This window comes from Lupinus angustifolius, chromosome LG17 (assembly GCF_001865875.1).
Source record: "Lupinus angustifolius cultivar Tanjil chromosome LG17, LupAngTanjil_v1.0, whole genome shotgun sequence".
Classification (NCBI taxonomy): domain Eukaryota; kingdom Viridiplantae; phylum Streptophyta; class Magnoliopsida; order Fabales; family Fabaceae; genus Lupinus; species Lupinus angustifolius.
Window position 1 is genome coordinate 15,073,731 of NC_032025.1, and position 72,089 is coordinate 15,145,819.

A 72,089-nucleotide genomic window follows, 5' to 3' on the forward strand; every position below is an offset into this window, starting at 1 on the left:
CGGTCTGAGTATCCGCTTTTCGAAAACAACAATTAATGCTGAAATAACCCCAGATTAATCGATTAACAGAATAGAAATAATCGATTAATGTAATCAATTTAATCGATTAAAATAGCTCAGATTACACAAACAGATTCGGTTTCTTTCACGACAATCACACGAGATTGAAACGAAAAATACAGAGCTAACATATATATCGGTTTCTTTCACAACAGTATAGTATAGAAACAGAATATTGCAATTAAAACAACTATACAATGTAATCGATTAAAGCAATAAAGAGAGAGAGGAAAAAAAAAGCCAGCAACAAGGTTTTTATCCTGGTTCGTTTGCGTGTCCACTTGCAAACTACATCCAGGCCTCCCGGTTGATCTGGGAGATTTTTCTTCACTATAATTGAAATAATGTTTTACAAGCAATTCTTCCAATTACAACACTTAGACATTCACTTGAAACTAAAGAATCTTATTCCTTGGTTTGACTCCCTTCCTACCGCCCAAGAAAACCTTTCTTGCGGTGTAGCCCCAGCCAAGAACCTATTCTTTCTATCAAGAACTCTAAGCTAATGAAGATACAATACAATCTCGTTGGTGGTAAGACACCTTGAGATTCCCAAAGTTACAACACTTTTTACAACAAAAACATAGAGTAATCTAAAGCAATTACAATGCTCAAATTTAACAATTAAGACTTTACTCTAAAACTCTAGCACAAGTCTCATATAACATGATAATGCATTAATTAAAAATAGATTTTACAGAATACAAAATCTTTGCAGAAACATCAATGAATGCATGAACATGTGAGATGAAATGATGAGAAATTAAACATGAAATGCCTCTCAATCCTAAAGCATAGAATTCTCTCTTTTCTAATCTCACAAATGCAATGTCATATAGATGCAACAATTAACACGAAATATGCTCTAACTCTCTTAAAATCTAACATGCAAGTTATGGCTTAAGTTCTGAAAATGCAGTTTATAAAAAATCACTTATGCAGCCCAGTTAACCGATTAAAACCTTGGTTAATCGATTAACGTGTTACAAAATTGTAACTGATTCTGTTTTTCCAAGTTTTCTGTTTCAACAGCTTTTCAAAAACTTATGTTAATCGATTAAAACACACCTTAATCGATTAACTGCATATTTCCAAGTGTATTTTTAAATTGCAAAACTCAAATACGTTATGCACTTAATTTATACATGTTCAACACTAAGTTTATGCCTAGGATGCACAGATTACATGTATTTATGTGATGCATGAACATATTATAAATGACATATCTCAAAACTAAAATGATTTAAAGTTTTATGCATATGAGACATGTATTGAGTTTACCTAAGCCTTAGACTCAACCTAAACTAATCACTAGTCTAAGTCTAATACCAATCTTGAGACTTAAGCACGTTGATTTGTTGATGATCTTCAAGCTCTTATAAACAAAAGTTGTCCTCATCAAAACCAAACACATAGTGAGGAAGCTTTCCAAAGTGCTCCTCTTGACATGCGCACTTTCATTGTTGTCATTCTCATACTTTAGGAATGTTAAGTCTAAATTGTTGTCCTGAGTTGCCTTATCCCCTAAGTCATTAACCTTATAAGGAAAGACATGCTCATAGAAAACAACATGTCTAAACACAAAGGTTTCTCTAGTCTTTAAGTCAAACATAACATAACCCTTGGTTCCTGTTTTGTGTCCAAGAAAGATACACTTTCTAGCTCTGGGATCCAATTTGGTCCATTGTTGGATAAGAGTTGAAGCAAAGCCAAGACATCAAAAAACCCTAGTTTCTAATAGGTTGGTGTACTTCCATTGAGAAGTTCAAAAGGAGATTTGTGTTGCAGGGTTTGACTAGGTAGTCTGTTTATCAGATAAGTGGCATGTTGCACACCATAGGACCAAAAGACCTTGGGTAAGTTGGAATGAAAGAACAGACTTCTAGTGACATTCAGCAAGTGCCTACGTTTCCTTTCAACAAGAGAATTTTGCTGAGGTGTCTCAACACATGAGGTTTGGTGTAGGATCCTATGTTCTCTAAAGAAGTCAAAGATGCTAAATTCTATCCAATTGTCACTTCTTATGGATTTAATGGTTTTATCAAATTGATTTTTGATCATCTTGACAAAGTCCTGAACTAAGTGCCTAACCTCTAACTTGGATTTCATAAGGAAGAGTCAAGTGTGCTTGGAATAGTCATTAATAACAGTCAAGATGAATCTATGGTTGTGCATTGAATTGATCCCCATTTCCCCTATATCCATATGAACCAAATAAAAAATGTTGCTAGCCTTGTTGTTATTACTATTGAAAGACATCTTTGGTTATTTTCGAAGATGACAATAATCACAAGTATTAAAAGAATCTTGATTCACATAGGAATAGGTTTTGCATACAGAATTCAAAACATCAAGAGAATGATGGCCTAGTCTAAAATGCCACAAATCAAAATTGTAATTAGTATAAGTATTGTTCACATTATGATTGTTTCTAGCCTCTGTCCTAGTTTTTCTCTTAAGGATGTATACACTATTCTTTTCTTCAACATGTCCAATCATCCTCAAGGTAGTCATATCCTGAATGCAACATGTTAAGCCATCAAAATTAGTTGACAGTGCATATACTTTGTTAGCTTATAGATGGATATCAAATTGAACTTGAAATCAAATACATATAAAACACCATGTAGGGTCAGGGACTTAGATAGGATAATTGTCCTTGGTATGCTGGCCCAAGTGGTAGAGTGATAAGTGCAAAAAATGCCTAAATTTTATACACTTTTTATGACACTTATCCTTGGCAAAATTGAGAAAACTAACTTAATTCAACACTTTTTGGATAAAATATCACAATCTTGTATATTTGCTTTGTGTATTTGTTTTTTACTTTATTTTGTAGGATTTAGGTAGAAAAGAGATGAAATAATCATGTGCAAGCAAAGTGCTCAAAATAAGCCAAAATGATCCACACATGACATGCTTAAGCTTGACACAGCAAACTATGTGCTTAGTCTTAAGCATGACTCGACAAAACTTGGTCTATGTGGAAAGCATGAAGTCAACATAAAGTTGCTCACTAAGCAGCTTAGCTTGGACCAAAACCACGCCTAGCTGACCTGAACACCAACCTGGCACGGTCAGAACCAACTTGGCACAGTCAGACTCAACTTGACACAGTCATAACATAAGCTTAGCACGGGCCACCACATGCATGGCACATGCTAAGTGCTCATTAAGAAGCTTAGCGTGGCACCTGGACCGCCCAGCTTGGAACCACACACCTGACCATATCAACAAGCACTAAGCCACATCACCATCAACACGATCAAAGCTACTCAAGCAGGCAACTTAGCGGTGCCACATAGGAGCTTGGCGATATGCACTCAAGAAGTTGGTCAAGTTGACTTAGCCACCAAGCAACCATAACATCATGCATGACCTCATCCCAAGTAGCATCCATAGGCTTTTTAGAGGTAGCTTACAATAGTTGGGCAAGTAGCTCACTATAGCTTGGGTAACTCAGTCCCAAGTAGGTGACTAAGCTGCTTGGCCAAGTGATCAAACTCATGCTGAAAGGTTTGGTCAACAGCTTGGCGGTGGAAGAGAGCAAATTGACGGTGGCAGAAAATTTCTATAAATAGGAGGCACTTCAACACACTTTAAAGCATTCCATTTTTCACATACATTCTCACATTCATACCTTTTTCCAAATTTCTCTCTTCTTCTACTTCTTCATTGTAATTTCTTGGAGAATTTCTACTCCAAAGTAGCTTAGGTAAAATTTATTTGTAATTTCTCTTTAATTCAAGAGGAGAAGAAGTAATCAAATGAGATGTAAAAATTCAATTTTCAATCTCATTTATGCATGGTAAAGTGTCTTAAACCCTTGGATTAAGATGGATAATGTTCCTAAATTTCAGTTGAATTTTGGTTCACTAATATTTCTTGTAATTTCTTGTTTTATTATGTTGAATCATTTTTAAGTTATTACTTTGGCAATTTCAATTCGTTAGAAAATGTTAATGCAATTTTAGCTTGATCACCTAAAACTTGATTTCAAGATCCAAAATGCTTATTTTTAAAGTCTTGAAGTATAAATTAAAAAGTGGGAATACACCTTAGTTCAATTTCCAAATCAAATCATCTATTTTAAGCAACTTGTAATCAAAGCTAATCAATGTTTACGAATCCTGAAATAAGGCGTGACAACTTATTTCGTCGAGTGGTAGTTTTCTATTGATTAGTGTATTTTGCGAGGTTTGAAAATCACTTTTTCTCGCCGGGGGTCTGGGGGAAATTTTATGAACTGTTGTTTGGAATAACCAAAGTATAACACATAACTTTTATAAATATTTTTCATAAGAAACATGTTAAGAAACATTTTCATCATTCAAACTAATTTTCTCCTCAAGAATTTGTGCGCATTAGTTGTTTACGTTGAGGTTAACTCGTTCAAATTCCATAAACAAAAAATAAAACAAAAAATATGTTCAAACTTTATTAGTAATATAACATGTTTATAATAATGTTCTGTTAGGCAATTTCTTGTGGTTCGACATAACCCTATATTATACTACAATTGAATCTTGAAAGAGATGCAAGTGTAAAATAGTAAAGTGTTAACTTATAAATTTTATTTGTTGACAAAGAAAGAAACCGTGAATCATAGTTCAATTTAATTTATAAATTGTATCTTTGTGAAAAGGAAAAATACATAGTCATAATGAGTGATCTAACTACTAACATTTATTTTCAGTCATTTATTTTTCGCAACTAACATTTACTTTATGTCATTTATATTTCCGCAACTAACATTTATTTATTGCTTTATTCTTTATACCAACCCTTCGAAAGAAGTGGTACGGTTAACTTCTAACTCTATTCTTTTGTTCATTTTATTATTCTTTGTTACCTACTTTTCATAAGAAATGGTATGGTTAAAAGGAACCTGAAAAGGGAGTGAATAAATAAAGTCACTAAATAAATAAATATCACTCATTATCACTTGTGTTATTTGCTAAATTCATACCATTAAATCGGTGTTGGAATTTATTCCACAAAACCGAGATGATATGAAGTTTTTTAATAATTCAATAAAGCTAAGTTTTTGATCAAATGGAATATTCTTGAAACCATTATGCCGATGTTGGAAATCCTTTCCAACAAAGCTGAGATGACGAGCAAAGAATAAACCAATAACTAAATAAATCAATCATAAACATGTTTTGCCTCATGAAGTAAGCAAGCAAGAAAACTCTTTCAACATAGAGCCATTGGGTAAATTAATGATGGTTGGAGTTAGAGAGTGAAACATGTGAAGTTTATCTAGATTAGGACAGATATGGTCTGTAGCACTAGTGTCCAAGATCCATAGAGATAAGTTTCCTAACACTTGTTGATCATCTTGCTCATCATTACCTTCTTGCGCTATAGGTGTGATACTCAGTTGATTTATGATGTGATTAGGATAATTTGTTCCAATACTTTGTAGCAAGGATACCAATTGAACATATTACTCTGCCCCAATATTGTAGCCTTTTCCAGCATGGCTCTTTAAGCTTGAAGATTCTTTGCTACTCTCAGGCACAATGCTACTATCTGTTGTTGCACTATTGATCATGTTTGTGGTATGCCTTGTCTTGTCTTGTCTTGTTGGTAGTTGGGGGGAAAGCAATGCTCGAAATAGCATGTATCAACAATGTGACCCTCTTTTCTACAATAGGTGCACACCTTTATATTAGTCTTCTTGTAGCATCATGATGATCCCCTTCCTTTTCCTTGATTGGTGTTGCCTCTTCCAGGATTACCCTTTGATCTCCAAGATTGTACTTGTTTATCTTGATGAGTATTTCCCTTATTGGTTGAGTAGAAAAGAATCTTGGTGCCTTGGGTATTTGTTTCCAATTGTCTTTATTGTTGCAGCAACGGGCCAAAGACTTTGTTTATGGGTGGAAGAGGTTCCATTAGAAGGATTTGAGCCTTAGAAGTATTGAATTCCTCATTTTGGCCCTTGAAAAAGCATATCACATACTCATTTTCATTATATGACTTCATTTTCTCAATGACTCCACAAGTGAATTTGTTTCCACACAGACATGGGGGCATTGGCCTAAGGGATTCAAGATCTTCCCATCTTGTCTCTAGGTTAGTGAATAATCTTGTTATTACTTTGTCCCTTTGTCTTATAAGTGTACTTCCTGTAGGAGATCAGACATATGTAAATAGTCCCCCTTTGAGAATCTCTCCTTGAGATCTTCACAAAGGTCTTGAGCATTCTCAATGTATATGATGCTTTGAGAAATCTCTAATGTTAAACACCTTGTAATCCATGATATAACGATGTTGTTGCATCTTTCTCAAGTGTCAAACTCATGATCATCTTGACTTGGTGCAATGAAAAATCCATTCACGAACTTGTACTAGTCCTTTGAGAGTAGGGCCTTTTTCATTGATCTGCTCCAATTTTGGTAGTTAGTGCCACTACACCAAATTTTGCATTTTGTGGAGGTTTATGTGTGGAGGTTATTGAAACCTCCACAAATAAATCAAATAGGTGGGCCAAGAAATTAATTAAATGGATAGTGGAGGTTATTGAAACCTTCGCTATCAATTTCCCATTACAAAACCTAATCAACAAACCCTAATACGCATCAAACCTAATATGTGGACTCCCTTTCTCACCATTTCATTCTTCCATCTCATTCTTCTATCTCCTTGCCGTTGATCCACGTGTTGGTGATCTCCATCTTTGATTTTTCGGCACTATTTTGGTACGTACTCTCTCTATTATTCTTTAATCTAAATCTGTGATTTTCTCTTCTTCAATCGGTTGATCCATGCATCTTTTTTATATATATTCACAAACATGTATAAAGAAGTTGTGAAAATAGTATGGACAATACAATTATGTTGAATAATTAAGTAATAGCTCAATGCTTATGCTTCTTGGATCTTCTGCCAAATCATTTTAGTTCCTTTTTTGGTTACCAGAGAGTGGCGTGTCAAAAATCCAATTTTTTTTCAAGTTGCAGAGTTCTATTATTTGAACAAATTACTTCCCCAATTCATTTTTATAAGATGATTTAGGGTTTGTTTATGAGTTGAGTTTTGGAGGGGAAATAATAGAAATAGAAGGTTCCAGAACTATCTCATAAGTGTACTTTATGGCTCCTGAGCATTCTATTCTTTCCCCTCCAAAATTTAATTTCCAAACATACCTAACCGAGAAAGATCATATGGTGACCACATTTACAGAGCAAGGCTATATTTGATACAATCAGGTGATAAGCTAGATTAAAGTGGATAAGCTATATGATTGAATTAAAAAGATTAGCTAATAAGATAGCTGAGATATAAATCCGTAACTTTATACATCATAAAGCTATTTTAAGTAGGTAACTGAAATAGCAAAGAAAAAATGTATGTTATATATTTTGGTGGTTAAGTAAGGTAGCTGAGTTGGGATATTATTACTAGGCATTTGGTTGAAAAGATCAAGTGAAAGTGCAAACTTAGGCATTTGTTTCCTCCAAGCAGAGGTAATGACAAGTTTCTTCACGAACGATAGTTTCATGTGCCTTAAGAAAGATCAAAACATTTTCTAATATTGTATATAATTTACCTAACCGAGATTCATTAATAAAACTAAATCATTTTCTTTTCCATTCAAATTGTTAAGAGTTAATAAAAATATTTTAGTAATAAATCATTTTATTTTATAGATAACTTAAAAAATGTAAGTACTGATTTAAGTATTCTCTCTAGTAGAGAATCCTTAATCCTATAATTTGAATTGAATAACACTAGTCTGAAGAGCATATTTTATTTTCCTTATGAAAAAATGTGCAATGATTTGGTACTAAGTGAAATCTACTTGTGTGGTTGTATGATCAATTCTACTATTAGGCGTTGCAAGACTCATCTTGTTCAATCTTTCTCTATTACCTTCCTTTACTGGCTCTACTACGTTTCATGACAATACTACTTACTACTATCTCCTCTTGTTCCTTTTCTTCTTCTTATAATAATTAGATTATTTTGTTCAAATAAGTATAAATGATTGCTTTCTCTAGTCAAATTAGTTGTTGATTCTACTCTAAATAAACTACAAAAATTGTCACCAGTCACCATATATATTCACAAACATTCATGTATTTTCGTTATTTCATTTTATAATTAGATTGACATCACCCTTTGCATTCACAATTGATTTGAAAGACAATTAATAAATATACTTTAGTCAATATTGTATTATAGGTTAGATTTCAATCCTTGATGACTGAACATAGTATTTAAGGTTCTTTGTAGTTTTATAGATGCAAAAATTTGAATTTTGTAGGAGAAAAAATATATTATTCTGTAGTGCTAAAAATATTACTTTATAATAATAAGGCAAATTCTATATTTCTTATGAGGCATGCTCCCCTAAATTTCGAGTTACAATAACAGGAAAATAAGTATTTTGAGGAATATAATTTTTGAGTAAATCAATTTAGCTATTGTAGTCTAATGTTCCCGTGAAACTTCTACTTAAGATCCACCAATCATAGCATAATGTCCCTTAGTCGAAACTGATCGTTCAGGTTTGTTTCACTAGTTTGAATGCCAATTAGACTAAATGCACTTAGCATTGACTTTGTTGCACCATCGATCTTATTGTTCTTTTTCCTTGATGTGGTTAATTGCTTCCCCTCTGGTTATGTTGTTGAACTTGTTTGTTTTTCAAAAAATAAACAAGCCAGTCATCAAATACACAACTTTGCAAACAACTACTAAGGTGATACTACCATGTTCGTTCCCTAAGTATAACATTATCATATGTAGTTTTGTTATTCTAATATCGGATAATAAGGAGTATTGGTATTGGCTTCATTGGCAATAAGTATGAAACTTCTAATTTAATATATGTTGTGTGTCTTCATCAAAACATGTTTATGATGTTATGCTAATCTTCAATTTCTCTATGTCTTCGTCAACAAAGGTTGCTCTTTCCCTTTCACTATCATCAAATTTTCGTTCTTTATTCTTGATAAGTCAATTCAATTTTCGTTCTTGGTTTATGCTAAGATTTATTTTTAATGCATAATTCGCATATTATAACGGGTGAGATACCCTTGGTTAAAAAAAAAGAATGTGTATGTAGGAAATTAGCAATGTTGAACATGATACTAGCAATGAATAAGTAAAGTAAAAATAAGTTAATAGAGTATCAACTAACAATAAATGTGTGTGCATGTCCTTTTTCTCATTTTACTTCTTCAATGGAACAATTCACTACCTTATAAAATGAACATATTATATTCATCTATATAAAAAATTGTGTTTGTGTCTTGTTTTTTAACTATGTATTGTGAATATACTTTAATTTTTGTCTCATTCTAATGATTTAATATTCAAAATGTTTAGGTATATGTTGTAATGGATAAAACAATACAGTTGACTACTTAATTGGTTTAAGTCAATTCTAAGATTTTGCTTTTCAGAATGGAGCTGTTGGGGGTACAACTCGATGTCCATGTCCCAAATATGGGTTCCTAAAATGGCAAACTAGAGACATAGCTTATGACCACTTTCTTAAGAAACCATTTCCCCTAAATTATGTTATATGGAATCTTCATGGTGAAAAGCAAGTATTTGAGTCTACTACAACTGAAGATGTAATGCAAGAAGATTGTCATTATGAAAATCAAATGGAGACAATGATGAATGATGCATTTGGGCATTATAGGCAACAAGTAAATAATGAAGGTGTATCAAAACAATATGACATAGATGAAATACTAAATTAGAGACCACAGGAGGATCATAGTTTCATTGACGAGTTTCTAAAAGACAGAAATCAGAAATTGTATGAAGGGAGCAATTACAGAAAACTGGAGTTTATAATCAAATTATATCATATAAAGGTTTTGTATGGATTAAGTGACAAGGCGATGACTTTGATATTAGATTTCTTGAGAGATGCATTTGAAGAAGTGAAGTTGCCTCCTGTTGTTTACGAGTCAAATAAAATCATTAACAAACTTGGTCTTAACTACACTAAGATAGATGCATGTCCAAATGATTGTATGTTATATTTGGGAGATGGTGAAAATGACTAGGATGCATGCAAACATTGTGGTAAATCTAGGTGGAAACCCAATAAGAAAACGAAGGTAACAACAAAGGTTTTGCGCTACTTTCCACTCAAACTAAGATTGAAACGATTGTTCATGTGTTGTAAGACTACAAAACATAAGGGATGACATGCTTTGGAAAGCAATAAAGATGGATTGATAACGCATCCAAGAGATGGTGAGGCGTGGGAGACTTTTGATTTAATGCATCCCGATTTTGCTTCAGATCCTCAAAATATTCGCTTAGGCCTTGCTACAGATGGTTTTAATCCATTCAGAACTCTTAGTTCTACCTATAGCATTTGGCCGATATTCTTAACTCCATATAATCTTCCTCCTTGGATGTGTATGAAGCACACTTCTTTCATTCTATCAATAATCATTATGGGCAAGCACATATAGATGTGTACTTACCTCCCCTTGTAGAGGATTTGAAAGAGCTATGGAATGATGTCGTGGAAACTTTTGATTCTTCATCAAACGAAACTTTTAGAATGCGGGCAACTCTTATATGAACAATTACTGACTTTCTTGGTTTAGGAATTTATCTGGTTGGAACACACATACAGGTTTAGCTTGTTGTCTTCCTCATAGGAGTAAGTGGTGTTTTATGGGTCATCGTCGCTTTCTAAGTAGAAATCACAGATTTAGATTGATTCATGCTCGCTTTGATGGAAGCATTGAGAAACGAAATCCACCATTAAAATTATCAGGATATGATATTCTTAGGCAGGTGAAAAATATTAATGTTACATTTGTGAAAGGAGCTAAGCTGAATGGTATTGGAAAATATCTAGAGAAGAACTTAAACAATGGCATAAAAGAAGCATATTTTTTGAACTTCCATATTGGGAGTTTAATTTGTTGCGTCATTGTCTAGATTTTAGCATATTGAAAAAAATATTTTTGACAATATCATATATACTTTTCTCCATGATAAGTCTAAGTCAAAGTACAATCTTAAAGCCCAAAAAGATTTGAGAGAAATGGGCATAAGGTCTGATCTATGGCCGGATGATAATGGTAGATATAACCTTGCTTTGTTTTCACTAATCCGTGACAATATGAAGTTATTCCTCAATGTCTTGAAGAGTGTTATGGCACCAGATGGTCATGCAAGTAACATTTGCAGGTGTGTTGATGAGGAAAAATTAAAAAATATGTAGGTTGAATAGTCATAATTGCCACATTATTATGGAACAATAGCTACCTCTAGAAATTAGTAACTTGTTGCCAAACCATGTTACTGCAACCTTAGTGGAGTTCAGTTCGTTTTTTGGAGTCCTCTATGGTAAGAGCTTAAATCTTTCGGAACTTCATACGCTCCCAGAACGAATTGCAGTTACATTTTGTCACTTGGAGATGTTATTCCCACCATCATTCTTCACTATTATGGTTCACTTAACTGGTCATCTCATAGAGGAGGCAATACTCTGGGGTCTAGTGCAATATCGATATATGTATCATGTGGAGAGATAAAACATTACTACGTTATGTTCATATATGTTATAAATATCATTTTTGTTTACTCTAATTATTCATCATTCTTATAGAGAGTTGGGTCATTTAAAATCCTTTGTCTGGAACGTGGCGCAACCAGAAGGTTCCATAGCTGAGGGTTACTTAGTAGAAGTTTCTTAATTTTTGTTCTCCATACATTAAAGATATAGAGACAAGGTTTAATAGACTTAAACGTGTTTATAATGACCCACGTGATAAAGAGCCTTTGTTTGTGTCCTCTATCTTCCCACAAGTTGGTAAATCAATAGGAGCTTCCTCAATATTCACTTTAACTCAGATGCAAAAACTTCAAGCTCATCGATATGTGCTTCTAAATTGTGCAATTGTCACACAATTTGTGGAGTAAGTAAATGAGATAAATCGAATTGATTTACTACTTAAAATATAATAGTTATTTCATTAATTGTAACATAATTTTTTAGATAGGAAGTTTAGAGAATTCATAAAAAGGAGTTCAAGGGGAAGGAGACTTTCAACTACATATATAGAGAAGAGAGTGAACACAATTTTTTTGATTAGTTTCGAAGGAAGGTGAGTCACCAACTTGTTGTTATACTTAAGATAAGTGCCATAAAAGTGTATGAAATTTAGGTATGTTTGGCACTTATCAAACTCCCCCCAACTTAAAACTTTGTTTGTCCTCAAACAAAAGGTAAGCTTATCCGAATTCACATTTGGCTAAGTTTAAAGATGATCAACATGATTTCAAATGTTCATAAGCATGTCAAAAATTGATTTCAATGAGATTTTACATGATTTGTGAATTTTGACACATAATTCTTCAAACAAAGAATAAATGCTTTTTTTATTTATCAAAATGTGTAACAATTTACCTAAGCAAATATTTTTCTAACCAAAAAAGTATTTTTTGCACACAAGTTCAAAATTGGAACTTTTTTGGAGGGTAAGTGTAATCTTCAATCATTTGTTTGTAGTAATTTGAACTTGTTCTTTGTCTCACCTATTCTCTTAAATTGCATAAATAATCAAAGATCACTAAGGTCTTTATTTTGGTAGTAATGAGGCTTGGTTTGGATAATGAGTTTTCTAGATTTTCAACGCTAAGTAAAAAAGAGAGCATTTTTGAAATTCTTCTCAATGGAGCACTTTACTCTTCTTTTCTCCATTATTTTTCCCAACCTCTTTAACTTTTGAACCTTGGCTTCTATTTTTCTGAATCCCTTTTTGTTTTCTTTTTCAGTTGTAAAGAGATTGAGTTTTTCTTTCTTTTAAGAAGCAAAGTCAACCAATTTTTTCCATCAACTTAATTCTTTCAAACTATTCTTTTAAAATTTAATGCTCCTTAGAACATTTTTTCAATTCGGTATCATGGGATAGTTTGAAAATTTTATTTCATTTGTTTGGCTCAAAGGGGCTTATGAAAGGATGATCTTAATTGGGTTTGGACTTTTTTGTGTGGCCTTTGGTTCAACTAATGAAGGAACATGCCTTGATTATTCCTTATCATTTTTATGCAATTAAGAGATTTAAAGACTCAAACAAGTTTAATTAGACAAATCAAATGTTGATTCTCACTTTGATTATCTCATGTGTTTGGCTCACTCCCTCACTTGGTTTGGTTTTACACTTTTTTTTATTTTAAAAAATGTTTGCAAAGATCTTGTTACACAAAATTGAATTTTGAATTTGCAAAAATTTCAAGTTATGACATTATATGATTTTTTTCCACAAAAAATTAGCATATATCTCATTTTCCTCATTCAAAGCTTAATTCAAAGTATGTTTAGCATTTTCTAATCATGTGATAAAAATTTTGTTTAGCCATTTTGTTTTCGGTTTTGAAATTTTTTTGACTTTTTGAACAAACAAATTTACTTTTTACATATTTATACAATCTAAACAAGAAATTTTTAAATTAGATCAAAGAAATTTTTCGGATTTGAGGGCCATCATTTCTTTGTAGGGTCCAGACACATTTTGAAATTTACATAGGTCAGTGATAAAAGATGGAAGAATAATGGAAGGGATACCTTTGTTAATGCAATCCCAAATAGCATATGAGATTACTGCAGCAATGTCTATGGAGTCTTCATCATAGATGGAGCTAATGAGTTTTGCTTTAGGAAGAGGAAGATCTGAAACATGTGATGAAGGCCAAATGTTAGAAAGTATGAAACTTTCCCAAATTTGGGTTTGTTGAGTCATGCAAAATTTGAAAATGGGCCCATACATGTTGAGCTCCAAATCTTCCAAACATAAGCTCTTCCTCACATATTCTTCTTCATGACTTTCTTCTTCACCCATGTAGGATGCATTGAGCTTCATTTGGCAGTCACATAAATTATTCTCTTCACTTGATGGATTCCATGGGTTCCCCAAGTACTAATTGATCACGTACTTGTTGTAGGAAACTTGGGTCTCATTCACCCAAGTGTAACGATTTCTGCTTGCCTCACTTGATTAGATTGAGTTGGAAAAAAATTGCTTTACAACATCCAAAGAAAACATTTTCTTTGGTTGAGCAATCTTTTGCGAGCCATACCTTTCCACCACAAAAAGAAAACCTCCAAAGTCATCGTCACTCAAGTTGATGATTTTTTTCTAAAGTGATGGCATTCTTGAGTGTGATTTTTTTGAATTTTTCTTTTGCATCGTTGGAGACAAACTTGGAGTTCTTGTCTTCCCTTGCAACTTCCTTGCCTCTCCTTGATGAACTCCTAAAATTGCTAAGAGAAGTTCACAATGCACAAAAAACTTCAAAAAAGTTAGAAAATAAAAAATGTACATGAATATATAGATATTTCATGGATTAATCCTCTTATACATTTCTTTGAAGAAGATTAAGTAAACAAAAATGAAGATTTACATAAGAAAATGACTTATAAGGAGAACTTACATGATGAAGGTAAAAGAAAACTTTGATAACTTCAGAGAAATTTTTTATGTTTGAGATGATTTTTCAAAATGCATTGGTGCTTTGTGATTCAAGAATGGGTGTTTATATAAGGGTGGGAAGTCCCTGGTCAAGGGTCTTTGGTCAAGGATTTTTGGTCAAAAATCAAGAAAAAATCCTCTTTTGAGGGATTTGTGGTTCCAAGGCACATGACCTGGCAGACAGGCGCTGAGCGCATGGTCCCCCACGTTGAGCGGTGGGTCAATGGTCCAGGCTTGACCGAGTAAGGAGGCTTGACCATGACTTTGACTATGTTTTGGGCCTTTTTTTTTGAATTTTCAGTTTTGTGTATTTGGCCCATTAACCCATTTTTGAAAAAAAAAATTATGTTGTTTTAAAAAAAATTGTTTTCCGAGTTTGATCCCTATATTTTTTACTCACAAAAAAAATAGAATAAAGACAAAGTGTATGAAAGGGAAATAACATATTATATATCAAAATGTATTGGGTTGCCTCCCAGCAAGCGCTTCTTTAATGTCACTAGCTTGACATCGGTTACCAAAATAAGTTTGATTCCTTCTACTGCCCTGTTGAGCCGGATTCATCCCTCAGGATTGCATTACCATGTTATCTAGGATTTACTTCTGTATTAGCTGAGAATGTTGATTTCTGATTTTCAGCCAATTGTTTGGCCAGTTGCCCAATTTGTATTTCCATGTTCCTTAGAGAAGCATCAGTATTCTTTTAATTCGACATGGTCATTTGCATAAACTGGTTTAGAGTATCTTCCAGTTTGACGCTCTTATCCTGGGTGGGTGTTGAAATTGATTATTCCGGGGGTAGAAGATGTTTTTTTAGGAAGATCTAGCCTCCAAGGCTGATTTCTCTAAAATTGATTATTACCCCCTTGAGGGTAATTATTTTGAAAGTTCTTCCTTGGAGGGTTTCCCACAGAATGCACTTCCTCATTTTGGCAGGTAATGGAATCATGATCTTCACTACAATTATCACACCGATAAATTTGCTTCTTTGAGGTTTCCCGTAACTGTTTTGGCAAATCATTATGTTTTTGGGTTACCTCTTCCAGTTGTTGTTGAACCAATTTATGTTGGGCCAGTCGTGCATCAGCTGAGTTTAATTCAAGTATTCCACCTTGCCTAGGTGGTGGCCTTATCTGGTGTTGACATTTTTGATCATTTAATGCCATGGATTCGATGATATCAATGGCTTCTTGTGGAGGTTTAGCCATTAACTGTCCGCCTGAAGTTGCGTTCAAGATCCATTTATGCTGCTGTTGAAGTCCATTGACAAAAATGTGGATCTGAGTTTGAACATCGAACCCATGGTTGGGGCATTTTCTTAGCATGGATTTAAATCTTTCTCATACCTTGCAGAGACTTTCCCCGTAGGTTGGATGAAAGTGGAGATAGTAGTTTTTAAGTCCATAAATTTTCCTTGCGGAAAATATCTTGTCATGAATTTTTCCTCCACCATGTTCTAGTTGTTTTGAATATGTTGTGGAAGATCTAGGAACCATTCTTTGTCTTTTTTGATAAGGTTTAACGGAAAAATCCTCAGAAAAATAGTTTCCTCCTCAGACTCGGAGATCCTAGTAGTACCGACCAACTCATAGAATTTTGTGAGGTGATTGTACGGATCTTCATGATCTAGTCCAGCAAAAGGATTGGCGTACATAAGTTGTACCAACCCAGTTTTCATTTATTTATGGTGGTCTTTGAGTGCTTGAGGGTCTTCCTATCCTGATCAAATTTCTGGGGTTGAAACTGACAAATCCACCAATGTTGTTCTGATTTTCTGCCATTGATTCATGATTCTCTACCATTTCTGTTATATCTTCTTGGATAATAGTTCTTGCTTGATGAGCCTTCTTTTGTGCTTTTTTCTTCTTCTTGAGTGTTTTCTCTATTTCAGGATCAAGAGAAAATTCAAGTTGTTTGTTCCTGTTCATGCACAAGAAAGATTTTCTCTGTCTATTTTCCAAGAAGAGTTAGAAGATAAATAATATACATATTTAATAATTCACCTCTTTTTACAAAGTCAAAACGATTTGTACAAAAACAAAAATAAATTTAGGCACAATTATTTGATGAATGACATATAAATATGAAATGTTCTATTATTATAGCAATTCCCCGGCAACAGCGCCAATTTGTTGAAAGAATTATTTGGAGAATGAGGATGGTTTTCCCCTCTCTTTTCATGTGTTTCCTTTTTATTTGATTAAGTAAGTGAACGTGGTTTTAGTCTTTGTTCGCCATGTGAATAAGTTATTCCTTCTTTGCCCCAGCTTTGCTTTGTTAGAATAAATTCTAACGTCGGTACAATGGTATCGAAGCAATCCCCTATTACATAATTATTAAGTACCTTTTGAATATCATCTCGGTTTTGTGGAATAAATTCCAACATCGGTGTAATGGTATTCTAATTTACAAAAGTGATGAGTAGTTAGTTGTTAGAAACAAATGAATAAATAAAGAACAAAAGAATAATAAATTTAAGTGACCTTTTATTTATTTACTCCCTTTCAGGTTCATTTTATTAACAACCCAAACTTCTTCCTTAAGGAAGGTTGGTATTAAAGAATAAATAAATTGCGGAATGTAAATAACAATAAATAAAAGTTAGTTAGTTAGCTTCATCATTTTTGTATATTAAAAGGTGTTTCAACGAATAAATTTATTGATAACACTTTACTATTTTAAATTTACACCTCTTTCAAGATTCAATTGTAGTATAGTATAGGGTTATGTCGAACCACGAGGAATTACCTAATAGAATGAATCATATTAATATGTCTATGCACAAATAATGAGTAAAAATATTTTGGTTGGTATTTTATTTGAATTGCATATAAACAATTAACAATAAACATAAACTAAATATTAACAAATTCTTGAGGAGACAAGATCATTTTGAATGCAGAAAATATTTCTCAACTTCTTATGAATTTGAACTACTTAGACAATTTCTTATGTTTTACTTTGATTAACTCCAAACACCACGGTCTAATATCCTCCTTTTAGTGTATGTCCTAAAATGGTAGAATGATGGTCACTTATATTTATTACTAAACAATATTACGTCCACAAAGAGACTAGGTTGTCACACCCTAATCTTGACTACTCTAATATTCAAGTAGTAATGACTATAAGATATTAAGAAAAGCATCTTAACTTGGCAAATAAACTAAGTAGTACAACTACTTCTTAGTTTATTTGTTAAGTGTTTGAGACAAGTAATTTTTATGTCTTGAAATCATTTATTAGGTGCTCAATCTAAAAAGAGCATTAAGAACTTCTCAAACAAATAAAATTAACAAAATCACCAACTTGAATGATTAAAATTCAAATTTAATATAAAAGAAGAAGTAGAAATACATAACCAACATTCAAAAGAAATTGTTAGGAGCATGAGCCATCCATCCAATGATTGGATGCTTTAAGTTCAGATTACAAAATTGATTTTTGCATCTCATTTGCCTTCTCCTTTTTCTCCTCTTGAATTATAAACTAAAATTACAAAACTTACTTAAACAAAGCTCCTATGAACTAAGAAAAAGAAGAGAGACTTCAGGGAACAAGAATTTCAAGGCAAGATGAGGTACGATATATGATGTTGTGAAGTCCTTTTGTTCGAATGGAATGCCTCATATTTATAGAATTTTTCCTGGAGCCGCTGAGCAGCTTGTTTGCACCGCTCAGCAGTTGACCAAACCCTTCAGCATAGGTTTGGTCACTTGGTCAAGCAGCTTTATCACCTCCTTAAGCTTGACTAATCAAAGCTAGTTGTGAGCTATGGGACCAGCTATGGTGAGCTACTCTGAAAAGCCTATGGTGGGCTACTTGAAGTGAGGTCATGCATGACTTCATGGTTGCTTGATGGCTAAGTCAAGTCTGGATGCACACCACTGAGCACACATGTGGCAACGCTAAGCTGCTTGTTGAGCAGCTTTGACCGTGCTGATTGAGAAGTGGCTTGGTGCTTGCTGACTTGGTCAGGTATCTGGTTCACCGTTGAGCACATAGGTGTCACTGCTGAGCTGTTGCTTGCGCAGCTTGGGCGTGTGTCAGGCTTGTGTCTGGCCGTGCCAAGCTTGTGTTCGGACCGTGTCAGGCTTTGTCTGGTGCTAGGTTGAGCTGTCAAGTAGGTCCGCTCAGCTACTTGCTTGAGTAGCTTGGTCTATGCCAGGCTGGTTTCCAGGTCAGGTCTGTGTCCAAGTCAGTTGAGTGTAGCTTGGTCCATGCTGAACTGCCTGCTTGAGTACCTTGAGTTTGACTTATTTTTCTACTTGGACCATGAGTCTTTATTCTCTTTTCTTTTTATTTCTAAATCCTACAAAACACATAAAAAAAGGAATACAAACACAAATATACAAGATTGTGATATTTTATACAAAAAGTATTGTTTTTAGTTGATTTTTCTCAATTATGCTTAAGATAAGTGTCATAAAAGTGTATGAAATTTAGGTATGTTTGGCACTTATCAGCCATACATAATAACTTTCAATTCTAACTTACATATTTTTTTTAAACTTAGATTATGAATCCAACCACAATAAATTCAATGTCTAATGATATAAATTTTCTAGCATGTGGCCCATTAGACATTTCAAGAATATTTATTGCTTATAATATTAATGGGTTCAAATTTCGAACCTTGGCTCGAGAAGAGGGAATGAGAACACAAAATAGTGGCATTTTCTTACCCTCTAACACATCCTGTATTTCAAGTAGTGTTGATAGGAACATAAGGCAAACAGACTTACCATGTTATGGAAAGTTGGAAGATATCATTAAGATTAAATATTATGGTCAATTCGGGGTTATTCTTTTCAAATGTAGATGGGCAGATACTACATGAGATATGGGGTATAAAAAGGACAATTGGAATTTTAATTGAGTTAACTTTGATAGATTAATTCATAATGGTGATCGTGAAGAACATGAGCCTTACATAGAAGCATCTCAAGCACAAATGGTGTATTATGAAGATGATGTGGTTAATGAAGGATGGAGTGTTGCTATGCACCTAAAGCCGAGAGACTTATAGGACATGAGAGAAGAAGAAAAACATGATGCATATGAAAATGAGCCATACCAAGAGCAAAACCTTAACCAATTTTGTACTTTAAATAATTAATATGTTCAATTGGCAACAAACCATGTAATTGATGATATAGTTTAGAAAACTTCACTCTTTCTTGAATACACTATATAGTTACAATCATACTTTCTCAGAGGTAATTGTTTTACGTAGTTAATGCTATTGTTATTTCTTTTCCTTTATGAAGTTACTTATTATGTCATATTATTATCTAATTGTTTTTATCTCATTTTCTATTTTTTCACATGTATACAAAGACATGCCAAAAGTGAAGCATTTTCTGAATCCCTTAAAATCAACACCTCAATCACAATGTGTTGCATCTCCAATAGAAGATCCAAATCATTCTTCACCAATGATAAATCATACAGATCCTTCACCATCAGTTCAAGCCCCTTCACAAGCGGCACATGACATTGTACCACCAATACATTCATCACAAGCTCCTGATGTGTCAGCTCTGGAAGTCCCACAAGAAGTTGAAACATTGATAGATCATGTTGGACATGAGTGTACACATTATTGGGTTGTCGAGGCAATAGGTACAAGTGTTATGTTCACTTTGTATCTATAATAATAATAGGCTTATTCTTTATACATCATGTTTACTTCATATTTACTTCGTATTTATTGTAGAGGGGTTAGTAAAGAAAGTGAAGGATATAATACATTTACATTCATATAGGTGTTCATTTTCAAGAGTTAACAATCTAACATCTCACTTGATATTCTATTTTATTGTTATAGATTCGAAACGAGTTGTCAAGCAGATTAAGGTCAAAGTTAGAGAAGTAAATTACTTACCTATCGGGCTACACAACATTGTGGATTTTGATGAGCAAGGTGTAACCTATGGTGATGCGCAAGGCCTTCTTGCTGGATTTTAGGAACATTGGCATATGATTGCAAGTTATTTCCAATAGATTTTGATAAGTTGTCTGGTGGACGTAGTGTATACCTTCTACTTATTTTATAGAGTGCTTTGATGCAATCATAAAGGTATAACAGTTATACATGTGTAAATTTTTATCTCTAATATTATTTATGTTTATATGTAAAATTGATATTGACAAATTCATGTCGCTTTTTGGAAGCCTCGCTTTTGTTTTAGGACTAGTGAACGCATTTCAAGACGATATTGCAAACTTAGTCTTGGGTGAAAATAGTGTTCAAGTAGGCAAAGATTATGAGATGAGTTCTCTAATCCAGCCAAGAATAGAGAGGAAATCATAATAAATGTTCCAATTGACTTAGGCAAAGATCAATGCAATCGTTTTGTTCACTATCGTCTGAGACCATCAACTATGGTATTTAAATTGACATTGCTTTGGTTATCTGAATTTTTCTATAGCTATTTATTTGATTACTGTGTGAATGTGTAATTGTTTTTTCATAGGAACTTTGTAGGAAAAACAAAGAAATTCGAGAGAAGCAAGTAATTCCACATATTGGTGGTTCTAAGACTAATTCAAGAAGAAGGCGTGATATGGTAGTGACATTATGATGTTACTTTTTATTTATTTAGACTTACTTATTCCTTTTTATTTATTTAGAAAAGATCAATTTTGAATTAAGTTTTCTATATTTTATATGGTGATTGGGAAGCCACCAGGTCGTGGAAACTTATACGTTGCCACTCATAAAGGAAGGATGAAACATTTGTTAATGAAGCGGCAAGGAATGTAGCGGTAAGTTCAATCTAATTAAGTAATCTTGTTTGCATGCAATGAATTTTAATCTTCAATTTTTTATAATGGATAACATTTTTGCATGCATGTAGGAACAAATTCAAGAGGCTTTGACTCAAACCAACATTGATGAATCTAAAGCTTCTCCTTATGATTCAGTTGGTAGAGTGATGGGGTCGAATCACTATGGGAGAGTGCTAACCATTTGCATGGGATCAGTTCCTACAAATACATATAGGAATACTAGACTTCGAGTTTCTGATTTGAGCCACTCTTCATCATTTGTTGTTGCATCTTCATCTTCTAACGATTGGCGAAAAAGATGAAACAATTTGGAATCAACATTTAAGTCCTACATCATAATGAAAGAAGGAGGGATCCATGAAGGATTGGGTAATTTCTTTACACATGTATGTGAAAGTATCATTTTTATCTTCATCATTTGTTGTCGCATCTTCATCTTCTAATGATTGGCGAAAGAGATGCAACAATTTGGAATCAACATTTAAGTCCTACATCATAATGAAAGAAAGAAGGATCCTTGAAGGATTGGCTATCTTCTTTACACATGTATGTGCAAGTATCATTTTAATATTCAGTATTTTGTTTGTTTGTTTGATTTTCCCGATTTGAATATAATGAAATTTGGTATATAAATAGGAGATAATATGTCGTTGCATTAGATTTCAAGAATCATAATCAAACCATTCTTCTTGCGTTCGACTTGTTTATTCATATGCCTCCCTGATCAATTGTATTCATTGGTATAAGATCGAAGCTCAAAGAATATGCTATTGTTGAAAGCTCATAATTGGAGAATCAATTTTCTCATACTTTTTGGTTTAGTTTTGAATCTCCTAAGAAGCTCTATAAACTATCGCTCAGTAATTTTTTTCTTAGGATGCTTTACCCAATATTGTTTCTATTATTTGATTTTCTATATAACCTATAGCCCTTGTACATACACACAATAAAATAGAAAAAACATCACTCTCTCCCTGAATAGGAGAAAGCTCATATTGCATATATAACATCTTGTATTTGTTAATATTATTCCATCTATAGAAATGTATTACTCAAGTATGAATAATCATAGGACATGCAATATTATATGAACCAAATGTATATAATGATGTGGTAATTATCAATGTTTTTTTATTGTTCCAACTAAATATTTTCATTTTATTATTTGAAGAAAATGATGATGCAAATATGTCTGATACACGTTTGGATGCAAGAGGATCATATAGAGCCAACAACATTTAGGATTTATGTTATGTATTTTGTTTTTAAAGTGTCATATGAGACTATTTTTAGTTTTTTGAGATTTTATGATGTATTTGGATTTATAATGAATGATGAATTATAACTCTTTCAACTATGTTACACTATCTTGATTATTTGCAATGAAGATTTGTTATTGTTAAAAACATTTGTATTTAGTATTGTATATTTAAATAATAATTATAAATTAATGAGATTAAAGTTGTGAAAATTATGAAATTAAACATTATAAAGACCTTCTCAAATAGTGGAGGTTTTTAACCTCCATAAATAGTGGAGGTTAAAAACCTCCACTAATAAACCACTAAAATATATAGATACCAGAGGTATTTTTAAAACCTCCACAAAATGCTTCTAGCGGTCATAATTGTGGAGGTTTTTGAAACTTCCGCTAATTATATTATGGAGGTAAAAACCTTCGCTAATCGCAAAAAAAAAACCTCCAATAAATATAAAATCTGTTGTAGTATGCCATCCAATGGTGAAGTGACAAGAGTTGCACCTGGGCTGTCTCTAGGATGAAGATAATAGGGGTTCTTGATTTCACTGTTATGAGTGATGAGTTGGGTATCTCTCTCATGATACATGCTTGTTGATTCTGAAATGGCAAATAGTCAAATGATGCCATTATAACCGATCTACGAAGTTTTGATGAAGAAAAGACCTTACATGGAAGCTTGAAGGCTTGGACATCTCAACAAACAACATACCAAGAACTTAAGGTCATTGTCATAGAATCTTGGATTGTCTTTTTACATTCTAGAGTCCTAAGATGATTGCCTAGTATTGTTACTTAGGGTAGGTAAACTCAAGATGGAAGTGTCTCACAAAGAGTCTAAAATAAAAATCACATAAAATGAGGCATAACATCAACACATAAATATATGATAATTAACACTCATACATTTGCATTTAGCATACAAGATTTTATGCGTAAAAGTTTAATCATTTCTAAAATCATGATTGCATGACCATTCATCATATAGGGTGTTTTCCATTTAAAGATTGAAAAACCATTTTTAATGAATTTAATCGATTAACCAGTTTGTAATCGATTAAGTCCTGGTGAAATCCTTAATCGATTAAGGAAAGTCATAATCAATTAAATGGAGTTACAGTAGCTAACCTCTCAGGATTTCTGTGTATTAATCAATTAAGTAATATTTTAATTGATTAAACCATAACTGAAAGTCTATTTTCAAAAACACGTTAATCGATTAACATGACAACTTAATCGATTAATATATATTATATAAGTTATGAGCTAATTTTGTTATTTTGAAACAGAATCCATTCCATTTTTAAAACAGTTTTCTCTTCACCTTCAGTAAGCAAGAACGAAAAATATATGAGTGAAAGAATCAAAGGTTCACTATGCTAAAAAAATTTCAAAGTTATCTTGGTGTATCTTTGAGTTTTCTTGCATGAGCTTCAAGAGTGAAAAACAGAGAGAATAGAGATAAAAAACTTTTCATTGAGCAGAACCATTTTTCATTAAATTGAAAACACTCCTTGCATAATTTCATAATAAGGTCTTAGGGCTATGTTTGTGAGATCTTTCTGTCAAGGGTGATTAGAGCCGATTATAGAGGTGTAATCCACACATTCTAGTGTGCAAAGTAACTCGACGAAAGTTCTGAAATTGAGGAAAATTCTCGTGATGTGTGGTATAATCACAGGTTGAGAATTAGGAGTCTTCATTAGATAGAAAGTCTTGATTCAAGCAAGAGTTTCAGCTAGGGTCAAATTGCACGAAAGGTGTGGTATCCAAGTAGGAAGTTTCTATCTCGTTGTATTGGAAGTGTGGTTGTAAGTTACATTTCTGATTAGTGAAGAAAATCTCCCAGATCAACCGGGAGGACTGGATGTAGTTTGTAGTGGATCGCAAACGAACCAGGATAAAAATCCTCGAGCAAATTTTCTATATCCCTATCTTTTTCTAATTCAGTCTTTCTTCCTTCCTGTGTTAGTCAAAAATCAATTTTAGGATAGCAAAGATCAAGAATTATCACGGTTTTTATGAAGCGAGAAAACTAATTTTCAAAGTAAAGCAATCAGGATAATCAATTAACGTTCTAATAATAATTGATTAAATGAACTGGCTTTAATCGATTAACCCTATTGATAATCGATTAACTACAATAGCTTTGAATTATGCGCAAACATCGAAAAAATAGGACTGGTGATCCGCAACACCAATTCACCCCCCTCTAGGTGTAATCATACCTTATTGGAACCCAACAAGTTGTATCAGAGCTGGTACGAAGCTGCTAGCTTGGTCGCTAAATTCATTGATCCAAGGGATTAATCACTATGGTTTCCACTAACCCTTTCGGAGGTGATGGCACATCCATCAACTGCCCTCTGATTTTCAGTGGTGAAGGGTATGCCTACCGGAAGGTGCGCGTGTGAATCTTTATAGAGGCTATAGACACAGTGATTTGGGACTCTGTTGTCAATGGGTCAACGAGCCTTTCACTCCACTTCACTTAGTGGATGGTGAACCCAAAGAATAGCCAAAGTCATTATGGACGGACGAAGAAAGACGTAAAGTCCAGCACAATCTCAAGGCAAAGAACATTATAACCTCTGCCTTATCATACGATGAATTCTTTCGGGTGTCACAGTGCCAAAATGCAAAAGAAATATGGGATACTTTGCAAGTAACACACAAAGGCACAAGTGAGGTTAAGCACGCAAGATTGAATGCGTTAACACATGAATATGAGTTGTTTCATATGTTTCCAAATGAGTCAATTAATGAAATTCAAAAGTGATTCACCCATATTGTTAACCATTTAATTGCATTAGATAAGAGTTTTACTATTGGTGAACTTACTAACAAAGTGTTGCTTTGTCTTGATAGGAAATGGTAGCCCAAGGTAACCGCAATTATGGAGTCGAAAGACTTGGATACAATGCTGCTAGCAACTCTATTTGGAAAACTCCAGGAACACGAAATGGAATTATGACGCTTAACAATGCATGAAGATTCAAACCGAAAGAAAAAGGGGATCTCCCTGAAAGCTAAATCTTCACAATCACAAGAAGAGAGAGACGATGATGATTCGGGGTCTGAACTTGATGATGAAACCCTTAAACCTGATGGTCAGAAAATTAAGCGCTTTCAAATGAAAGAGGCAACTGATTCAACTAGACAAGGCAAAACTCCCAAAGATCGCCTCATTTGCCATGAGTATGGCAAGTCGGGCCATATGAAATACAAATGCCCGACCCACCTCAAGAAGGTTGAACATGATAAAAGCAGCCCATGGGACTTCAAATCCAAGAAGGCCTACATAGTGTGGGTTGTCCTGGAGGACGAGACAACAAGTATCAAATCCGATGAAGAGGAGATAGCCAAATTGGCAGCACAAGCAACCCAGATAACACGAGTGAGGTATACCTTTCTGATTCGTCCTCATGTTTTGATGAGTCTCCTACTTATGATGAACTATATAGTGCATTTGTTGAGTTGCATGAGGAACTTAAGAAATTATCGAAAGTAAATGTAGATAGAAAACGAGTCATCATGTTGCATGAAATGAAGATAATAAAAATGCAAGAGGAGTTAAATGAATTAAAACTGGAAAATGAGACTCTTGATCTAATTTACTCTTCCACCTCATATAGTTGCGCCACTAAATTAATTGAACCCCCTATATGTGACCAATGAGATATATTAAATGCTAAAATTTTTTATTTAAAGATAAATTGGCAAAGTTCACATGTAGCAGAAATAACCCGAACAACCTACTTGCTACGTCTAGAAATGTAGGTAATGATACAGGTCTTGGCTATAAATCAAAGAAAAACAGTAGACCATATAGGAGGCAAGTAAACTACATGCATAATAGGACTAATCATAAATTTCCTACTTGTTTCTATTGTGGTAAACATGGTCATACATCTATATCATGCTACATTAGGAAATATGGTGTACCTAGTGGTAATCATGTATGGATGTAAAACGGGCAAGAGTGTTTGATTACTAACAAGAAAGGACCCAATATAACTTGGATAACTAAAAAACAATGCCAGTAAACTTGTTTTGCAGGTATGCCTACGGACTCAGGGACAACACTAGTACTTGGACAGTGGATATTCGAGGCATATGACAGGTGATAGATCAAAGTTCCTAGATCTCTAACTAAAGTATAAAGATTATATCATGTATGGAGATAACAATAGAGGGAAGATACTAGGCGTTGGAAGAATTTGAAATGCTTCACAAGTCGTGATAGAAAACGTGCTATATGTCGAAGGACTAGAGCACAACCTACTAAGCATTAGCCAGCTGTGTGACCAAGGTAACAATGTATCTTTTTACTCAAACTATTGCATCATTCGTGACGGGGTAAATAATAATGTTAAGTTCATAGGTCAGCAAATAAACAACATTTATATGATCGATTTGGATGATGTCACCACTCTGTTTTCTAAATGTTTTATCGCTAAAGAGAGTGACATTTGGTTGTGGCATAGACGAGTAGCACATGTTCATTTGAAACATCTAGCTAAGTTGTCATCACATGATTTAGTAGTACGATTACCAAAGCTAGATTTTAAATCAAAAGACTCTTGTCACACTTGTCAAAAGTGTAAACAAGTGAAGAATTCATTTTCAACTAAGAATGTGATATCCACAACTAAGCCTTTGGAATTACTCCACTTAGATTTGTTTGAACCATCACAAATTATGACCTTCAGTGGTAGCTACTATGCTCTAGTAATTATTGATGACTGTTGAAAGAGTAATAAAGTTATAATTTAACCGCACCACTTCTTTCGAAGGGTTGGTATAAAGAATAAAGAATAAAGAATAAAGCAATAAATAAATGTTAGTTGCGTAAATGCAAATGACTGAAAGTAAATGTTAGTTGCGGAAAGTAAATGACAGAAAGTAAAAGCTAGTAGTTAGATCACTCATTATAACTGTGTATTTTTCTTTTTCACAAAGATACGACTTAATAATTAAATTGCACTTTGATTCAAGGTTTCTTTCTTTGTTAACAAATAAAATTTATAAGTTAACACTTTACTATTTTACATTTGCATCTATTTCAAGATTCAATTGTAGTATAGTATAGGATTATGTCGAACTACAAGGAATTGTCTAATAGAATATTATTATAAACATGTTATATTACTAATAAAGTTTAAACATCTTTTTGATTTGGTTTTATTTATGAAATATTAATAAGTAAACATAATCATAAAACAACTATTATAAACAAATTCTTGAGTACGAAATTGATTGAAAATATGAAATTATTTCTCTACTTGATTTTTGAAAACATTATAAGTTTTATGTTACACTTTCGGTTAATTCCACGCATCATTTCTAAATCCTTCATCTAGTGTCCTAGAGTGATAAGATGATTTTCAAACCTTATGTAATGCACTAAATAATATTTAAGTGTCATTCGTCGGAGTAGGTTATGACAACTTACTTCAGGCTCCATTAACTTTATTTAGCCTTGAACATAAGTTGCTTAAAATAGAAGAAGAGAGGATTTAGTTTGAGAGAGAAGTGGAATGTGAAAATGTGAATTAGAATTGAGAATGAATTAATTTAGCCTTGAAGTGCCTCCTATTGATAGGATTTTTCCGCCATCGCCAAGAAGCTCTCTTCCAGTGCCAAGCTGCTCACCGAACCCTTTAGCATGGGTTTGGTCACTTAGCCAAGCAGCTTAGTCACCTGCTTGGGGCTGACTCACCCAAGCTAGTTGTGAGATACTGGCCCAACTATGGCAAGCTACCGCTAAAAAGCCAATGGAGGCTACTTGAAATGAGGTCATGCATGAGGTCATGGTTGCTTGGTGGCTAAGTCAACATGATCAAGTTGATGGGTGCACACCGCCAAACTGCTTATTAGGCACCGCTAAGCTGCTTGATGAGCAACTTTGACCGTGCTAATGGTAATGTGGCCTAGTGCTTGCTGATCTGGTCAGGTGTGTGGTTCCATGCTGGGCGGTCCAGGTGATCTACTAAGTTGTCTGCTTGAGCAGGTTCGCTTGTGTCAGGCTTGTATTCTGACTGTGCCATGCTTGTGTTATGACCGAGCCAGGTTGTGTCTGACCGTACCAGAATGGTGTCCAGATCAGCTGGATGTGGGCTTAGTCCAAGCTAAGCTGCTTATTGAGCAGCTTCAAGTTGACTCCATATTTTCCACATAGGCCAAATCTTGTTGAGTCATGCTTAAGCAAATAGCTTGCCACGTCAAGCTTAAGCGTGTCATTTGATGATCATTTTCGGCCTATTTTAAACACTTTGTTTGTATTTGATTAATTCTTATCTTTTCCACCAAAATCCTACAAAATATATTACACAAGAAATACACAAAGCATATATACAAGATTGTGATATTTTATCCAAAAAGTGTTGAATTAAGTTGGTTTTCTAAATTTATCCAAGAATAAGTGCCATGAAAAGTGTATGAAAATTAGGTATTTTTGGCACTTATCAATGGCTACTCTAGATTTACGTGAACTTTGTTTCTCGCTCTAAAAAGCGATGCTTTCAAATATTTTAAAAATCTGGCCAAACATCTTCATAACCCATTTGATCATAAGATAGTGTATATTCACAATGGTCACGGTGGAGAATTTGAAAACCACCTATTTGAAAAGTTTTGTGAAAAGCATGGGATCCTACATTAGTATTCGGTTCCGTGAAGCCCTCAACAAAATGGAGTTGTTGAGAGGAAAAATCGAGTACTAAAGGAGCTAGCTAGGACAATGCTAAATGAAAGCAAGGTCCCTAAATATTTTTGGGCTGATACGGTGCATACTGCTTGCTATATAATTAACCGAGTATTACATAGGCCTACACTCTAAAAAATGCCATATGAATTGCTTAAAGGCCAAAAACCGAATATTTCACACTTGCATGCTTTTGGATGTAAATGTTTTATATTGAATAATGGTAAAAGATTGCTAGGTAAATTTGATTCAAAAGCTAACGAGGGAATATTTTAGGGATACTCTGTTAATTGTAAAGCATATCGAGCCTTTCAAAAATATATTATGCATGCTGAAGAGTCTGTCCATGTAAAATTTGATGAATCTTCTCCAAAAGAGAAGAAGAAGGTTGTGTGTGATGATGTTTCAGGTGTGTTGGAAAATGCATATACAAAGGACATGGATATGGGGAACGAGGTTCAGGATGATCAAGAGCAAAATGTTGATCATCAAGAAATGCCTATGGTGTGGAAGACCAAGAAAGATCATCCACTCGACAAGGTTATAGGTGATATCTCTACGAGAATGGTAACCCGAAATTCCTTGCAAAACTTTTGTAACTTTGTAGCATTTGTGTCTCAAGTTGAACCTAAGACCTTAGGTGAGGCCTTAGAGGATTAACACTAGGATATAGCTATGCAAGAAGAGCTGAACTAGTTTAAGAGTAATAACGTACGGGACTTGGTCCCTAATCCTAAAGATCATCCCGTAATAGGCATGCAATGGTCTTTAAAAATAAATTTGACGAATCTGGTTTGATTATATGTAATAAGGTACGCCTTGTTGCAAAAGGATATAATCAAGAGGAGGGCATCGACTATGTTGAAACCTATGCTTCTGTTGCGAGGTTAGAGGCTATTCGAATGTTACTAGCCTTTGCATCAATAATGAACTTCAAAAAAATTCAAATGGATGTAAAGAGTGTGTTCTTGAATGGATATATTCAAGAAGAAGTATATGTGAATCAACCGCCCGATTTTGACAATCATAAATTCCCTAATCATGTTTATAAACTCAAAAAGGGTTAATACGGTTTAAAGCAAGCTCCTAGATCTTGGTATGATAGATTGAGTATTTTCTTATTAGAAAATGGATTTGAAAGGGCAAGGTTGATATAACTCTTTTTATACAAAATTCAGAAAATATGGTGTTACTAGTACAAATTTACGTAGATGATATAATATTTGGTGCTACTAACAATTTGTTGTGTAAATAATTTTCTGAACTTATGAAATGGGATTTTGAAATGTCGATAATGGGTGACCTGGCATTCTTTTTAGGCCTAGAAATCAAACAAATGAGTAGTGAGATATTCATTCACCAAACAAATCATTGCAAAGAACTTTTGCAAAGATTCAAGATGGGTAAATGTAAAGAAGTGACAACACATATGGCATCATCATGCTGTCTCGGTAAAGATGAAAAAGGTAAAGCAATTGAGGTAACTAAATATTGTGGCATAATTGGTTCTTTATTGTATCTAACTGCTAGTCGCTCCGATATAATGTTTAGTGTATGTATGCAAGATATCATGGCTCACCTAAGGAATCACATTGCAGTGTTGTAAAACGTATTATGAAATATCTTAAAGGAAAAATATCTATGGGTTTATGGTATTCTAGGGATGCTTCTTTATCCCTAATAGGATATTCTAATTCTGACTTTACGGGATGCAAGTTGGACTGAAAGAGTACTAGCGGGACTTGCCACCTTTTGGATAGCTCCCTAGTATCATGGCATAGTAAGAAGCAAGTTTGTGTTCCTTTGGCTACCGCCGAAGCAAAATATAATGCCACAAGCGTATGTTGCGCTCAAATGCTATGGATGAAGCAACAACTATCACACTTTGGCCTAAAACTAGTGAAAATTCCTATAAAATGTGATAATATTAGTGCCATAAATCTATCGATAAACCCAATTCTGCATTCTAGAACTAAGCATATAGAGATTCAACATGATTTTTTAAGAGATCATGTACAAAAAGGTGACTGCCTACTTGAATTTGTTGAAATCTCGAAGCCCCTTCCACGGGATACATTCTTTGTCTTACGCAGATAACTCAAGATACTTAATGAAATATATCTAAACTAACTTGCCTAGAGTTATTATGTGCCTTTGCTTGATCTATGTTATACGCTATTGGATGACAAATGTTATGAATACATGTGTCCTTCTTTAGATTATCTTCATGAAAGGCTCTCTTAGTGTGTCAAAATCCTTTAGGTTTATGTCGTAGCAATAAAACTTTATTCATACTCTAGATATACATAAATTGCACTGAAATATATGATAAATACCGTCAATAATCGGCATTTCTGTGCTTTAATTGATTAATTTGAGTTACAGAAGCAAAAAGAAATTTTCATCTCGCAAAGTAATCGATTAACACCAATTTTAATCGATTACCTGGCTCAACGTTTTTGAAAATCTAAAAATTATATTTTGATTAATCGATTAACGCCTTAAACTAATCGATTACCAGGGCTCCAAAATTTCGATGTTGAAAATCATTGTGTTGGTTAATTGATTAAGGTACTGCAGATAGTCGATTAAAGTGAAACTTCTGGGTCATTTGTAATTTAGAACCCTAGTTCTCTTTTCTTCCCCTATTCTAGATCTTTTCCCAAAATTGAGTGTTCTCAAGAGGTCATTAGCAAATCCGGTTCCTATCTTATAAGTTCCATCTCTCTAAAATCTCTACCCAATTCGTATTTCGCCATCCTTCCCCTCTTTAGAAACCCTAAACCTTAAATTCGAAAAATCAATTATCCAATTGATTAAATCAGTATTATACCTGCAAGATGAGTGAACCAAGGAGCATGAGAGTGAAGCACACTGCAAAACTTGCTAGACTCGGAGAAAAAGGCTCTTCCTCGACTCAAGGAGGACGAAAGAGTCATGGAGACCCTTACTACTCTCTCATCCATCAAGAGCCTAGATTATCTAAGTTTCAAGGCCGTAAGCAAACCTACATTCGGTATGCAGATGTAGAATGGCCTGATGCTCAAGGCTTTCAGTTGCCACATGGGTTGGAGACGCAATGAGTTAACAAATTCGTGGAATTGAAAGGTAAGATGTATCCTTCCCTCATTAGAGAATTCTATAGCAATTTTATATATAAGGATGAGGTGTGTTCAACTATGGTTATAGGGTAAATGATTATTATGGATGAAGAGCTATTTTTGGAAGTTGGAGGTTTTAAATGTGATGGACCTATGCTAAGTGATTGTAACAATGAGTCATGGGACTCATTCGATGCTATTGAAATGTACAAATCTTGTTTTAGAGGACACTACGCTAGAGTTGTCCTTCAATAATGCTTATTTTAGATGTATAATAGCGCTTTCATGCGCTTTTTGTTTGACCACAGTAGTATATGGTCATCATTAACAACGCTTCCCAAACACTGTTGTATTGATTATATACCACAATGCAACACACAAAAAGCGCTGTCATATAGTGCATCAATACAACATCGTAACGTCCACAAAGCGTTGTCATATAGGTCTTACATAAACAACACATTTTATAGGTCTTATTAACAACACTTTTTGTTGCTGTGTTAAAGTTCATATATTTAACTTCGCAATAACAAAAAGGCGTTGTTGTATTATTCATAAATTTTCTCAAACAACACCTTAATACAACATCGCATCACACGCATAGCGTTTTTATATTAATAATGTACAACATCGCTTACTATAAAAAGCGTTGTTGTAGTTATCCTTTACTACAGCGCATGCCAGGGCTTCCCCTAGAATTCGCTGTTGATTTGTATAAATTAATATATGCATATACATTTGTTAGCATAACAGACATTGTCAACAACATAGACATTTATACATTTTGAACAACACATACACATTAGTACAAGCCAAAAGTTTGTTTTATTAAACATCAATACAATACAAAATACAAACAATGAAAAATTAAGAAACAATATTACAAATAAAAAAATTACACAAATTACAAAGAAAAAATATTATACAAATTACAAACAATTAAAATTAAGCTATAATTATACAAAGACTACTTGCATCTACTTTTCTTTTTCTTTAATTGTTTTTGTCTTGTAAGGTCATCCTTGTTTGGAGGAGCATACTGATTTACCAAATGCCCTTCATCGTGATCATCTTTTGTATATAAATCATCATCCGTAGTTGGTCCGCTCTCATGTGACTGATATGTCCCAAAAAAGGATCATCTTCATCAATATCTTCATATTCTTGGTCATCAATATTATTGACGATTATTTTGTTAGTTAAAAGAATAACAGACCATTTCATATCAGCTAGGTTACTAACATAGAATACCTATTGAGCTTGTGATGCTAGAATAAATGACTCATCTTTATATCCTGGCCTATTAAGATCCACTTGCATGAACTCTAACTCATCAACACGGAAGCCATTGTTGTTATCAACCCACATATAATAAAAAACCGACATCTAAAATATTGTGTAATCCAATTCCTATATGCATTCAATCACTCCAAAGAATGACATGTTCGCATATATTGGGATTCTATCTTTTGCACTTGACATGTGTAAAGTTTGAGCAACAAGAGTCACACTACTATTTTGCATTTTACTTTGATCATCTTGTTTTCTCGTATAAAATGTGAACCCCTTAATTAGGTAACCAGTATAGGATAAGACATGAAGGCTTGGACCATTAGCTAACCATTTCAATCTTTCGGAAACTGAATGTGCATTTATATTCAACTCCTCATCAATGTGATTTTTAGCCACGTTATGAAATATCGATTATGCTATTTGGAAATCCAATTTTCATTCTTACTTGGGTAACACTTCCTTAGCATATCCTTGTGTGTTTCAACATATGGCTCAACCTCGTCGGCATTATGTAAAACATATAAGTGCGCTTGCTCCAATTCGGTTCTTGTTATAGTCAATATTTCATTCCTACTAATACCTTCACCATATGTTTTTTTGCATATCGAGGCTTTGGAATGCCCATGAAATCACCATCGGTAAGGTATCTGGTACAAAAATCAAGAGCTTCTTCAACAACATATCGCTCGACAGATTACCATATGCAGGGAAATCACTGATTGTGTCAAACAACAAAGCCCTCAAGTTGAAGCTTTCTTCCCTGTACGCATCATATACATTTATGTATGTCTCCCACATTTGCTTCAAGTCTTCAATTAATGGAGCCAAATATATGTCTATGTCATTTCGTGGTGGTTTAGATCTAGAAATTAACATAGATAACATCACATATGTGCGGGTTAATTCCAAAGATAACATAACATAGGTTGTATATCACCAACATCACTGGCCATGTATTGTGGGAGCAACTTTGAACACTATGTGGGTTAATTCCATCCATTGACAATGCAAGGTATAGATTTCATGATTCTTGACCAAAACTAGGATACTCGTGATCATTTTTTCTCCATTGAGGAGAATCTGCAGGATGCCGAAGCTTGCAATCTTTAATCCTTTCTTCATCATGCCTTGTCAACTTCTTTGCATCTTTGGAATTTCTAAACATATGCTTGAATCTTGCTTTGATGGGAAAATACCATACAAACTTTTTGGGAATTGAGTCTTCCTTCTATATTGTGATGCATTACATTTAGGACAAAACTTTAATGAAGTATACTCATTAAAAAATAAGATGCAATCATTTTCACAAGCATGTATCCTAGTGTAGTCCATGCCTATGGAGCATAACAAATGTTTTGCATCATAGGTTCGAGAAGGGAGCACATTATCTTCCAACAACGTATCCTTCAGAAGTGCAAGCAAGTCGGTGAAACTCTTATCAGTCCATCCATTAACAGATTTCAACTTATACAACCTTGACACTGCTGCCAATCTTGTGAATTTAGTACAACCATCATATAATGGTTTCTCAGCATCACTTATCAACCACTGAAACATCTCAGGGCAATCCTGAAGATCATCTTCCACAACGTTTACCATTTCCTCAAAATGATCGTCTTCATATACATTTATGTAGTTGTCTTTCATATGCATCTCATTATCACAATCCATAACGTCTCTCGTCTCACCATGTCTTGTCCAACAGGTGTAAATTTAATCAATATCGTAACACACTAAATGAACTTTTAACTCATTTGGAGTAATTCGTTTTGAGTAACAACATCTTAAGCAATGACATACAATTCTATTATGGTTTTTAGGATTCTCAATTGTAAACCTTACAAATGATTTCACTCCTTCTCCATACTTCTTCGTCAATCGATTGACACTCATCTATTTTCGATCCATTTTCTATTAGCAAAAAATATAATTAGCATAAATCCCTAAAGCTTGGAGTTAAGCTCACCAAGCAGAGCAAATGCCTTATTATGATTCGAACTCTAACTCATAATGTAAGCTATATGAGTCAGAAACCCCAACTCAATACAAGCTAAATGAGTGAAATCACTTTTACTCATTTATAAGGCAAGTATTTATAACTCAATACAAGCTAAATATAATGTAATTAATAGGCAAATAACCATATGAAAAATCATACCTTAGGAGGAATTACTTGAACAAGGTCTACGGGCCAAGCCACAAAAGTGCCTATAGCCCCTCCAACTGTGAAGATATCCTCATTGAGAGGAATTGACAGCAACGCATTATCATCGATTGAAATGTCCATCGAGATCTTTACATGATGGCATGGGATAAGTGCATTATGCTGCATAGCATCAGCCGACTTGTGCACTTTCTGAACACCCACTACTTGGCAAGTTGGGGTATCCAGGAAAAGTTTGCAAGAAATGATTCCCTGTACGTAAGTTAATACATATAATTAGTTAATGACTAAATTAAAATAAGTTAACTAAATTACCTCAGGAATGAGAATCGGAATGGGAATATTGTAAGGTGTAGGTGTGCAACTTTCATTGACGGTTGAAGGAACAGTGCCAGCATTACTAGCTAGTCGTTTGCCTTTATTGATTGCTCAAATTCTTTGAACCGTTGCATGAGGCCATATAGTTGATTTTGAACCTGGCTCATTTGGGCTTTGGTTGCACGCTTTGGATGAAGTACAAATGTTTGCTGGGTAACCCCAAATCCTGCACCTCGGATAAGGCCAGGATAGATAGGCAGTCTTAGTGCCTTGTCAAGTATTATACGACTATTCAGGTTTGCATCCTTTTATTTTAGGGCAACCTGACAAATCAAGAAAAAAACATAATGTTAATTAATCACATTATGATAAATAAATTATGGAAATTAAGTATAATTAAAAATGAGCACTTACAATATGTCTTGCCGCTTCTTGAACTTCCTCATTGTTGATGATGCCATCTTTGTTCTTACGGGCATCCAGCCATAGAACATCGAGTTCTACTCCATCTGGAGTCATATGTGTGTCTCTTTTATTCTCCAACTAACAAAACATAACCAATAATAATGTAATTAGATATATATGCATACAAAACATAACCAATAATATACTTACAAATTAACAATACTTACAATTTTTTCCTTGATTCCTTTATACCCCGCTCAAGAAGCTCAGTATGGATATACAGGCTTGGATGCCCTCTTGCAGTTGTCATTACTTAATTTCTAAAATAAATAAACAACATTAATATCAACAATCATATACAAAAGCCTATATACAAAAGTTAATACAAAGAATATGATTTTACCAAGAAAGACTCGTCTTGTGTGCGTAGGGTGACAAAAGTTTTCCAATCATCTCCATCAATGATATTTGCATATTTAGTTGGAGGTTTTAGGTTGACACTGCCATCAGCATCTCTGAGTAATTTTCCGGCATCAGTTCAGAATTGCGGAGAGGCTTGCCAGCCGATTTAAGGATATAATCCTTATGCTCCTCACCAACATGAAAAGTTGACTGAAATAAAAACAAATATATGTATATTGCATGAAAACACAAAAACTGAAAAATAAACATATTGTTATTTCATTCCAAATACGCTCCTTCATGGTATTCCCTACATCACTCCATTTGTTGAATGTTTGCTTCATAATCTACCTAACAACAACACCAATGTAGCTTACCAATGTGTTGCCACCCTTCGAGTTTAATGGTTGGCCTTTAGAGTTCCATTGAACTTCTATCTTCATATCCTTACTTTTTGACCGAATGACATTCTTCATGGAAGTCATTCCACGTAGAGGTCGTTTTTTAGCAACGATTTTCTTGTCTTGTGGAGTCGGTGTAGCTTAGTCACCACTGTGAGCACCATGATCGCCACTTTGGGAAGCCATTGATGAAGTTTTTTGAGGTTTATGAGAGTATGAGGGTTGGTTGAGAGTACGAGGGTTGGCTGAGAGTATGAGGGTTTCTTTTCGATTAAGTTTGAGAGTGTAGAGGAAACGATTCCTGTTTTAGATATTTAAACTGAATTACCAATTTAACAGCACATATTAACGGTAGTGCTATTGAATAAACATATTCAACAGCGCATACTAAAAGTAGCAATATTGTATTGACATTTTCAATAGTGCATATTAAGGATTGCACTGTTGTTGTGTATCTAGCTGTTTACTAGTTATTTTCATTAACACATCTTCAACAGCACATACTAAAAGTGGCGTTGTTATATTGACATCTTCAACAATGCATATTAAGGATTGCGTTGTTGTTGTGTATCCAGTTGTTTACTAATTATTTTCATTAACACATTAACATCGTTATTAAGTAGAATCTAATTGACAATGCTATATTAATTATGTGTTGTTGAATAGTATCTAATTGACAGTGCACTCGTAATTATGCGTTGTTAAACTGAACTCATTTTCCAAATTAACAACGTGTTCGTAGTTATGCGCTGTTAAATTAACATTTTACATAAATGGAAAATATTTATACAACATGAATTAACATTAATTAAGATGAACTTTTCATGAAGTAGATTACTATATAATTGTGTTTATTAATACGAAACTAGAAAAATATTAAACATTACATTTTGTTAATTTGTTTTTGTATTTATAAGTATTGTTAATTTGTTTAGTGTGTTTATTAATAAGGAACATCAAAAGTATTAAAGAAAATAATCATTCAAATAATTAAAAAAAATAGAAATTAACATCCAAAATAATTGTTTTATTATTTATTCAGATAGGAAAAATACATTATAATGAACTAAATAATTTGGTACATGCGAATATAATGAACTAAATGATTTGGCAAATGAAGAATACAATGAAAGAGAATTCAATAAAGGAAATATTTTTTTCCCTTTATTTCCCTTCAAAATCTGGGTCCTTTTGCCAAATCAAAAGTTGACATTATTTCAATGAAGGAAATAATTTTTTCCTCGGCTCCTATACACAAATCTTCATCTCACGCAAATCTTGTATAACAGCCACTTCCCTTCTAAAATCTGGACCCGTTTTGAAAATCAAAAGATTTCAATGAACTGAAAAAATTGAAAGAGCTCAATGAACAAACTAATTTATAAATTAAATCTCCATCTAAAGCAAATCTTGTATAACAGTCACTTTCCTTCTGAAATCGGGATCCTTTTGCAAAATAAAAAATTGTTGAAGACCTCCTTGACATGATTCTGAAACAGAAACACAATTTTTTCCTCGACTCCTCTATACAAATTTGGGTCCTTTTTCTATTTTTCATTTTTTGCAGTATTGCTCTTTTTTTACTACTTTGTGTTTTCTTCCTCCTATCTTCATGAACATACTCTTATTGAAACACATACTCTTACTGATGAAATAAAACATTAAGTGAACCATAATATTTATAGATGAACAACCATAAATATTTCAACAAACAAAAAGACACACAACCACTCAACCATTAATATTTCCACAACCAAGAAACGCATAACCACTCAACCATTAATATTTCAACAAACGAAGAGATGCATAACTGTCACCATTAATATCTCGGACGTTTAAAAAGTCGTAAAACATCAACAGCTCATAATTAAGCAATGCAATTACTATGCCATCTTCAACAGTGCTTCCTTAATTATGCCTTGTTGCGTGTATTAACATCAACAACGCTTTCTATCAAATGCATTGTTAAACATAAATCCTTCAAGCTAGTACTAACGTTACTGATGTTCAACAGCATTTTCTCAAGAATGCATTGTTGAAGTTACACAAATTGACAACGCATGTTTTATTATGCATTGTTGATGTTCTTCCGCCTCATTTTCAAAAGTGTCATTCAAAATTGCGATGTTGAATGACCGATGTTTATTACGATATTTGGCGTAGTGGGACCTCGCCTATTTGTGCAAGAGGAATTGACCAAGGCTGGGTCATTGTTTGTGGAAAACTGGCTCTTACATTATTTGATTGCATACATATTGGTTTAGAGAAATACTAACCATGCTCAACCCACCATCAACGATCTGAAACTGATGTTTGCCATTCGAGAAGGCATTTCAATTAATTGGCCTTCAAAGATTCTCAAAGTTATGAATGGCATAACTCCATCTTCATCAAGATTACTTACCTATGGGATATTCATCTCTCGTATCATCGTCTACTACGAGATTGACACCACTCATGTGGACATTATCATGACTAACTCCCAAGAACATCTATTTGGTGACAACCTGATTCACAAAATGGGCATCTATAAATTCGGTAATGAATGGAAATATCAAGAAGACCATACTGCCACTGTGAATGAGGATATACCACTTGAAGATAATGTTGCAAATCCTAGTGAGTGCATTCCTGAGCAACCACCTGTTGAGGCATTTGCCGAGCCTCGAGAACCATCGTTTGGGCTTGCTCACTTGGATGCGATGGAACAACGCCTCAATGTGCGTATAGATGGACATTTTTAGAGTATGAGGGATTCCATGGCTGGTGAATTTTAGCAGTAGTAGTAGAGGCTTTCCGAGGATCCATAACGTATTATTTTCATAGTGCGTACTACCCATGGCTCATCTCCATCACCACCTACACAAGATTAGCCTATATAGGAATGTCTAGTGTGTGTCTAGGGTGTGTGTCTCGGGTGTGTGGTTATTATATTTTGGTGATTGTGAAAGTGCGCATGTCAAGAGGAGCACTTTGGAAAGCTCTCTCATTATATGTCATGGTTTTGATGAGGACAACTTGTGCTAATAAGAGCTTGAAGATCATCAACAAATCAACATGCTTAAGTCTTCTGATTGGTACTTGACTTAGACTAGAGACTAGTTTAGGTTGAGTCTAAGGCTTAGGTAACCTTAACACATGTCTCATATGCATAAAACTTTAAATCATTTCATCTTTGAGATATGTCATTCATAATATGTTCATGCATCACATAAATACATGTATCTGTGCATCCTAGGCATAAACTTAGTGTTAAACATGTATGAATCAAGTGCATAACATATTTGAGTTTTTATAATTGAAAATACATATGAAAATATGTTGTTAAACGATTAAGGCATAAGTTAATCGATTAACCTAACTTTTTGAAAAGCTGTTGAAACTGAAAAACTTGGAAAACAGAATCAGTTACGTTTTTAAACAACGTTAATTGATTAACCAAGGTCTTAATCGATTAACTGGGCTGCAGAACTGATTCTTTATAAACTGTGTTTTCAGAACTGATGTCATAACTTGCATGTTGCATTTTTTAGAGAGTTAGAGCATATTTCGTGTTAATTGTTGCATCTATATGACATTGCATCTGTGAGAATAGAAAAGAGAATTCTATGCTTTAGGATTGAGAGGCATTTCATGTTTAATTTCTCACTATTTCATCTCACATGTTCATGCATTCATTGATGCTTTTGTGAAGTTTTTGCATTCTGTAAATTCTGTTTTTCAACTAATACATTGTCATATTACATGAGATTTGTGTTAGGTGTTTAGAGTAAAGTTTTATTTGTTAGATATGAGCTTTGTAATTGCTTGAGTTTACTCTATAGTTTTGTTGTGAAAAATCGTTGTAACATTGGGAATCTCGAGGTGTCGTACCACCTAAGAGATTGAGTTGTATCTTCATTTTGCTTAGAGTTCTTGATAAGAAAGAACAAGGTTCTTGGCTGGGGCTATCGCGAAAGAAAGGTTTTCTTTGTCGGTAGGAAGGGAGTCAAACCATAGAATAAGGTTCTTTATTTTCTTGTGAATGTCTAAGTGTTGTAATTGGAAGAAGTGCTTGTAAAACATTGATTCAATTATAGTGAAGAAAATCTCCCAGATCAGCCGGGAGGCCTGGATGTAGTTTGCAAGTGGACACGCAAACGAACCAGGATAAAAATCGTGTTGCAGGATTTTTCTCTCTCTCTCTTTCTCTCTTTATTGCATTTAATCGGTTAACTTGTATAGTAGATTTAATTGCCATATTCTGTCTTTGTGCTATACTGTTAATAATCTGATAAGATTGTAAGCTCTGTGTATTCATTTCAATATCGGTTAATTGTCGTGCAAGAAACCGAATTTGTTTGAGCTTGTTGTTATGTTTTAATCGATTAAGTCAATTGAATTAATCGATTATCTCTATTCCTTTAATCGATTAATCTGGGGTAATTCAGCATTAAGTGTTATTTTCGAAAAGCGGATATTCTAACCGCTACACCTATTCAACCCCCCCCCCCTTCTAGGTGTATTTTAACCACTGATACCTAACAGATTGTAGTTTGGTTTTGCATATGTTATGGTTGTATTTTGATGTACTTTCTATTTTGAACAATCTGTACTCGCTTATTGCACTTACTTTTATATGTTGTAAAACTTTGATGATAATTTGGATTATGTTTGCAAAATATTGTGTTATCCTTTGATGTTATCTACTGTGCATATCTTATGTTGAATGATTGATATATTATGAATATTGCTACATCATTATCTTTGATCATTATATGGATTTCATGTTGAAGTTTCACAACTGGATAAATCTCGCAATCCATTCTACCATAATCTGTTTCTATTATTAAATAATCAATTAACTCCATATTATAATCGATTAAACCTAAACTTTGTGCACATGTTCAAGTTTTTTTTAAAACTTCTTAATCGATTATCCTTGATTAATTAATCGATTAAGACCAGTAAATTTTTTATCTTTCCTTACTTTTAGCTCTTTTAGTATCATAATCTGCCATAGTCTTTTTGATCATGCGAAAGGGGGGAGAAAGGTGTTGTTTGAGTTGTTTTGCAGGAAGAAACGAGCTTCCACAAAGTAATCATGTTACTACCCTTGCATTACCTCTTACATGGTTTGAGGGGGAGAATAAAGTGAGGGGGAGCAGCACATTCTGATTTAACAGTATGCAAACGTTTTTAGTCCAACTTCAAGCCATCAAACAAGGAATTATTTCAGTGTTTGTCATCATTAAAAAGGGGGAGATTGAAATGAAAAATAGTCAAAGGATGTCATTATAACCGATCTACGAAGATTTGATGAAGACAATATTTTACATGAAAGCTTGAAGACTTGGACATCTCAACAAACAACATACCAAGAACTCAAGGTCATTGTCATAGAATCTAGAATTGTCTTTTTACATTCTAAAGTCCTAAGATGATTGCCTAGTATTGAGTCTTAGGGAAGGTAAATCCAAGATGGAAGTGTCTCACAAAGAGTCTAAAATAAAAATAACATAAAATGAGGCATAACATCAACACATAAATATATGATAACTAACATTCATGCATTTGCATTTAGCATACATGATATTATGCATAAAGCTTTAATCATTTCTAAAATCATGATTGCATGACCATTCATCATATAGGATGTTTACCATTTCAATATTGAAAAACCATTTTTAATGAATTTAATCGATTAATCCAGTTTGTAATCGATTTAGTACTGGTGAAATCCTTAATCGATTAAGGAAAGTCATAATCAACTAAATGGAGTTACAATAGCTAACCTCCCAAGATTTATGTGTATTAATCGATTAAGCCATAGCTGAAAGTCTATTTTCAAAAACCCGTTAATCGATTAACATGACAATTTAATTTATTAATATCTATTATATCAGTTATGAGCTAATCTGTTATTTTGAAACATAATCCATTCCGTTTTTAAAACGGTTTTCTCTTCACCTTCAGTAAGAAAGAACGAAAAATATCTGAGTGGAAGATACAAAGATTCACTGTGCTAAAAAGTTTCAAATTTATCTTGATGTATCTTTGAGTTTTCTTGCATGAGCTTCAAGAGTGAAACAAAGAGAGAATAGAGAGAAAAGAGAGAGAAAAGAGAGAAATATTTTCATTGAGCAGAACCATTTTTCATTAAATTGAAAACACTCCTTGCATGATTTCATAATTAGATCTTAGGGCTGTGTTTGTGAGATCTTTGTGTCAAGGGTGATTAGAGCCAATTATAGAGTTGTAATCCGCACATTCTAGTGTGCAAAGTAACTCAGCGAAAGTTCTGAAATTGAGGAAAATTCTCGTGATGTGTGGTATCATCACAAGTTGAGAATTAGGAGTCTTCATTAGATAGGAAGTCTTGATTTGAGCAAGAGTTTCGGCTGGGGTCAAATTGTGTGAAAGGTGTGGTATCCAAGTAGGTGTAGAAATGGGTCAAATCGGGATTTGTGGCTCATCAGTTTTAAGAAGGAATTTTATCTCGTTGTATTGGAAGTGTGGTTGTAAATTACATTTCTGATTAGTGAAGAAAATCTCCTAGATCAACCGGGAGGACTGGATGTAGTTTGTAGTGGATTGCAAACGATCTAGAATAAAATTCGTCGAGCAAATTTTCTCTATCCCTATCTCTTTATAAGTTAGTCTTTATTGCTTCCTGTTTTGATTAGATTATAGTGATTAATTGCTTGCTGTGTTAATCTGTTGCTAGTCAATTCAATCTTAGGATAGTAAAGATCAAGAATTATCACAGTTTTTACGAAGTGAGAAAACTAATTTTCAAAGTAAAACAATCAAGATAATTGATTAACGTTCTGATAATAATCAATTAAGTGAACTGGCTTTAATCGATTAACCATGTTGATAATCGATTAACTACAACAACTTTGAATTCTATGCAAACATCGGAAAAGCAGGACTGGTGATCCGCGACACCTATTCACCCCCTCTAGGTATAATCATACCTTATTGGTACCCAACAGATGCTGCCATGCTTCAATCCAAGACTAGTTTGTAAGATAATGTAAAGGAGGGTAGAGAATGAATGGAGTAATTTGAAGAGGTGATTGAGAGAGAGGGAAGAAAAGAAAAAGAATGTAGTAGAAGGGTGTTGAGCAGATTCTTCAGGATTATGCTCTTGATACCATATTACGGAAATAGCATGAATAATACCTCCAATCATTGAATTTTCATATGCCCATAAGAGCCATATTTATACAAGATAATTCCAAGTTACTTTCGAAGCAAGCAATTTGTGAAAAAAGAAAAATAATAACCCTTAACCCAACTAACTGTAATGAAAATGACTAAAAAGGCCATAACAAAAAATATGCCCAGGTAAAGTTTCAAAAGCATGGGAAGTTCAAGTATGATTTATGGGACAAGATGGATGCGCCAAGGCTAAGGAAGTTGTGCGCCTGAAGCGCCAAGTTCATGTCTTTAGTCTATGCCTAATGCTTCTGATGCATGATCATAGGGCAAAACTGATGCGTTAGGCTTGTGTGCCTAGGCCATATCTGATGCGCCAAGCTGATATGTCTAGCCCATACCTAATGTGTCTGGTGCGTGGCCTCAGTCCAGAATTGATGCGCTAAGTGGATGTGTGTAGGCCATATATGATACGCCAAGTTGATGTGCATAGGCTAGGTCTAATGCATCACTGGTCAGGCCTGATGTGGCAGGCTGATGCAAGTGTGCCAAGGCTGATGCATCACTTCCAGGGTCAGTCTGCCCAAGTCACGATTCAGATCTAGAGACAAGCATCCTGGGTCATGATCCAGGCTCCCTTGATGACGATCCAAGCCTCCTCGGTCATGATCCAAGCCTCCTCGGTCATGATCCAAGCATCCTCGGTCATGAGTCAAAATACCTCGGTCAAAGGCAAATATCCCTTGATTAGTATTCATTCTAACATGGTTAATGACACAATCATGGCTTACCTGACTTACTTGCTTATCTTGGTTTACCTTTAATAGTACGGCAGGTGTCAAAATAACGAGTTTCCCATCAATTATTTTCATTCATAAAAGGCACAAATATTTGAAGAGTAAAATCTCACCAAATTAAAGAATTTTATGCTAAAGCTAACAAATATCACAATTCTAATTAAAAAATACAAATTTGTGGTGTGATGTAAGTATAATTTCTAAAGTTAAAGAATCAAATACACGTCAAAAGTTAGAGAGTGTTTTTAGACTTTTCCACTAAATATTTTTATTCTTATGATGTTAATGACTATTACCATTTAACAAGTAATTCAATATGTTAGAAGAACATGTTAGGAAATCATGATGAAAACTATGACGTTGATATAAAATAATATTTCAATTTAATTAGGCTAAATTGTTTTAGCGTATTCTCTTCTTCATTATAAATAGTTTGATTCACATATGTATCACTTTTATTAGATAGAAGGATCTAATAAAAAATCAGTTAGTATTGGGGATGATAGATAGAAGGATCTAATACAAAAATGAGTTAGTAATGGGGATGAAACTTGTCACTTTATTCACCCAAAATCTAGTAAGGTGGAATTCATTTCACCTCCTCAGCTCTCCCTAAAATTGAGCCCTAGCTAAAAGTCTTCCTAAGAAAACATGTCCCATTATAACACCCTAATCCACTTAAACAGACATAACACAAATTTAAAGGAACTAACCCTCCATTTGGTACAAGAGAATTAGAAGAGAAAGATGATATGAAGATAAAAAGTAATATGAAAAGTGATTTTCTTCTCATAAATAGGGGTATAGTTGTCAAAATTGAGATCTTACGTAAGATCGGAAAGGGTATGTAAACGTGTAAAACATGCGATCTTAATACAGATTGTAAAATCCAATGAAACATTCAAAAATTAAACATATAATAATATATAATGAGTTTTTTTAGATGGTGTTAACATGATATCAAGAAGTTTTTACATTTATAATTTATTATATATATAAAAATTTAAGAACATATACTATAATAAAAGGGAAACTCAATGTACAAAGTTCTCACTTAGGGAAGTTTGAGAAGGGTAAATGTATCCCACAAGCAAAATAAATAAAATATAACACACATTTTACTTATATAAATGAATAAATTTAATCCTAACTAGACATTTTTTAGGAATATTTGAAAGTAAAATTAAAATGACAAACCCTACTGTGTTGTGAAAGTGGGGAAGACAAAAAATAAATTTTAAATTAATTTCTAATTATCCGAGTCAAAAACTTGGTAAAAGACAAATGGTTAGAATTCTAAAAGACATTTGGATGTCCACTTTTGGGTGAGAGAGTAAAACACCCTAGGACCTGCAACAAAAAGATTTCTCACCTCTTGTGGGAAGAAATTGGAATGAGGAGAGAACAGTGAACCAAAAATGACAAATGACAAAAGGAAAACTATTAATAAATGACGTTACTCAAAATTTTAAACTATTAACATGTTCGTCGTTTTTAAGCGTATCCTATTTAAAATTATAACATTATTATCAATTAAAGAGTAAATATAAGTTTTGGTCTATTGAACTTTTTACATGTACCGGTAAGATCCCTTAAAATTTAAAAACAAAAAATGGTTTCCAAAAACATCTTATATGGACTAATTTGACCCTAAAAAATTGACTTGACTCACATTTGATATTTTTGGGAAGTAGTATGAGTTTTTCAAATTTTGAGGGTCAAACTGGTATGCATAAAATTTTTGAGAGTCATATTTACTCTTAATTAAAATAATAATTAAGATTATAATAAAAGGATGTTTATATATGTCTGATTAATCTAAAATAACACCTCTTTACTTTTTAACCAATAATAAAAATGACATTTCTTTCTCTTCTATTTATTTTATGTCATTTTTATATTTCTAGCAATAATATTGTTTTTCTCTATCCACTTTCTACCCAAAAACCAAATAAGAGAAGGAGAAGAAAACACATATTCTCTTCTCTTTCTTTTCTAATAATTCTCACTTTTTTTTCTTTTCACTCTCTTTCTCACTCATTTCTCCTCCCTCACTTTCTTATCTCCAACCAATTGATTGAAATAATTTGTTTATAGATCTTGGTGATATCCCTCTAAACAAAAATTGTGCATCCACATTTTTTCATCCAATTCAAGTCTGCTCAAAAGTTGTTAACTCAAGCCATGTTCCAATTCAAGTGGAAGACCTTAATTACTATGAAGAAAGGGATATTCAAAGGATTTTTAATTAGGAAGCTACCCAAATGTGGAGGATTGGGAAAATGATTGGTCTAAAAGGGGAAGGAAATGAGGATGAAATTATATAAAAGTTGGACGGTTTGGAGGAAAGGGATCAAAGGCAGATTAATAGAGTTAGAGGGAGTCAGACAAGTATTGATGAAAATCATATCCATTAGTATAAGAGGTTTAGGTGGGCGTTTAAAATAGAAGGTGATTAGGGATGCAATCAGGAATTCGAAATCGTAGTTTGCTTGTATTCAGGAAACCAAGATTTAGAACATTGATAGTAAGCTATGTTTATCCTTGTGGGGTGATGATAGCTTTGATTGGGCTTTCAAACCGACAGAAGGTCAATCTAGTGGTATTTTGAGTATTTGGAATAAGGATAACTTTATATCTAAGGAGGTGAAGAGTGGCTCTAACTTTGTGGTGGTAAAAGGTAAATGGGCGATGCATACTGAATTTTCTCACATCATCAATGTATATTGCCCTTGCGATTTGGAAGGGAAGTGGAAGTTTTGGGAGGAAGCTAGGTTTGTTAGATTGGGCCACTCTAGCGACCTTTGGTGTCTAGTGGGAGATTTCAATGCAATTATTCAACAAGGTTAATGAAAGGGTCTGGGCCTTAGATCATATAGAAGAGAGTTTGAAGAATTCAACCAATTTATCAATGACATGGAACTGTTTGATTTGCCTCTCGTTGGGAAAAAATACACTTGGTTTCTTTTGAATGGCAAGTCGATGGGTAGAATTGATAGATTCCTAGTAAGTGATATTTGGATAAATAAATAGGGCAATATGGGCCAGCTAGGTCTCCCAAGGAGCTTTTCTGATCATGGTCTTATTTTGCTTAAAATTGATTATTTGGATTGGGGGCTTACGCCTTTTAGGACAAATAATTACTAGTTATCAAACCCTAGCTTTGATAAGTTTGTTGTAGAAGAGTGGAAGAAATTAGAGATTCGTGGTCGAGGTTCTTTTGTGTTAAATTAAAAATTGAAGACAGAGGCATGAAGGATTGGAATAAGAATCACTTTGGCTTGCTGGATTGGAAAATTGGAGATCAGGTGGATATTATTAACTCAATTGATGCAAAAGGTTGTGATGGGACCATATATGTAGAGGAAGTAAACTCAAGGCGACTAGCTATTGCAGAACATTGACGCCTCTCAAGCCAAAAATATAACCTCCCTTTACAGAAATATAGACATAAGTGGATCCGTGATGGTGACTCTAACTCCAAATTCTTTCATTCTTCGATAAATAGGAGTTGAAGATTCAAGGAATTTTCTGGTTTGATGATTGATGAGGAAATGATTCTTGACTGCTAAGTTTGAGGAAGAAGAGATAAAGGAAGTTGTCTGGATTTAGAGGGCGATAAAAGCCCAAGTTCTAATGAGTATAATTTTACTTTTATTAAACACTTTTTGGATTGTCTAAAGGTTGATATAGTTTACTGGTGGAGAATTTTTATCGTTTTGGTAATCTTACTAGGGGATGCAATGCTTCTTTTATTGTCTTGATCCCAAAGATCAATTTTCCTCAGGGCCTCGGTGAATATAGACCCATCTTTCTCGTTGGATGCATCCATAAGATCATTTCTAAGATTTTAGTGGGTCGTCTAAAGAGGGTTATTCACCGTGTGATTTCTGAAGGCCAATCTTCTTTTACCAAAGGTAGATTCATTATGGACGGGGTTGTGATTGCCAATGAGGTCATTGATCAGGCTAAAAAAAAGAAAGAAGGTGATCGTTTCATTTTTAAAGTGGATTTTGAGAAGGCTTATGATTTAGTTAATTGGGGCTTCCTTCTCTATATGATGGATAGGATGAGTTTATGTTTCAAATGGAGGAATTGAATTAAAAGTTGCTTACAATCTAACTCTGTATCTATCTTGATCAATGGTAGTCCAATAAAGGAGTTTACTATGCCTAGAGGCTTAAGGCAAGGCGACTTGATTGCATCTTTTCTTTTCCTAATTATTGTTGAAGGTCTCGATGGTATCATGAGAACTTTAGTGGCAAAGAATATTTTTCAAGGTTACAAGGTTGGAAGAGATGATGTTGTTATCTCTCATCTTCAGTATGTGGATGACACACTACTTATTAGGAATAACTCTGAGCATAATGTTATGTTTCTTAAAAGCTTTTTGAAATGCTTTGAATTGTCGTCTGATCTAAAAATTAATTTTCACAAAAGTAACTTTATTGGAGTAACATCCAATCGTCTTTTTTTCCAGAAGGCGGTTGAAAAATTATGTTGTGAAAGGGGCTCTATTCCTTTCAAGTTCTTAGGAATACATGTTGGTGCTAATCCAAAAAGGCTTTGCACTTGGTCTTCTATTATTGAATCTTTCAAATAAAAGCTTTTTGTTTGGCAGCATAAGTTTATCTCCTTCGGTGGTCGAGTAACTTTCCTTAAGTCGGTATCGTGCTCCTTACCCATTGGTTGATTTTATTTTTTAAAAGCCCTTATTTATGTGATTAATTTGATGAATAAAATTCAAAGGCGATTTCTTTGGGCTAAGGGGGTTGACAATAAAGGTGTTCATTGGGTGAGTTGGGAGAATGTGTGTAAGTCTAAAGAGAAGAGTGGTCTAGGTATTAAAAACTTATTCTTGTTTAATTTATCTCATCTAGCTAAATGTCGATGGAGACTATTATGTGACAGTAATTCTTTGTTCGTGAAAGTCCTAAGGTCTAGGTATGGGGTTGAAGTCTTACAAATCAAAACATTTTTTATGGATGGCTTTGGATCCATGATAGTGGAGTCAATATTCAGTCTGCAGTGCTTAGCATGTGTTGCAATAAGTGGAGAGTATTTGTCACGACAATTTCTATAAGAAATTGTGGGTTTGCAACGTGAGGTGTCTCGTGTGGAGAATTTCCTTGGATGGTATCCCAACAAAATTGAATCTTGTCCGTCGAGGAGTCTTAGGAGATCAAGCCTCATCCTGGTGCGTTCTTTGTGGTAAGCTGGAGGAATCAACAAATAATTTGTTTTTCTCTTGTTCAAAATCATATATGATATGGCAACAACTTTACTCTTGGTTTGGTCTTAATTCAGTTATTCACAATAATGTTAAGACCAGCTTCTTTTCACATTCCTTTGTGTTTTGGATGGAGAAAAAGAAAAAGAAAAAATGAATGTCTCTTTGGTTTGCTACAATATAGACTTTATGGCATGTCAGGAATAAGATCATTTTTGAAAACTCTAGATTTCATGTTGATGTGGTTTTGGATTTAATCTTTCTGCATGCTTGGAATTTGCTTACTGTCCATTTTCCTAGCTTCAATTACTCTTTTGTTGAGTGGGTAATGCATCCTTCAAATTGTATCTTTTGTTATTTTGTCTCTAATTACTGAAAGTTAGACTTATTTTTAGCAAAAGAAATTAAAACTATTGAGTAGAACAAGACTTACCCATTTTTTCCTTGTAAAACACTTGGCACAAGAAATACAATCGTCCAATATAAAGTATACATGCATTATAAACATGTCGTCAAATAACATAAAGAATGTGTGTTTGATTAGACCTTAAGTCATAAATATGTACTAAAAGTAATCCTGACAAACATATAACAATAAGAATAAAGTTATTCTATAGATTTAATATGTATATAATAATTGTTTTTTATACTATTAATTTATCATCTATCATTTATACATTAATCATAATTGATTCTTACATAAAATAATTACAATTGAAACAGTGAATGATATAATAATTGTATAAAATATTTTATACATTCTTAAATATTAAACAAACTTACATTGCCCCCATAAGAAACAAAAACAAGGCCCAATGGCCATTAGCAGTAGTGTCCACTGTATCTATTCCACATGCTTTGTCTCTAAGGGCTCCTCCTAAGGGTCTACCTCCTCTCTTTTTCTGGTCATCATCATCATCCTTATAATTCTCCCCATGCCTAGAAAGAACAATATTCTATAGATCAGGAGGGAACCGTCATAAAATTTTGAGGCCAGATAAGGAAAAACTGGTATAGGTACAATATTAAATATATTTGTCGTTACATTATGTTTATTATAATTATGAGAAATATAATCTCAATTGTAGACATCAGCTATATCATCATAGATATTCCTGAAATTACAATATTGGGGTCTAAATTGTGACAGCAGAGTGCAATTTAAAACACTAATAACAAACAAGGGTAACATCACAAAAATCACTTGTTGGAGGAAGAACTCTGTATCAGATGTAAGAACATGAAGACAAACTTTTCCCAGAAAAAGTAGCCTAGTCATTGGTGAAGAAAGGTTCATATCCTATTAGGGGAGCAAAGAACTTCAAATGTAACGTATCTAGGACCCGAAGATAGGGTGTGCGACAAAAGTTAAAAATTAAAATAATAAATATCATTATATATAAAACGATGAAAATATTATATAAAAATCACAAAATTTAAATATATCAATCAAATAAGTTATGTATTTCATAATTAACCTATATCTGACTTCATATTTTGAATCGTTAAATTATCAACATATTGTCAATATTATTGAACACTTCTCACTCAACATAAGTGACTAGATAGTCTTTCATTCATGCATTTCTCATTTGATTACGTAACCTATTTTTTACAACTTTCGTAGTTGAAATGACTCTTTCTACAGTTGTTGTGGCAACAAGTAAAATCATTTTTAACTTTAAAAAATTAAGTCAATGAGTATACAATGTGTTTTTCACTTTCAAACAACTTATCTAAAAGATTATTGATTCATTTTAAAGAAGCAAATTTAATATTAATACACATTTCAATGATGTAACTCTCAAGTTGATATCAAGCATCACCAAATTAATTGAACAAAAAACATGTGGATAAAACTTTGCAAATTAAATCAGTTTTGTCATATCAAAATTAGAGAACAAATTGGTTAGACTCAAAGAATATATAAAAAGAAGCAATTGAGTATTTGTTTTGGAGAAACGATAGTGAAATTCATTAAGTTACATATCCATGATAGTATAAAATTATTTAACACTACTCCATAAAACATGTAATATTGTTTACAAAAAATAAACATTTTAGACTTATAAAATTGTTGACAATATACACATTTTTTCCTTAAAATTCAGGGTGTGCATTTGCACACCCTAAGATGCATGTAGCACCGTCACTGACTTGAATCATCATTTGGTAAAGATCATCCATCTCTACAATCATGAGTTGAACATATAATATACCAATATAACACAAAAATAAAAGTAAAGGGAGTGAGACAAACCAAGGTTCATACTCATGGGAAACAAGATAAATAGTGTAGGTCACACAAAGCATAATAAACATTTTTAACTTATAACAGGATAAGTAGATATATAACAACAAACCTATATAACACACAAACATAACGTTAGAATAGCAAAAAATGACACTTAAATTATCATCCAATAGCAATTTTTGGGCACTGTCTATGTGAGTGCATTAGAATATGGTTAGATTCAAACGCACTTTGGAAATGCTGTAGAAAGTAAACAATTAATTGAACTCCCTGAAGCAAGGGATATTAAATGTCTACTTTTTAAATAAGACAAAATCTCTCTCATACATTATATCAAACACATAACAAGCATGCCCAATTCCACCTTATTTACTAGAGATTTGACAATAGAAACATTATTCTAAAAACTCAATTTATAAACTATTGCATGAACTTGTCTCCCTTAGTTAAAATCCATTAGCCCATAAGATTATATGCAGTAATGAAATATACGAATGTGATGAAGATGTAGAGCACAAATCCATAAATATCTTCTCCTGAAGAAATACGGGGACAAAATGACATAGTTCAGATTCAATATAATAAGAATAAAATCAAATTTTACATAGAAAATATGGATGACAAAATAATAGATAAATACAAGAAATGCATACAGTGGTTGTAAATTTGGTAAATCACCAACAACTCCACCTAGATTCAACCTTGATATTTCCTATATTATAAAATAACTAGTTAACGTACATGTAAATATAAGCAAAGAGTGAATCAAAGAGAAATAAATTTGCTAAAATAAGATAATGATCCACCTTATGCTCGAAGAGAGAAACCAAAAGCTAATAACTTCCTTAAAGAGAGAAACTAAGAGGAGATAAATAGTAAGAGAAATAGAATATTGAATTATATGTGTATTAATGTGTGTGAGAGATTTTGTTTATAAATATGCAAAGATTCACGCTTACTGTAACAAGCGTTGTTTGAATATGTGACTTATAACGGTGTTCGCTGAAGCAAATACCATTAAATGTGTGACTTTTAAGAGCATTCATTGTAATGAGCGTAGTTGATATATCACCTTTAACATCATTCATTTAAGCAAACATTGTTGAATAGATTCAAAACAATAACATTTGCTTAAAATAGCGTGATTGAATATCAAAATTATTTAGTTGTCATATTATGTTCAACTTTTGAGAATGAAATAACAAATAACATAATTTACTTACCAAATATGAGCTTTTTGTTGTGTCAAATTACCTAACTTAATATTCTATTTTAAAAATATTGGTTTGTGATTTAGAATATTTTTTTGAAGTAATCACTAATTGTTTTTTTCGTATATGTATGACCAAGTTGTGTTATATATGCAAAACTATCATATGCGTTTCTATTAACAATTTGAATTATGTTCATGAAATATTTACTCTAGTTGTATCTTTCAAAATAAAATTAAATAATTTCATAAATATATATTATGTAATAACTAAGACAATCATTATGTAATAAAAGAGTGATGTGGAATATCTTAGGCAAACATACAACAACTGTAACACCCCAATTCTAATATGCGACCTCACAAGCCCATGAATATACTGAGCGTGCCACCTACAAGCTTAAATACTCATGCAGTATTCTATTCCCCTCCAAGGGGAGCCTTCCACAACTTGAATATGTGATCTCAGGGATAAAGAGTCATTATACAAATGACTCAATTGTATAAATGGTAGAGACTCATGGATAAAGTGACTATTTATCCCTGAGGTCACGGGTTCGAGATGCGGAAGGCTCCACTTTGTGGGGAATAAAATATTGCAGTGAGTATTTAAGCTTGTGGGTGACACGCTCAGTTTATTCATGGGTCTGGGAGGTCGCATGTCAGGGCTGGGGTGTTACAACAACGCTCATTGAAGCAAGCGTTGTTGAAGCTATATCTGCCTACCAAATTTAATAGTATTGGCTTAAAAGAGTGTTGTTGATTATCTTCCATCTTGTATTTAACAGCATTGTGTTCAGGAGTCTTGTTGAATGACCATTATTAAATGCGAATTTTGGTATACTGAAACTTAAACGTTCAAGATGTGATATGGAAATTGTGCATGCAGACGTGTTCCAATCTAGTATACTTTTTTTGATACAACAAAGGGTATCTCTTTACTTTTAGTAAGCAACTAATCTCTTTTGGGTGTGTGATTGCCCCTCCCAATAAATATCACTCACAAGAATAAAATTATTAACATTTTAATTGTTCTGTGATCTAGCAAGGACTTACATAGCTTGTGTAAGGCTTCATGTAAATATCCTAAGAATATCAACTCATCAAAATAATTACTCCCATCATTCCGTATCTTTTAGTTTAGTTTAAAGTATTCCCATAAAGATTAAAAAATACATTAATTTGATTGTTATTTTATACTATTTTACTAAATTGTCTATACTATTCTCTTCAAAATTGTAGAAACTTAATTCTTTATTAATTCACGTGTTAAAAAGATGAACTTGTAATAATTTAATGAGAATAAACTTGGAAATATTTTTTGATTATGGCTTGAAATTTGACATGAGGGACATTTGAAACTTACCACTAATTAATTTATTTTATTACATTGTTTATTGACTTTATTCATACAATTTAACTAATCTAATAGGATTAATGTTTGATTGTTGTTTTCCAATTAAGTTATTTTCATAAAAGTTACGAAACTAATATACCCCTCGTTTGAATGCCATTAGAAGTTGAAAACTTGCAACGATTGTTTTAAAAGGTGGCATTACTTATATAAAGATATTATCTATATATATATATATATATATATATTATATATATATATATATATATAATTGCAAAATAATTAATCAAGATGAAAAAAATTGAATTATGATGCAAGTATTTACGTTCTACAACACCTATCCAGGAGGGAATCTATATTCCAAAAATTGCATGGCCAAACGATCAAAGATTGAACCAAATAAAACCATAATTTATTGTACGATAATGTTAAAAAGGATAAAATGTACTTTTTTAAACTTACTCTTCATTCTAACAATTAATTCTATGGACAGCTAATGGTTTAGATCTATTCACTAACTCAAACAAACCATTGGATTTCCCTAGAATTAAGGGCTAGGATGAGGAGTAAGTTTAAAAAAGTTACTCTTTGAGTAAATGGATCCCTCCCCTTTATCATAGGGTAGGGATCCATCCATATCCTACCATCAATTATATGAATATCTAATGGTTTAGATCTACTCAATAATTCAAACTATTGGATTTCTCTAGAATTGAGGGCTAGGATGAAGAGTAAATTTAAAAAACTAACTCTTGGAGTAAATAGATCCATTCCCTTTGTCATAGAGTAGGGATCCACTAACTCCAAGAGTAAGTTTTTTAAACTTACTCCACATCCTAACCATCAATTCTATGGACATCTAATGATTTAGATCTACTCACTAATTCAAACCATTAAATTTCCCTAGAATTAAGGTCTAGGATGAAGAGTAAGTTTAAAAAATTTACTCTTTGATTAAATGGATCCCTCCCCTTTGTCATAGAGTAAGGACTCACTTACTCCAAGAGTAAGTTTTTTAAACTTCCCATCCTAATAATCAATTCTATGGATATGTAATGGTTTAGATTTACTCACTAATTTAAACTATTGGGGATTCTAGAATTGAGGGCTAGGATATGGAGTAAGTTTGAAAAACTTACTCTTGAAGTAAATGAATCCCTCCCCTTTGTCATAGAGTAGGGATCCACTTACTCCAAAAGTGTCGACCATTTAGGAGAGATTAGGGCAAAAAAAACTTCTCCATGAGTGTCAATTTACGAGAGGATAGATAAAAAAAAATATAAAACTACTATCAGGGTGCCGGTTTTTATGCAGAAATGTAAAAAAAAATCAACTTGAGGTGTCGATTTAGGTGGATCTAAGAGGGAATAAAAAGAATCGGTCATGTTGTAGCTGATTTTGTAAAAGTTGTACTAGTTTTATAAATAGTACAAAAAGTGCACTAAAATTATAATTTTACAGTTATATGTCATTTATTTTTGATTGATTAAAAAAAATTATTTTAGGTAAAAAATAATAATAAAGTATTATCCTCACCAATCATAAATGATGGCATATAAAAGGTAGGAAAAGATTTGCTCCCACTATTTATCACCTATTTTTGAGATAACGTGACACTTCAATCTGACATTCTCACCATCAACAAAGCAATTTTATTTCAGGAAATTTCATTGAATGGCTTTTCCTAGAAAATTTTCTCACGTTAATATCAACATGCATGTTTGATGTTTCATGCTATTTACATTTTCCCTCTATCTTCAACTATCTTAAATTAATTGCTTAATACTTGTCCATTTTAAGTCGTGTTGGAAGGAGGAGGCAGAGGAATTAATCCAAATTAATAAATAAATACAGTACATCCATGTGAAGTGAATGGATATCAATATTATCATAAATTAAATTATTAATAGTGATCAACATGTTTAATCCATATTATTCATTCCGTTTCAATGCTTTTTATATTTAAGATTTTATACACAATTTAAGAAAACACCAAATGATGTCAAAACTAAATATAATTAATATTCATATTAAATTTTCATATATTTCCATAGTTAATTTCCTACCATAAATTCGTTTGCAATTCTACTAAGTATAGATATTTGTTTTGGAAGAGAAGTTATTAAAAGAACAATTATTAAGAGTTGTCAATTGGAGAGAGTAGTTTTATCCTAATTTCACATATGTATTGAGAAAAAATACTAAGAGAGAAAATGATACATTTAAAATTAGTGGAGATGTGAAAAATACTTCATAAATAAGTGTAGATTTCAAAATATACTTATATTGATTTTTTAAAACATCAAGAAATATAAAATAGGATAAAAAACCAAAACATCAAAAATTTCGGAGATGGACAGTTAGTAACTCAAGCATGCAATCACTATGATATCAAAGAGTGTATGTTGGCTTGTCCATGCTAGACATTATAATGAATGAAAGTTTTTTGCTTCGATTAGAGAAATGAATAAGTTATTTTTGCTTCGATTAGAGGAATGAAAACTTGAACTTATCTTTGTTATTTGGTAATTTGGTTGTTTGAATTTGTTTTCTATATCGTTTGGCTTCGCTTGCAAGACAGATTTCCAAGGGTACATGACGCTACGAAGTAGCTTAGGGTGTACTTGTCTCTAACGTGCACTGTTTAATCATTACATTTAATCTCTTTGTTCAAAACTTGCGGCTGTGACCACTTTGATTTGCACAAATTTGCATCATGAACTCGGAATCAAGTAAACTTCGATTAAATAAAGATGAAATCTTTGATTAGTTTTTTGATTTAATGGTGTAAGACTTTGTTAGATCTTCGTGATCATTAAAGATTAATAGTTTGATTCTTGAAAACGACACTTATTGAAGAGTACTCATGTACTTTAGAAGAGATTAATATCTTACCCAAATAATAAAATATATTTTTGTTAAATAGGAATTAAGGGTAAAATAGAGTTTTATGTTGTTTCTTTAAGTGTTTTATATGAAAAAAATGTACGTACATATGAGTTTTATATATTGTCATTATATCAATCATCATTCGTATTAGTTATTATTGAGTTTTTAAACACTAACAAATATATATTACCGTCATTTTATATTGGGTATCATCACGGTTAGGAATATTCTTTTTAGAGGCAACTTGGTTGAGGAATCTTCCCTTAAACTTTAGGTAATGTTGGTAAAAAGATATGCTAATTTCCCTGAAGTAGTGCTTTGTGTCTTGCTTATAGAACTTAAATTGTCTTGTGTACAGAAATCAGTAACGATTTTTATATAACAAAATCTTTATATATAATATATATATTACCGATTTGTGTTCGGATAAAGAAAGATAAAAAAAATTTAGATTGAAATTCATGTTGTATTAGTTATGAACACGTGTTTTTTTGTTTTATTCATTATAAATATTAATATAAGAATGATGTCTCGGAAGAAATGGCAAACTTAGAAACAACTAATGTCTCCGAAGCTTCTAAGACGTCACATGCAGCTGAACATGGCCAAACTTTCCACGCATATAGCTTTTGAACTTCAGGAAAATTATATATTTGGTTGATTTTTTTTCACTGAAGAAATATTTAGGGTCAATATATAGTTGTCCTTTTTCAATGTTAGGACTTGTCTGTTTGGGCATGTTTGCAAAAATACTTTGTTAACCTATTAACCCACCAGCAAGAAATTTAGTTGTTTGATGTGTAAATGTTGGGTTTATTTGATTCTTAATGGCTTAGAATCTTATATGTTTATTCAAGAGTAATTGTTTTTTTGTGTCGGTCGGGTATGGTTGTATCGAGTGCCCAATTGAGTAGCAGTGATCAAGAGTTTTGGTCGGAATGTTGTATGGACCTGCCGGGGGAGGTACCTGAAAAGGTTCTCCAACAATCAAGTCAGTATGTGGTTTCTAGAGAGAGAACGAGAGTAAATAACAGAGAAGTTAGAGTAAGAGCAATGAATGCAGTCTAGCACTAGTAAATGTTCAGCAAGCTTAGACAATGTCTGAACTTGTCCACAGTAACCGGCTTGGTTAACATATCAACTACATTTTTTTGAAGTGTGAACCTTCTGCAATAGTATCTGCCCACAAGCTACCAACTACCTCATCTTGTGAAATCTCACATCAATATGTTTGGTCCTAGAGTGATGCACATGGTTCTTTTCCAAGAAGATAGCACTTTGACTATCACAATGTAGCGGAACTCCAACTTGCTCAATGCCTAACTCATTTACCAGCCCCATAAACCACAAGGCTTCCTTAGAAGCTTCACCAGCTGCCATGTACTCTGCTTCAGTTGTGGACATAGCAACAACAGACTAAATTGATGATCTCTACATTATTGGTCCACCTACAAGGGTGAAGACAAACCCCGTTGTGGACCTTCTATCATTCATGTCTCCTGCATAGTGTGAAGAAGATCTTGCTCCCAACCTTGACACGATTTTGATGAAGACACCAACATCATATAAAGAAGAAAATGAAGAATAATTATGAAGACAAAGAAGATAAAGCTTTAAGGAATTAGAATCTAAGTCTTTAGGTACTTCTATCCTTATACTCTATCATATACAAATTAGTAATGCTCAAAATTATTTTTAAAGAAAATTGAAAATAGTAAGTATAGATGAAAACAATTTTCAAAATACTGTGTAACAGATTACTGGATCTAAGTAACAGGTTATTGTAACTAAGTAACAGGTTACATGAGTGAGTAATGAGTTACCCAACAAAAACTGAACAGGGTAACTGATTACACCCATTTGAGTAACCGATTACACATTGTAGTAATCAAGTATTCAATTGAACAAAATACTTGGGTAATCGATTACATCCTGTGAGTAATTGATTAAACTGTTGAGAAGGCAAATTGCAAGTGCACGATTATGTGGTCAAGTAATAAAATATCGATCCCACGAGGACTGGAAAACTCCTTTAATTATAATAATTAATTTATACTTAACTCAAATAAGAAATAAAATTGAATTTAGAACAATTGCCAAGAATAATTATGAAAATAATCAAAAGGGATTGAAATCTAATTTAGGAAGAGTTCCTAGGGTAAGGGTTACCGCCTTTACACTCACAAATCCTTGTTTTGCTCCTTTTCATGAACTTTAAGTTGTGAGGGTGAATTGCTCTCTGATATGTGTCATCCTCTCTCGAGCTTTGGCACGTGTACTCAATTGAAGTCGTACCTACTCTCGTGGTATGATTATCAATCAAATCATTCACGTGGATCTTTCTATCCAATCGCTTCGTAGTAACCCAAGGTGAATTCCAGAAACCCCTGAGAATCCTTATACTACTCTCGTGAATTAGGATTCTATAGCCCCAATCCTAGAAACAAAGGGAATTACTCACTCATGATGTAGAAGAGAATCCCAAATTCTAAATTAGAGAATTGTAATGTAAAGAATGTGTAAAATCCTTGAGGGAGAACCCTTATTTATCCTAATTACAAAATATTGGGCTAAGCCCAACAAAACAAATCTAAAAAATAGGAATATAATATAACATCTATGACTTCTTTTGGTCTTTCAATTGTTCTTCGCATAGCCTCAACACTGAATTCAATCTTCTTGCACCCAATCTCTACTCTTTTTTTCTCTAATTCATCCAATCTGCACAACATAGCTAAAAACATCTGATCAACCCGAACAAAGAGAAATAAAAGCTAAAAATAATCCTAATGTCCTAATTATGTCCTAAAATGCAAGTTAAATGCAATGCAAATGCAGTATAATTTCACACTTATCAAATCCCCTCAAGCTTATCTCTTGCTTGTCCTCAAGCAAGTATTATGTCTAACTTTCACAATCATGAATGATGATATAGAAACTATGACCCAAAATAACAAGAAATCTCATGTTTATTTTGAAACAATCCAGACATCAAGACAAGACATCATAAACAAATTTAATCCAAGCTAAGTCCTTAATCCATAACAATTGCATGAATTAGGGTCACTCTTCTCTCATCACTCTCATGTGTTTAAGGGTCATAGTGTTTCGTTCAAAAAATTTCATGAAAGTAAATTACCATATGCTTGATTATAGACCAAATCGCCACTAAGTGTATTTAAATGCATGCTATTTGAATGCATGCAAAAATCAAGAGGTCTTTAAATGGTTGTAATGGGGTCAAGGTGAATGATTTAAGGCGAGGTAGTCAAAGAAAGGATAATTCAAAAGGCTTACAAATGTTTCCCAAAATACTTAAACCTTTTAGACATCTGATTGAAGCATTGAGATTATCTTGATAGGCCTTACTTTATCATATGACATTTTTTCAATCAACCATTCTCCTTACAACACACTTTTTTTCAGTCCATTCTCTTTTAGTATACTTTGTATTTCTTCTTTTTTCCTTTTTTTTTCTTTTTTTTCTTTTTTTATTTTTTTTATTTTTGTTGATATTTTCTAAAAGAGAATGGATGAAATTTATTTATTTATTTTCTTCTTCACCTGTTTATGGATTCTTTCATCACAATGACATTTTTACCTTTCTCGTTGCTTCAACCAAAAATCATAAATTACCCCAAACCCCAATTTGAGTAGCTATGAAAAATCATTAAAGTTCAGGCTCAAAAGTGGACAACTAATGAGTTTTCGATGTTTATAGCAAGCAGTTGAATGTCAAAAGAAAAAAATCCAAATTGCCTCTATCATTTTAATGCATATAGACAGACTTCAATCTTGAAACGGTCACAAATCAAGTTCTAGAATATACAATCATATAAAATTATGCACTCATGAAATAAGAAAAAATAAAACGGGTTTTATGTAATTATCAATTCAAATCAGAACCCTTATTGTGTTTGACTCAAGATTCTCACATTTGGTACATTCAGCAAAAGTTATGAAACAAAGACCCTTATTTAATGAAATTTAATTCACAATTATCAAATCTAATGTCTTTCATGTTATTATTCTATCAGCGATTTTTTTCTTCAATGAGAGTCATAGATCAACAATCATCATTCATGCATATTTTTTCATTTAAAGCAGATAAACAACACATAGAACAAACCAGGGGATAGATGATATGTGAGACATATGATAATATGAATATTCAACCTAAATTTTTTAAAATCTATATGGTACACATGAAATGAATGAACTATCTAAATGCAAAACCCCCTCAAACTTAGAAAATTACATTGTCCCCGATGTAAAAATCTAAACAATAAGAGAAAGAAAAAGAAAACTCACGGGTTAGGTATGAAGTGTCCTTAACTCATGTGCCAATTATAAGTGGTTGGCTTCATTGGGTGTAGTGGAAGTACCTGCAAAAGAAGAGAAAAATGTCCCAAATGGCCATATGTCATAGATGGACTAGGTGCAAATATCTTGGGCAGCAACACCATTTGTTTTTGTGGCCGACATTATATACATCCCCCTACAAAGGCTCCAAACTCAAGGAGGCACTAAAGCCGACACTAAAACACTAAAATTAATGAACTTAAAAATATACCTCTAGCGTGGGTTGCCTCCCATGAAGAGCTCGTTTAACATCATTAGCTTGACGGTTGATCTTTGTAGCTCATATAGGATCCAAGAGGGCTATGTCTGTTTGTTTCTCCAATCGCTCATATGGTAGATAATGCTTCAAACGTTGACCATTCATCTTGAAGTTTCCCCTTTCCTCATTCCATATCTCAACTATTCCACAAGGGTAAACCTTGGTGACTTTGAACAGACCTGACCATCTAGACTTTAGCTTCCCTGGAAAGAGCCTCAACCTGGAGTTGAATAAGAGAACTAGTTCCCCTACTTGGAATTCTCTGTGGAGTATGTGTTTATCATGCCATATTTTTGTTCTTTCTTTGTAAGTACGAGCATTCCCATAAGCGTCCAACCGCAGTTCTTCCAACTCTTGCAGTTGGAATTTCCTCTTTTCTCCAGCAACTTTCAGATCAAAGTTTAGCAATTTGACTGTCCAATACGCCTTATGCTCTAGTTCCACTAGAAGGTGGCAAGGCCTACCATAAATCAACCTGAATGGTGACATACCAATAGGTGTTTTATATGCAGTACTGTAAGCCCATAAAGCATCATCAAGCTTTGAGGACCAATCTTTCCTGCTCCTAGACATTGTCTTCTCTAATATGCTCTTAATCTCACGATTTGATACTTCCACTTGACCACTCGTTTGAGGGTGGTAACGGGTACCAACTCGATGAGAAACACCATACTTTTTCAATAGGTTTTCAAAATGTCTTTCAATGAAGTGTGAGCCTCCATCACTAATAATTAGCCTCGGGACCCTAAACCTTGGAAATATGATCTTGGTAAACAGTTTGATGATCGTTTTAGCATCATTGTGTGGAGATGAAATTGCCTCCACCCACTTAGAAACATAATCGACTGCCACCAAGATATATTTATTGTTGTTTGAAGTAGGAAAAGGTCTCATATAGTCAACTCCCCATACATGAAATATCTCCACCTCAAGGATGGGGTTTATTGGCATTTCATGCCTTTTTGATATGTTCCCCACCCTTTGGCAAGAATCACATGTGATAACAAAATTCCTTGCATCTCTGAATATGTGTGGCCAAAAGAAACCACATTGGAATACCTTTGCTATTGTTTTTGAAGTACTGGCATGGCCTCCATAAGAGGCAGAGTGGCAACAACTCATGATCTTTGACACTTCTTCTTCTAGAACACATCTTCTATAAATACCATCAGCATAGAGTCGATAGAGGTAAGGATCATCCTATATATACTTCTTCAGATTTGAGAAGAATTTGTTTTTCTGTTGTTGTGTCATTTCAGGTGGAAGAATTTTGCTGACCAAATAGTTTACAAAGTCAACATACCAAGGTGCCTCTATAGTGTCGAGGAGGAGGAGTTGCTCATCAGGAAAGGAATCGTCAATAGGTATGTCCTCCTCCTCTCCACTTGGATGTTCAAGCCGAGATAAGTGGTCTGCAAGTAGGTTATATGTTCCCTTTCTATCAACAATCTCTAGATCAAATTCTTGTAAAAGGAGAATCCATCGGATGAGACGTGGGTTGGCTTCTTTCTTACTCATCAAGTATCTAAGGACTGAGTTATCAGTATGGATAATAAATTTAGAACCTACTAGGTAGGACCTAAATTATTCGAAGGCAAGCACAACAGCTAGTAGCTCCTTCTCTGTGGTGGCATAGTTGACTTGAGCTCCATCAAGTGTTTTGCCTGCATAGTAGATTGCATGCATCTTCTTGTCCTTCTTTTAGCCCAACACTGCTCCCATAGCATAGTCACTAGCATCACATATCACTTCAAAAGGAAGATTCCAGTCTGGTGATTGCAATACTGGTGCAGTGACCAATGCCTCCTTCAACCTGGAAAACGATTCTAGACAAGCAGCACTACAATCAAATGCAATATCTTTCATTAAAAGGTAAGAAAAGGGTTTCACAATTTTTAAAAAATATTTTATGAATCTGCAGTAAAATCCCACATGGCCTAAGAAACTCCTAACACCTTTTATGTTAATTGGTGGTGGCATATTTTCTATCACTACAACTTTTACCCTGTGCACCTCTATCCCTTTTCCTGAAATTAAATGTCCCAACACAATACCATCGCGTACCATGAAGTGACATTTTTCCTAATTTAATACAAGATTCACTTCCTCACATCTCTGCAATCTTTTTGTCAAATTTGTTAAGTAGTCATCAAATGAAAGTCCATTAACAGAAAAATCATCCATAAAAACTTCCATTATGTTTTCTATAAAATTAGAAAATATTGCAGTCTTGCATCTTTGAAAAGTGGCTTGGGAATTACATTGCCCAAAAGGCATTCTCCTATAGGCAAAGGTCATAAGGACAAGCGAAATTAGTTTTCTCTTGGTCTTCAGGGTGAATGGGGATTTGAAGAAATCCTGAATACCCATCTAAATAGCAGAAATATTCATGTGTAGCAAGCCTTTCAAGCATTTGATCAATGAATGGGAGAGGGAAGTGATTTTTCCCAGTGGTTGTGTTTAATTTTCTATAATCAATGCACATTCTCCAACCTGTGACTGTTCTAGTTGATATTAATTCATTTTTCACAACAATTAATCCTCCCTTTTTAGGAACCACATCAACTGGGCTCACCCATTCACTGTCAGATATAGGATATATTACCCTAGCATCTAAAAGTTTCAGCACTTCTTTCATAACCACTTCTTCCATATTAGGATTTAGTCTCCTCTGGTTTTCAATTGAAGTTTTATCGTTAGGTTCCATGAAAACTCTATGCATGCAAAAAAGAAGGGTTTATACCTTTTATATCATCTAGTATGTATCCTATTACCTTCATGTGCATTCTCAGGACCCTTAGCAATTTTTCAATTTCCAATTTATTTAATTTAGCATTAACAACAACTGGATAAGATGAATTAGGTCCAAGAAATTCATACCTGAGGGTGGAAGGGAGGTTTTTAAATTCAATTTTAGGTGTTTTCCCTTCCTCCCAATCTTTTGATTTGGGAATTACCTTCAAGGTCTCATCTTGCGGGTTGCGGGGAAGTGTTGGGCTTGCATTCAGAAATTCAATAACCTCAGCCACTTCCTCATCAACGTCCGAAGTGTCACCATCTACTATGCATCTCTCTAAGGGATCTTTAGATTGCACTCTAGCTGCTTCCTCTTTCACAACTTGGTTCAACATATCAACCCTGAAACATGAATCCTCAAGCGAAGGTTGTTTAATAGATTTAGCAATATCAAATTCAACTTTTTCATCCCCTATGCTTAGGGAAAGTTTTCCATTCTTTACTTCAATTATAGCACCAGCAGTAGCCAAAAAGGGTCTACCTAATATGATTGAGATTTGTGAATCATCTTCCATCTCTAGTATTACAAAATCTACTGGAATGAAATATTTCTCAAATTTAATAGGAACATCCTCCAAGATGCCTATAGGGAATTTAACTGACCTATCTGCTAATTGAAGTGATATAGTAGTGGGTTTTAGTTTGCCCACTTCCAACTTTTTGCACACAGATAAGGGCATGAGACTCACACTTGCCCCTAAGTCATATAAGGCATGATCAAAACTAGTAATTCCAATTAAACATGGGATAGAAAAACTACCGAAATCTTTTAATTTAGAAGGTAATTTATTTTGAATTAAAGCATTCCACTCTTCAGTTAAAGCGATTGTCTCATAATCCTCTAGTCTTCTTTTTTTAGATAAAATATCCTTAAGAAATTTTGTGTATGCAGCCATCTCCTGCAGTGCCTCAGTGAAGGGAAGCTGATATATAATTTCTAAAGAATATCCAAAAAATTCCCAAATTTCTTTTCTAGTTTTGTCTTTGCTAATCTTTGGGGAAAAGGAACTGGTGGTACATATGGTGGTGGAGCTACATACTTAGACATCTTTTCAAAAAAATTCTCCCCTTCAGGGGGTTGTGTCTCAGTATGATCCTCTTCCACTTAGTTCCTTTCCACTCCTTAATTTGACAGCTTTACAATGTTCATTATTTGGATTTTGTTTTCTGGCTGTCGTGGAAACATCCCTATTTGTCTATTAGGATTACTAGCTTATTTGGCAATTTGTGTTTCCAGCATTTTACCATGGATGGTCAGGTTTTCTATTTTAGAATTCAAGTCAATGAGCATGTTTGAAATACTTTTATTAATAATGACTTGATCTTCATGAAATTTATTTTGGTTAGCAAGCAATTTTTCCTGACCTTCCATTAATGTTTTAATAGTAGGATCAATAGGAGAAGATTGTACCTGTGGAAAATTTGTTGGAGGTTTCCTGTTACCTGGTCCATCCTGATATTGATGATTCAGAGTGTTGTTGCTTCTCCAAGAAAGGTTGGGATTGTTCTGCCTGTATGGTGGGTTGAATTGTTACTCGCTCTTCTCCTTGTAGTCATGGTAGTTGCATGATTCAAGTTGTTCATTAGTCAATCCTCCATGTTCAGGTTCAGTGAAGTGTTTGCATTTAGACCCCTCATGTCCTTTTTCTCCACACCCCTCACATGTTGCAGTAGACCCAATAGCATTAGCATGATACTTTTCAAGAATTCCAAACCTTTGAGAAAGGTTCTCCAGCATGGAAATTACCTTCTCATTCTGATTGCTTGAATATTATGCACCAGAGTCTCTTCTTGGATGGTGTCTCCTCTCATTCACCCATTGGTGGTGATTAGAAACCACATTCTCTATGATCTTTGAAGCATCATCAATTCCTTTGCACATAAAGGCACCACTTGCTGAAGAGTCCAATAGTTGTTCTGATGGAAAGTCTAGCCCACTGTAGAAGTTCTGAACCAGTATCCAAGGTGGAATACCATGATGAAGGCAAGCTTCAGTCAACTCATTTAATTTTTCACAAGCTTTAGCAATTGACTCCCCATCCCTTTGAATAAAATTCTGGATGAGGTGCCTGTAGTGCACAATTTTGGAAGGAAAAAAGTATTTATTGAGAAAAGCCTTCTCCAAAGTTCGCCATGTTGCTTGAATTTTAGCATTTTGATTCATTAGCCAAGTCTTAGTTCTATCTCTTAGGGAATATGGAAACATGCAGAGAGGAATAACATCTTCAGAAGCCCCGTGAATCCTCATTGTCTCACAGAATTCCAAGAACTGATCAATATGTGCATTAGGATCTTCATGAGCTCCACCTCCAAATTAGTTTTGCATCACCATTTGGACCAGAGCAGATAGCAAAGAAACGTTATCTGCCTCAATAGTTGGGTGAATTATTCCAGAACGTGAACTACGAGCATTAGGGGCTGCGTAGTCGTGAAGTGGTTTTTCATCTCGTTCAGCCATTATATGTACATGCGCACGGCGCCAAAAACTTTGATAGGGCAAATCCTAACAAAAACTGAATAGGGTAACTGATTACACCCATTTGAGTATTCGATTACACATTGTAGTAATCAAGTATTCAATTGAACAAAATACTTGGGTAATCGATTACAACCTGTGAGTTATGCTTCAGACTGTGTAATAATCAGTTATTCAGTTGGACAAAATGTTTGGGTAATCGATTACATCCTTTGGGTAATCGATTACACTATGTGATAATCAATTACTCAGTTGGACATAATGTTTGGGTAATCGATTACATCAATGATGTAATAGATTATTGAGAGGTGTTGCACCAGTTTTCGGATTCAAACTACTCAACTTTCAACCCCAAAAAAAATGGTTTCATTCCAATCAAATCTTACCCTTTCATAGAGGTGTTATGGCTGATTGCAAAGCCTATTTAAAGGCATTGAAACTCATAACTCAAAATATACAACTCATATATACTATCTAAACTTTTCTGAAATACTTGCTCTGCACTTTCAGCAACTTGTTCTTAACTTTCACAATATATTTTCTGAAGTTGTCTTATGTGTTGTTTCAAAGTTATTCAAACCTTCTGGGATTTATTATTAAAGTATATAAAGAGTTATCGAATTGCAAGAGTTCACAGTTTCAAATCTTGTAAAGGCAATCCTTGTCATAGTTAAAGTTCTCTTCATTCAAATTGTTGAATTACTTTCATTCACAAGGGTGTGATAAGAAATGGGATAGAGTCACTCAAAATAAATACCCTACACAGGTGATAAGTGCCAAACATACCTAAAAATCATACACTTTTATGGCACTTATCTTAAGCATAATTGAGAAAAACCAACTTAAAACAATACTTTTTGTATAAAATATCACAATTTAGTATATATGTGTTTGTATTTCCTTTTTATGTATTTTGTAGGAATTAAAATGAAGAAAAGAAGAAAAAAAGATTCATGGTCAACAAAGCAAAAAAGTCAAGAAATCAAGGTGCTCAACCAGACAGCTAAGTGTGGAACAAGCCCCACTGAGCTGACCTAGCCACCAACTTGACATAATCACCAGCTTGACCAAGACCAAACTGCTCAACCAGGCAGCAGAGCGGACCTGCTTAACCACTCAGCCTAGCACCAGACTAGACCTAGCACGGTCAGAAATCTGCTTGACACGGTCAGGCACGAGATTGGAACAAGACCAAGCTGCTGAACAAGCAGCTCAGCAGTCCAACCAAGCAGCTCAGCGGAGAACCAGATTCCTGACCAGATCAGCAAGCACCAGGCCACGTTCTAGTCAACACGGTCAGAAGCTGCTGAACAAGTAGCTTAGCGGTGAAGCAGGTGCGCTGGGCGGTGTGGATCAGACTTGACTTAACCATCAAGCAAACCATGAAGTCATCCATGACCTCACCTCAAGTAGCCCACCATAGGCTTTTCAGAAGTAGCTCACAATAGCTGGTCTCATAGCCCACAACTAGCTTTGGTGAGTCATGCACAAGGAGGTGACTAAGCTACTTAGTCAAGCAACCAAACCCATGCTGAAGGGTTTGGTCAGCTACTTAGCAATCCAGCTAAGTAGCTCAGCAGTCTGGCATTGAGGCCTATAAATAGGAGACCATTTCCTTCGAGCAAAAAACATCATAACACACCAAAAAAAGATCAAAAACACTTGTAAGAAGGAAATCCCTCACGAGGAACCTCTCTTTGAAGTTCTTTCTTCATTTCTTAGTTTAGAGTTTTTATTTCAAGTACGTTTTGTAATTTTTAGTTTATAATTCAAGAGGAGAAAAAGAGAAGGCAAATAGATGCAAAAATCAATTTTGTACTCTCATTTGGAACTCAAAATCGTACAATCCTCGGATGGATAGCTCATGCTCCTAAACATTTTCTTTTGAACAAGGTTATGTAATTTCAATTTCTTCTTAATTTACAAAAGTTTGAATTTTAATCATTCAAGTTGGTGCTTTGGTTAATATTATTTGTTTGAGAAGAACTTAATGCTCTTTTTAGATTGATCACCTAAAAAATAATTTCAAGTCAATAAAATTACTTGTCTCAAACACTTAACAAATAAACTAAGGAGTAGTTGTACTACTTAGTTTATTTTCCAAGTTAAGCATGATTTTCTTCAGATCTTACATTCTTTACTAATTCAATATTAGAGTCGCCAATTGTCTAGGGTGTGACAACCCAGTGTCTTTGTGGATGTAATATTGTTTAGTAATAAATATAAGTGATTATCATTCTACCATTTTAGGACATACACTAAAAGGAGGATTTTAGAACTTGGTGTTTGGAGTTAATCAAAGTAAAACATAAGAACTTGTCTAAGTAGTTCAAACTCAAAAGAAGATAAGTAATATATTTTCCTTATTCAAAAAGATATTGTCTCCTCAAGAATTTGTTAATATCTAGTTTTATGTTTATTGTTTACTTGTTTATATTCACTTTAAACAAAAACCAATCAAAATATGTTCAACTCCATTATTTGTGCATTGTCATATTTATATGATTCATTTTATTAGGAAACTCTTTGTGGTTTGACATAACCCTATACTATACTGCAATTGAATCTTGAAAGAGGTATAAATTATAAAATAGTAAAGTGTTATCAATAAATTTATTTGTTGAAAACACCTTTTAATATACAAAAGTGATGAAGTGAACTTAATAACTTTTATTTATTGTTATTTACTTTCCGCATTTTATTTATTCTTTAATACCAACCTTCCTTAACAAAGAAGTTTGGTTTGATAAAAAAATGAACCCGAAAGGGAGTAAATAAATAAAAGGTCACTTAAATTTATTATTCTTTTGTTCTTTATTTATTTGTTTCTAACAACTAACTATTCATCACTTTTATATCTTAGAATACCATTAAACCGGTGTTGGAATTTATCCCACAAAACCGAGATGGTATTCAAAGGTACTTAATAATTATGTAATAGGTAATTGCTTCGATACCATTGTACCGGCATTAGAATTTATTCTAACAAAGCCGAGATGAGGCAAAGAATGAATGACTTGTTTACATGATTATTAATTAAGTACGTTGTAACTGGAATATTCTTGAAGTCATTATACCGGCGTTGGAATTTATTTCAACAAAGCCGAGATGGTGAACAAAGAGTAAAACCAAGTTCTCTTACTTAATCAAACAAAAAGAACATAACGAAAATGAGAGTACTAATCTTTCAACAAATTGACACTACTGTCAGGACGATTTGTTGAGAGGAGAAAACTCCCAATTAAATACACCAAGAAAACCGGCTTTCAACAAATTGGCGACGTTGCCGGAGAATTGCTTTAAAAATAAAACATTTCATATTTATATGTCATTAATTGAATAATTGTGCATAAACTTATTTTTCTTTTGTACAGATTATTTCTTTTTACTTTGTAAAAAAATGTGGATTATTAAATATGTATATATTAATTTCTACAAAGATGTACATTATGATTTCTTTACATACTACCTCCTTTATTTTCGGAAATAGACAAAACTAATCGTTTTGATCTCAAAATTTTAGATATGGACAAACATGTTGATCTGCAACAAGAAGTTGAGCAATTCCTTAGGAAATTTCAATCCAAGCTCAATATGGTTGACAAAAAAATTTAAGATCTTCCTGAACAAATAAGGCAAACCAATAGAGCAAGTTCTTGGTGCAATAATTGTCCAAACAATCCAAATGTCTATGCTTTCCAATCAACTCCTACTTATCATGACGAATAGGAGAAAATTCTTGACCAATTCATACAAACCACTATCAATCATCAACAAAACACCAAGGATGCTCTCACAAAAATAGAAGAACAAATCAACAGCTTGACAAAAACTTATATGGTCAAGTCAGAGTTTTGTGAAAGTGTTACAAATCGAAGTGGAAAGATAGTTGGTGGAGTTGAAAAACAAAAAGGAAGATTAGATGAAAAAAACTAATAAAGAAGA

At 33.6% G+C, this 72,089-nt stretch overlaps 1 pseudogene; it reads left to right on the forward strand.

Annotated features, from left to right (window-relative positions):
* Window positions 19,874-21,811, forward strand: LOC109330915 (annotated as a pseudogene).